Genomic DNA, 60,948 nt, shown 5'->3' with positions numbered 1-60,948 from the left:
GCTACATGATGATGTGTTTCCCTCTTTATGCACTGAGGCTGGCACATTCCCTGAGTAGCAGAGTAGCAGAGTATTCAGTTCAGTCTGTCTCTCTCCACCTGCTATGATATAGAATGTAGAGATCAGTGATCATTGTTGACACACCACAACAAAAAATGTCCTCTGCATTCAACTCACATGTGACATAGCAGGGGGCAGCTAACTCAACACCCAGGGAGCAGTGCCTTGCTGGTCAGGGATTCATACCAGTAATCTTTCAATTACAAGTGCACTTCCTTAACCATTAGGCCACCACTGCCGCAAGATGTCACTCTTTTCATTCCTTCTCTTTTCAGCCCACATGGGTAGGTGAAATAATGCATATTTTACCAGTGTAATTTTTCATGGATGAGCTTTATCAGTATATGTAAATTGAAATATATTTTTTTATTTGACCAGTGATGCCTTATATTGCACTGAATCATCATCTGTATGAAACTGTTATTATAAACTTGTGTTATGTGAAAGACACAACAGAAACCAAAGGAGTGATCAGTCCAAGACTGTCCAGCACAGCTCTTCCCGTTATGTAATGTAAGGTTATTTTAACATGTAATTAATAGGTCCTCATATTAACATATGAATAATTAACAAGTCATATAGGAATATAATCTGAAATAAGAAAGTATTAGCTGTTTATCTCCCCAATGAATCTGAATTCTCCAAGATCGCAGCTCTTCCTGACAGCAAGATTAATCTTGTGTCTTACATTAATTTGCTAGTATATAGAAAATGGAAAACTAGAAGCAAACATTCAATTATGTCACCATCCCTCACTAGAGAAAACAGGCCATGACCAGGCTCCTCTTCAAAGTATCAAAGTAGACATACATGAGAGAGCCTATAGGCTTCCAGGTGTGGATGGTGCAGAGATCTATGTGATCTAACATAGAAATCTAGGCTTTGTTACCTTGTGTTGAATTAAATATATTTCTTTTTTGATGGTATTTGGATGCTCCATTATGGAATTAGTTAGCGCTAAAGCAACTAATCATTTGACTGGTCTATTATTATTTTTTCAGGTCAATATTTCCCAGGATGCTTTATGGAATAACACCAAGAAAAAAACAACAAAATTTTGCATACCATACATGGTGCAAAAACAATTATTTGGGTATCTCAACACTTGATGGCACTGTGGAAGAAGAATTTAGAGGAGTTCTTATAGAATAAATAAAGTGAATGAACACTAGAGGGAGTTATTTCCAGCGCATTCAAATTCTCCTTCTCACACAAACACACATGCAAATCTGAGAAACGTATTTCCAGTGTTACAGATCAGCTGTTCATGTGAGCTGCCTCAGTGATACAGCAGCTTGCAGTGTATTCTTAAGGCATATTGGGAGACTGTGCTGTAGCTGAAAATGTATATTTTAGTAATAATTCTGACTAATGGATTCCTCTGTAAATATGTTTCAAGTGATCAAGTTTATTAAAACATGTTAATATATCTTTTTTCTGGTTAGGGGTATAATTTCTCTCTTTGTTACAGTGGGAGTGGATGCAGATGAAATTGATCAGTCTCCTTTGATTAATTCACCTGAGGGAGACAAAGCTGTACTGATATGCAGCCATAATATTACAGACTCCAGGTCTATGTACTGGTATGTACAGCATCCAAACAAGGCTCCTGAACTTCTCATTCAGGGATATGATAATGCTGTTCCTAAAGGAAGATTCTTAATGGATGTAAACAGAAAACATGCTCTGACCAACCTCTCCATCAGTGACAGTAGGACAGAAGACACAGCTGTGTATTACTGTGCAGTGCAGCCCACAGTGACACAGAGTGTGTGTCTGATGGTACAAAAACTCAGCTACAGCTTCTCTCAGACTTAGCATAGATTTGTGGAATAAGAAGGATTAGAAAATAACTAAACTCCTAACTAAATTACAATTATAGCTAATGCTGTCATGACATGCAGAGTGTAACTGTTCACACTCAGCACATTCAGCACCTTCTCTGTCTGCTCCTCCTTCCTTCTGCCCCTCCCACATCACAGCCCAAACATCCCCACAGAAAAACTGAGGCTGTATTTGGCTTCAAGTCATCTACCCTCCAGGAGTGACAATGTTAACGTCACATGACAAGATGCAGCTTCTTGTAGCAGTGCTGCTAACCATGACATTCTGTAAGTATGTGAAACCTCATGGTCAGTATTGGATGGTAGTTTCATTATCAGTGTTCCTTTGCTCATCAGTAATCACTTGTATTGGTTTATCCACTGCTGACAGGTTTATCCTCTGGGGATAATATAGAGCAGAAGGAGACAGAACTGTTCAAAGAGGAAGGAGAGACGGCTTCACTAGAATGTACCTTCAGCACAACCAATCCCACATTTTGGGTTCACTGGTACCGTCAGTATCCTGGAACAGCACCCCAGTTCATACTGTTCAATGGGACCACTAGGCAACTTGCAGAGTTTGCTCAAAAAAGATTCTCCTCAAATGCTGATAAGACAGCAGAAAGAGCCTCTTTATCCATTTCAGAAGCTTATCTAGGAGACAGTGCTGTCTATTACTGTGCACTGCAGACCACAGTGATGTATTCATGCTAGAGCTCATACAAAAATCTGCTTCACCTGCTTACACACAATGTATTTCAATGGGCCACCTGGAGAACACTGAGGTTTACCTCAATAGCAGATATTGCTGGCATGTTCTGCAGGTATTTCCCGTCTCCCATTCTGCTTGTGTGATACCTGTGAATTTAATTTTCATTTCTGCTCAGAGCTTCATTCCTAATGTCACAGAGTGCAAAAGCACGATGGCCCCAGCTGTCGCATGGAGAGAAAGTCAGACAGCAGCAGCACCATCTATCCTCCATGTGAGAGAAACACTGAAACACTGACTTCTCATAACAGATAGTTCTCTCTTTCCCAGTTTTATTGTGAAGAATCTGCATGTAAACCCATGGCTTTATTGCAGAGAGGTTGTAAACCCCATCGACATCAACAATGCAGGTGATGGGAAACATTTAATTCTCTAAGGGAAGCATACATGCCTATAATTATGTTATTCACAACATCTCTTAACTAGTATAATACTTCATACTGGATTTGCGTCTAGACTTCCTGACTCAGTGCATCCTACAATGAATCCATACCACCTGCCCGATTTGTCACCATGTCACTACCCGATTATACCACCTGACAATGAATTCAAAGACATTAAGGGTGTGTCCATGTTCCTCTGCACTGGAGCTAACTGTGAACCATTCGAACATGCCTGAAGCCTAATGATTTTAATTTGATTATTAAAGTTCATAAAATGTTCACCTTTCAAAAAGGTTCAGCCTTATTTGTTAGTTATTGTTTTAAAAAGATAGCGAGGGATAAACCCATAGGGACTGTCTGGTGGTTTTTACCACTTTATTTTTCAAAGACTCTGTTTTGTCTAAAAATCTGACTAACCACTGTATTGAAGTCATGGGTGGCTTCTTTAACATCTGTACTAGACATGAAGTCCACATTATGTACTACATTAATAAATCACAAGGAATTTCTATAATTTAAGTGTCATGTCGAAATAATCTTCTCTGCCATAGTCAAAGAGGATGATTCAATCTCGAAGGTGATTAGAAAATGGCCAGAGAAGGAGCTATTCAACGGACAGACAGATACATGATGAACATAAACTCAGTGAGTAATAATCAAGTCTATTGTGTGATTGTGAACATGCGTTGGTCCTGTTACGTGTTGGTGACATTCAACAGAGTCCAGGAGGGACAGGAAACTCTGCTGAAGGCATCAGTCTCTATGTCCACATGTACATGGAAATATCCAAGTATTATAATTTTCTCTAATCTAATAACTCAGTCAGAGAGAAGTTCCCCGAATTCAGTCAGTAACGAAGTGTATGATGCCAGTGGTCTGTATACTATTGTCAGGGTCAGCCCCCCACTGTGGTCCTTCCGTGCCCCTTCCCCGTTTGACCAGCAGGTGGTGCTGGTCATCCCGTCCATACGTCAGTCCTTGTTTCTCCCCTGTCTCTTGTCTGGTCTCGTGGCTCAATGTATTAAGCATGTGCTGTCTGTTTGCCCCTGGGTCCTGAGTTCCCTCTTGTTGTGAGTTCGAATCCCGCCTCCTCTGTTTTTGTATTTTGCTCCCTAGTGTTTCATTTGAGTTTCTTTAGTTCTTGTGTCTGATTTTGTAGTTGGTTTTGGTTTTGTTCCTTGTGCCCCTGCTTGTGTCTTTACCTGTTTAATTCCCTAGTGTTGGTTTCTGTTTCCTTGATTAATTCTTAGTTTCCCTGATTGTTAGTGTCTTTGAGTTAATTGGTTTCACCTGTGTCCTGTTTCCCTAGTCTTTGTTAATCAGCCTCACCTGCCCTGTGTTAGTCATTACCCCTGTAGTATATTAGTTCCTGCCTTTGTTCTGTTCCCCGCTGGTTCATCGCGTCGTGTCTCATGTCTAAGTCTTCTATGCCCTTGTCTCTGGTTTTCCCTTGATTGTAGTTTACCTTAGTGTCGTGCTAGTTAGTTTTCCTTGTGTGTTATTTAGTCTAGTTAAGTCCTCCCTGTTTTAGTTTTGACCCCTCGTGGTCTTTGGTTTTCTTGTGTTTTGTCGTCTTTGATTTAATAAACCCTGTTTTGTTTGCCGGAGCCGCAAGTGGGTCGTCCGCCCCTTCTTTGTGCACCATGCCTCGTTCCCGTGCCGTCCAGAAACATGACAACTATAAGAATATAGATGGGTGGGTCGGACACCATGTGAATTAGCATTGCTTCAAAAGTTGTAAAATCTTTGATAATCTTGGGGTAAATTTTTGAGAGTGAGTTAAAAATAGCTGCCAGGCCGCCTCCACGCCCAGAGCCGGCTGGTTTCTGTACGAACAATAACCCCATCAGGTGAGGCTTCAACAAGAGGAATAGTGTCTGTGGGTCTGAGCCAGGATTCTGTTAGCAAACACAGGTCTGTACCAGTGTCCAGCACCATATCATTAACAAGAAGTGATTTACTTCCCAAATAATGAATGTGATGTTGCTACCAACCGATCTTGGTGAACATTACTAAATTATTTATTGTACACCAATCTAAAGCATGGCGTTCTTTCTTTTATTGGACTTCGTTATATCTATAGCACTTAACATGTAACTAAACACACACATCGGCCATCTAGTGGTTGGGAGTAGCAGTTGCACATATCTTTACAGTGAATGTTCAATAGTGCGCATTTTATGCTGGGTTTATGTTGTGGTTCAGTCAGTCGTATTAATGGGATTAATATTAAGTTATCTGCACAGGAACCTCCAGTGGAACGTTTAGGTCTAAGTCTTGGTCTAATAATACTTAAAATATTCTTTCTACAGTATGTCATTCAACTTTGTTTTTAAATAGTCGCTAGTTTTAGGGGATGCCGTGAGACGGAGCACCTGGGTCCAGGCCGAACATGATCTAAAGGTGGGAGAATAAACAGCCTTCGATTTAAGGTCGCAAGGCTGAGGTCTGGGTGCTGCTCTCAGTCAGGCAGTTAAATGATCCCTCCAGTTAGGATGAAGACGTCCCGTTTTTAAAAGCCAGGTCGTTCCCAAAAAAGGTCCTAGTTATCAATAAATGTTATGTTTTGAGATGCAGTATTTGTACAGGAATTATTCTGTCCCCAGCTTTTTGATCCATATAAGCGATTGATCACTATAACCATGATCACCACACAATTGTGCTACATTACACAATGCTGTTAATAATAATGACATCATTTAGGACACCATATGAAATGTTTTGCTCCAGTTACAGGAATTTGAGGCATTCTTTCTACAAGGGACGTTAAATATTGCTGTAGTGCATTTAAAGTTAAAGGACAGCCTAGAATTTGACTATGCCATCACTACAAAACCAGTTAATAGGATGTCAGACATGCACTGTTATTCTTTCCATTTCATAAATCTAACTTGTTTTATTTGACATATTTTCAGCTTTAGTTGTTTACTCAACATGCAATGCTTAACAACAACAAAACATCTGCAGTTTATGAAATAAATGAAAAAGACATTTGACTGGTAGTGTACAATATACTCACAACACGACACTGAATAAAGACTCTATTTATGGTCTAAGGAATAGTTGTCAGGTGTACCTAATTAACCGGCTATATTGAATATGTGGTTTGGAATCGGAATCTGGAGGCTGGTGGATCATTGGACATGATAAAAGATCTTCGAATGTAGTTACAAAAAACTTACAGATGGGGGCGACATTGCAACTCAAATATCCATTCTTGGAGTCCTAACATTGTCATATAAGCCAAAGTTTTGAACATAGAAAGATTTCAGTACAGAGGCTGGAAATAACAACTAGACACCCTGTTTACCTGATCGAAGGAGAAGCTTTGCATATTTATTGAATTTACAGCTCAGTAATGGCACAAAGGCTGTGGATTTTTCTGATCTTTGCTGGAATTATTTATGGTATAATTTATTTTCATACTTTTTGCTGATTAACATGATTAGTACATTTAATTTTTTTTTTTAATAACTTGATTTTATGTGTTTTTTTCCCTTAGATTGCAGAACTGAAGACACAGTAAATCAAACCAGAGAAAATGTGATTGAATATGAAGGAAAATCAGTGACTATCGACTGTAAATTTGACACTACTGATCCATCTCCATATCTTTTCTGGTACATCCAATATCCCAATGAGTCTCCCAAGTACCTGCTGAGACGGTATGGATCAGGAGCTGGGGATAATGCTCAAGATTTTAAGGAGAGATTTAATGCCAATTTGGACAAAAGTGCAAAGACTGTACCTTTAACAGTACAGAATGTGCAGCTGTCAGACTCTGCTGTGTATTACTGTGCTCTGAGGCCCACAGTGAGAATAACCTTCTCACACCTTTTACAAAAACACCTGCACACTGAGCAGATCATAGTGCATAAGCAAGTATTCTCTGGCATAGGTTTAAATGCATTAATTTAATTTCATTACAATGAGGTTTGAGAGCAACCAGGACACTGGACCATCACCCCCTACAGGTACGGACCCTCTCCCCCCAGACAAGCTTAACATGCTCTCTGCATGCTTTCACACTGATTCAGCTCCTCTGCTCACCCAGCCTCAGCACCAGCATGTTGGAGAATCATTTGCAGACTTATAAAAAATAAAGAAACAGCAGGAAAGCTGATGAGTCCAGCAATCATTCAGAGACACAGAGGAGAGCGACATGGGAGAAGTTACACCATGTGGGTGGAGTTAATAAACCGCTGAAACAGACGAGACTTCTGACTTCATAACTCTAGGTTTTTCATTCCCAGTTTCTGTCAATGACGATATTAATTTTTTCCTAAACTCTGCATTTACTTCAGAGAGAAACTAAAGCATTAAAAACAGTCAGAAGATACTGAAGGAGGACAGAGACAGGAGACCATAACACACCTGATTCCATGAGGGGATGGTATATGTCTGCAGTTATATTACTGACAACATCTATGTAACTTCTAAAAAACCCTTCTGAGTGCAGATGCCAGTTACAGTATGTTACCAGTGTAGACTCTAAATCATTTATGTACATTGAAAGTACCTATTGATATATTGCAGCTTTGTCATTCATAGAAAAGACTCATTATGAGAAGGATTATTAAAATGACCAATTTTAGAAGTTTTAAAAAAGTTATGAAATTGAACTTACACACAAAAAGATTCTGGTACATTGTACCAGTGTTTACCATCATAGAAAAACACTGGAAATACTTCATACTGACTGGATATTCAGCATCCCTGGATGATAAGGAGTCAGGCTGTTTTTTTGTTTTGTTGTTTTTCTCTACATGATTGGTAACTCATTGCCTTCATGAGCTGATGCTAAAAATCCTCAAATTCCTTTTGGTTTACTTCATTATTTATTCCCACTTTTGCAGAATTTGAGACACGAAATTTACGATATTTGTATCTAATGGAGGAGCAGTACAACTAATTTTAAAACATGAAAAAAAAATTAAAAATTGTTCACGCTATTTTTTTTCATGCAAATTACCATCCCCAGTGTAGCTGAAATGTGAAGCCAGTGGAAGACAAATTATACTGGAGATCATGGAAAGTTCAGTAACTACCTTTCAATCTACAGCAATGTGTCTCCACTGTGCATTACTGTGATATATGGCCACAACGGAGAATTACATACAAAAACTATATTTTATGCTAAACCTGTAGAAAATAACATGTGAAAATGTCTGCTATATGTTCAGGCAATAGATGTGGGTCATTCCTCAGAGGGAGGTCATGTGACATATTTAATCTCATTTAAACAACAAATCAGGAAGCAGCACTGAGCAGATTAGGCTGAACAGCACAGTTTGTGTCTGTTACCCCAACAGTAACATATGGAGAAGTCATGTATCTTAGTTATCATAACCATCACTGCAGGTAACCTTTCAAAATGCATGAATTGTCACAGTATTTAAAAATGTCATTGCTTCAGTAAAATTCTTTCCATTCTTTTCTCTTTACAGGATTGATTGCTGGTGATGACATCAGTTCTGACCAACTTCAGTATTTCAGTCGTCAAGGAGAATCAGTGACACTGAGCTGCAGCTACACAGCAACCAGTGATTATATTTATCTTTACTGGTACAGACAGCACTCTAATCAGGCACCACAGTTTATTCTCTATAAAGGTGCCAGGTCTTACAGTGATGAATCTAGTATCAATGCCAGATTCAAATCTGCTACATCCAGGGATTCCACCCAGCTCACCATTTCCAGTCTTACCATAGCAGATACAGCCATCTACTACTGTGCTCTGGAAGTGGCACAATGATGAAAACTTACTGAGACGCTGTACAAAAACTCAACTGACAAGAACTTCCTCTCAGTGGGCATCAGAAGTAGCTTCCTTCCCACAATCTGGGATCAGTTCCAGAGCAGCAGATGTTTAGGCATAAAGCTGGTTATTGTGGTTACATCAGTCAGAGGAGCTGATGGCTGATATATTGAAGAATCTGCTGTTACTGCAGTCTCTGCTGCTATAAAAACATGATTTATAGGCTTTCAGAGCGTGAGTGAAGCTGACTGTCATCCGTATCTCATTAATTTTGTCACTCCCAAATATTCTGAAACAAAATGTGGGCCAGAAAAAAAAATTATGAATATGTAGGAAAATAAACAAACAAACAAAAAGTTTAATTGAGATTTTTTGATAGAAAACAACACTTATACCCCAAATGCTTGTTTTATACATGGAGAGTGTAACTGTTCACACTCAGCACATTCAGCACCTTCTCTGTCTGCTTCTCCTTCCTTCTGCCCCTCCCACATCACAGCCCAAACACCCCCACAGAAAAACTGAGGCTGTATTTGGCTTCAAGTCATCTACCCTCCAGGATGTTAACGTCACGTGACAAGATGCAGTTTCTTGCAGCAGTGCTGCTAACCCTGAAATTCTGTAAGTTTGTGAAACCTCATGGTCAGTATTGGATGGTAGTTTCATTATCAGTGTTCCTTTGCTCATCAGTAATCACTTGTATTGGTTTATCCACTGTTGACAGGTTTATCTTCTGGAGATAAGATTGAGCAGAAGGAGACAGAACTGTTGAAAGGGAAAGGAGAGACGGCTTCACTGGAATGTACCTTCAGCACGAGCAGCACTGGGTTTTGGGTTCACTGGTATCGCCAGTACCCTGGAAGAGCACCCCAGTTTATACTGCTCAATGGGACCAGTAGCCTATATGCAGAGTTTGCTAAAGAGAGATTCTCCTCAAATGCTGATAAGTCAGCAGAAAGAGCCTCTTTATCCATTTCAGAAACTCATCTAGGAGACAGTGCTGTCTATTACTGTGCTCTGCAGACCACAGTGATGTATTCATGCTAGAGCTCATACAAAAACCTGCTTCACCTGCTTACACACAATATACTTCAATGGGCCACCTGGAGAACACTGAGGTTTACCTCAACAGCAAATATTGCTGGAGGGTTGTGCAGGTAATTCCTGTCTCCTATTTTGCCTGTGTGATACCTATGAAAATAAGTTTTTTCTTTTACCAGTGTCTATATGGAGAATCTTTCATTTAACATCCAAGCAAAAATTTTGTAAATCCTATCAAATAACCCAAAAAACAATGAAGGAACACTGGCAGGAACACTGGCAGGAACACTGGCAGTTAATGGAATAACATGCAGTTCTCTGAGGGAGGCATGTATGCCTGTGATTATGTTACATCAGTAGTATGATACATCTGACTGGATCTATTTACCATTGGCCTCATTCATGTTCTTATACAACGGCTTGCATAACAGATTATATGACAGATTAATCATGCCATTCCATGTGTGTATTATATAACAGCCAATCACGACATGACATTTCTGTCAGTGTCTTAGTTTTCCCCTCCCAGTCCCTTGATTTAATTATAAGTTTCATCTGTGGCCTGTTTTCCCAGTCTTTGTTAATTAGTCTCACCTGCCCTGTGTTAGTCTTCTTACCCTGTTTAGTTTCAGTATTTAAGTCCCTTCCTCGGTTCAGCTCCCCAGTAGTTAGTTGATTGTGTTTGTTGGATGTTTGCGTGTGCTTACCTGCCCTGTTTTTGTAATTATTCTTTGGTTATCCGCATTTACTTTGACTCCTCGTGGTCCTTTTAGTTTTTGTAGTATTCCCAGTGTTTTCTGTTTTTGTTAATAAACCCCGTTTTGTCCTTTGAGCTGCAAGTGGGTCGTCCACATTGTCTTCTCCGCCTGAACGATGCCTCGTCCTCGCGCTCGAACCACCTGAGTTCGTAACATATCAAAAATTACAATATTTCAGAATCTTGATTATATAAGAAAGTTATTGATTTTGAGTATATTTGTCTCTTTCCCCACATTTAGATGTCTTTCGTCCAATTATTGATTTCAACAATCTTTACGTAGAAAATGTAAAATCAGTGTCATATATATATATATATATATATATATATATATATATATATATAGTATGTGTGTGTGTGTGTGTGTGTATATATATATATGTGTATGTATATATATGTATATGTCTGTCTCTGCAACACTTCTGCATCCAGATTTTATTTAAAGTCCTGGACTAAATAACTGTACGCACATAAAATTCAAAATATTTGCTCAACATTCAAATATTTAAGAAATGGTACAAAAATTGAAGTCAAATTTAGCCAAATTTGAAATTGAAGTCAAATTTGAGTCATTTGAAAAAGATAAATAAAGTATTTCAGCTTGTAAGTCCTAGTCCTTGTATAATTAGTCACCATTATAGCAATGACTGATTCTATCTTGGCTGTTCCTATAACTTTTACATTGTTTTTTTTCAACAGCATAAATTTGGCAAATAAACTCTTGAACCTTTAGCAGAATTTATGTATACGTAGCCTGCTTATGGCAAAAAAGATTTATCACCACTAGGAGGTGCCGTTTCACTAAAAGCTATAATCTTACAGCGGCTCTCTGAATCAGTGGCAAGCCGCTAAGTTCCCATCATGCATTGGACCACAACAAACTGCCACCAGAAACCATTATGTTTTATGAAAAAAATCTAATGTAATCAATTTTTAAAGCAAACGTAGGTTTGTTGCATTTGTTTGTGAGGAAGAACCCAAAACCACCACTGCTCTTGTATGCATTTATCTGGGTGCTACAAAATGAAAACTGCAGCTCCGCTAAGCTGACATCTTATGTCACTCTCTCAGCCAGGTCTGCTGGAACCACCAGATGGTCCATGTTCTTGCTCCCTCCCAGCTCCCCGAGGACAAAGATGAGAAACACTGGTCTAGAGGTTTTAGTGAATTGACAATATACTAAAGGCTATATGTGTCCAAGTATGGGTGAAAAATGTAAAAGTGAGTAAAATATGACTAAGCCCTTTGAATGCTGAGAAATTATGTACACATTTTGCTATAGATATTCATTTTGGATGCAAGAATATATCCCTTAGTTTTCAAGGATTTTTTAATTTTCCCCTTTTCTGTTACATCTACATGAAAAAAAAATCAAACTGAGTAAATGTAACTGAGACCTTCGAATGCTGTTTCACAAACTGCCTGGTGGGGGAGACATTGCAGCACAAACAATCATTCTTCTGGTTAAAACACTGTCATATAAGCACCTCCTTATGGCCTGACACTGCAGAGAGATTTGGGTCTACAAAGTGAAAACAGCAACCAGACAGGCTGTTTACCTCATCCTTAGTGAACATATGTACATATGTTTATGTCTTTACACTTCAATTATGGCAGAAAATCTGTGGACTTTTCTTATCCTTGCTGCATGCTTATTCGGTATGATTCATTCTCTTCATGATTGGTTCACATTTTTTTCTGATTCCTGCTTTATTTGATCATTGACTTCTCTTTGTTTTCTCCAGAATGCAGAGCTGAAGATGCAGTGAATCAATCAGCAGTAAATGTGATTGTGTATGAAGGAGAGTCAGTCACTTTGAATTGTACTTATGTAACAGACTATAGCCCATTTCTCTTCTGGTACATCCAATATCCCAATGATTCTCCCAAGCACCTGCAGAGTGCTGTTGAAAAGCCTCCAGATTTAAAGGACAAATCCCATGCCACTCTGGACAAAAATTTGAAAACTGCACCCTTAACAGTGCAGGATGTGCAGCTCTCAGACTCTGCTGTGTATTACTGTGCTCTGAGGCCCACAGTGACAGGAAGCTCACTGACACTGTACAAAAAGCTGACTGTACTTCAGTAGTTACCTCAAACTGTACATTTATTAGAACAGAATATGCAATTTCCAAAGTAAAAAGGTATATATGTGGTACACAGTATAGGCAATGTAATCCGCCAATAGGGAGGATTTGACCATGAGATGGAGAACGTGACATAATTTAATCTCAGTAAAATAACAATTCAAGGAGCACAGCCCAAAAGAGCAGGATGAACGCCAGTTATACATGGATACATGGAGAAGTCATTCATTTTAGTTATCAGTGGTGGGCAGGGTTCTGCTAATCCGCTAACCGCTGATTGACAAAGCTAACTTTTTCTTTAGCAGATGACCATTTTTGCTGATTTTGAAACATGCTTCATTGATTTATTCTCTTCATCTGTTCACATTTATCTGATTCCTGCTTTATTTGATCATTGACTTCCTTTTGTTTTCTCCAGAATGCAGAGCTGAGGATGCAGTGAATCAGTTAACAGTAGATGTGATTGTGTATGAAGGAGAGTCAGTCACTTTGAATTGTACTTATGTAACAGCTGCAAGCCCATCTCTTTTCTGGTACATCCAATATCCCAATGAGTCTCCCAAGTACCTGCTGAGACAACATGGATCAGGAGCTCCTGATGATGCTCCACATATTAAGCAGAAATTTCATGCTAGTTTGGACACAAATATTAATTAGTTGATAGGATGTCAGACATCTGTGGTGGACTGGCGACCTGCCCAGGGTGTCCCCTGCCTCTCGCCCGATGATGCTGGGATTGGCTCCAGCTTCCCTGCGACCCAGATGGATTAAGCGGTATAGCTAATGGATGGATGGATGGATGGATGTCACACATGTACTGTTACTCACTCTTTCCATGTTATAAATGCAACTTGCTTTATTTGATTTATATTTTCAGTTATAGTTGTTCACTCAACATGCAACACTTAACAATGATCAAAAATCTGCAGTTTATGAAATAAATGGAAAAGACATTTGACTGGTAGTGTACATTATACTTGGAACATGACAAGAATAAAGACTCTATTTACGATCTAAGGAATAGTTGTCAGGTGTACCTAATTAACTGGCTATACTGAATATGTGGTTTGGGTTCTTAATCTGGAGGCTGGTGGATCGGTGGACATGATAAAAGATCTTCGAATGTAGTTATAGAAACTTACAGATGGGGGCGACATTGCAACACAAATATCCATTCTTGGAGTCCTAACATTGTCATATAAGCAAAGGTTTTGAATCTGATTTCAGTACAAAGGCTGGAAATAACAACTAGACACCCTGTTTACCTGATCCAAGGAGAAGCTTTGCATATTTATTGAATTTACAGCTCAGTAATGGCACAAACGCTATGGATTTTTCTGATCTTTGCTGGAATTTTCTATGGTATAATTTATTGTCATACTTTGATTAACATAATTAGTACATTTATAATAGTTTTTTTTAAACTTGATTTTATGTGTTTTTTCCCTTAGATTGCAGAGCTGAAGACAAAGTTAATCAAACCAGAGGAAATGTGGTTGAATATGAAGGAAAATCAGTGACTATCGGCTGTAAATTTGACACTACTGATCCATCTCCATATCTTTTCTGGTACATCAAATATCCCAATGAGTCTCCCAAGTACCTACTGAGACGACATAGGTCAGTAGCTCCGGATAATGCTCCACATTTTAAGGAGAGATTCAATGCCAGTTTGGACAAAAGTACAAACACTGTACCTTTAATAGTACAGAACGTGCAGCTGTCAGACTCTGCTGTGTATTACTGTGCTCTGAGGCCCACAGTGAGAATAACCTTCTCACACCCTTTACAAAAACACCTGCACACTGAGCAGATCATAGTGCATAAGCAAGTAGTTTCTGTCATAGATTTAAATGCATTCATTTATTTTCATTACAATGAGGTTTGAGAGCAACCAGGACACTGGACCATCACCCCCTACAGGTACTGACCCTCTCCCCCCAGACAAGCTTAACATGCTCTCTGCATGCTTTCACACTGATTCTGCTCCTCTGCTCACCCAGCCTCAGCACCAGCATGTTGGAGAATCATCACAGGACTTTTAAGAAGTAAAGAAACAGCAGGAAAGCTGATGAGTCCAGCAATCATTCAGAGACACAGAGGAGAGCGACATGGGAGAAGTTACACCATGTGGGTGGAGTTAATAAACCGCTGAAACAGACGAGACTTCTGACTTCATAACTCTAGGTTTTTCATTCCCAAATTCTGTCAATGAGAATATGGATTTGTCACTGAGGGGCAATTAAACCTCTGGGGTCAGTGGTCCCGCCGGCGAGATGTGACAGAAATTTCGCCAAACCGTTTAACAAGCGTGTTGTTTTGGGGCAGTAGATGAGTTTCCTGTTAGACCCGACCTTGGTAGCAGAGTATTCAGTTCAGTCTGTCTCTCTCCATCTGCTATGATGTTATTCTGTTCATTTCTGGTCTCTTCAGCACTTTGGTATATTGTATGTATTTCTCAACTTTAATACAATTATTTCAGACAAAGCAGCTCTGAAAAAGATTTATGTAATGGGTACCGCCCAGCGGCACCGAGTTAACAGATGGGTTCCTGAAAAACAGGAGAATAATGAGGAGGCAGGACAACAGCGTGTCGATGCTTTGGAGTTCTCTACAGTTATGAGTTCATAATGATGACGCAGAGAATCGCTACGCGGCAGTGCCCCCCCTGCTGGTTGGAGTGAGAACCACACATTTAGGGTCAGATGAAACCTTTTTAGATGCATGAATATCTCATGCTCTCTGGAGTACACATATATACACATGTAATACAAAGAAAAGACAATAATAAAAATCATACAACATTTTCATAAATACTAATGTGGCACTTTTGTGGACGTCACATTTACACAGTTAAAATTTTATTCAATATGAGTAGAAACATTTTGTTGATCTGACCAATACCACTGACGACAAATATTGATTCAAATCTTCCGTTGAACAGATTACAGTATCCAGGATTCAGTTACGCCTTTTACTGCAGCCATGCATGTTGTAGAGAGTGGAAATATTACACTGTCTTGCAACTGCAATGGATCACCTGACATTCTACAATGGTATCATCAGTATTCCAGATCAACACCAGAATTTCTCCTGCTCATCCTTGAAGTTAGAGAGACTTTGATAAACAGTTAAAATACTGATGACATATAAAGAAATCAAGTTTTTATTAATGAGCAGCACCAAGTGAACCAATATAAAGGTATACTTCGTATCTGTGTTTTGTGTTAATTTGTCTTTAGCTGAAAGATACGGAGGTATGGAGCTGGCCAGGAGCAAAATGTGCACTCTCTGTTTGTCAACAAAGATCGGGCTGAGAAACACTGGTCTAGACGTATTTAATTAAGTGAAAATGTAGAAAAGGTTCGTAATGATTGTTTGAAATACTTCCAAGAATGGGTGTAAAATAAATTTTAAAAGTGAGGAAAATATATGACTGAGCCATTTGAATGCTGTTTCACAAACTGCCAGGTGGGGGTGGCATTGTAGTACAAATCATTCATTCTTCTGGCTAAAACACTGTCATATAAGCACCTCCTTACAGCCTGACACTGCAGAGAGATTTGCACCTCGGTTATGGCAGAGTATCTGTGGATTTTTCTTGTCCTCACTGCATGCTTATTCGGTATGATTTCTTCTCCTCCTCATTGTTTCATTATTTTTTTTCTGATTCCTGCTTTATTTGATCATTGACTTCTTTTTGTTTTCTCCAGAATGCAGAGCTGAAGATGCAGTGAATCAGTCAACAGTAGATGAGGTTGCTTATGATGGAGCATCGGTAACACTAAACTGCAGATATGAAACAATATTTACAAGCCCATCCCTCTTCTGGTACATCCAATATCCCAATGATTCTCCCAAGTACCCGCTGAGAGCTGTTGAACATGCTCCCAATCTAAAGGAAAGATTTTATGCCATTCTGGACAAAAAATTAAAAACTGCACCTTTAACAGTACAGAATGTGCAGCTGTCAGACTCTGCTGTGTATTACTGTGCTCTGAGGCCCACAGTGACAGGAAACTCACTGACACTGTACAAAAACCAAGTGCAACATTAACTACACTGTATACTGTAATGAATTGCTTTATCATTTTGGAAGCTTGCTTTACAGTACACCTAGATATTCAAACTGTGAATCATTTATCATTGTAGTGGTTTTCAAAGCAAAGTTTTCAAAGCAGAGTAGCATTGGTTAATGAATAAACTGATCTAACAAGCTAAGTAACCAACTGGGAGAATGTTGACAGTAGTGATGATCCATATGGTACCAATGTCCTGATGAAGCACCATATCAAAGTGTGTATTGTTTCAAAATCAAGGGCAGCCAAAGTTTGCATTACGTAATTGACACAATTCAGGTGTTGATTTGAATATAAGGAAGCAAAATTTCAGGTGCTCTTGCACGGCATTGCTGAGTCGAGATGGTTTCAATGGTGGTTTGACTTCAGTGTTGAGTAATGGTGCCTATCAGGAAGAGGAAAAGTTCCCCTGTATGGGAAGATTTTCAAATGATGTGCATCCAATAAGGTAAATGCTATTTGCAAGTTAGTTGCCAGACCCAGATGTTTTACATTGTGTTACTCTTTTATATTCACTAACAATAAACTTAGTAGCCTGATGTTCACATACATAACATTTTTTTCAGTGGTTCTCAAACCATATGAATCAGTGTATGTAAGCGTTAGTCATAATGGTGGTGCACGGTGAAAAACATTTGAGAACCACAGGGTTGCCAACTCTCATGTATCTTGCGTGACAATCAGGCTTCCAGACTCTAATGTTCACGCAAGCAATCTTACCTCAAATCTATATAATTGCATTAGAAACATAAAATTAGTTACATCAAACATGTTGGGGCAGTCAGCAAACCATACAGACTATTTACAAGGTAATAAAACTCATGTAAATGTGTGCAGACTAGTCTCGAACAGAAAATATCACTCCAGCCAGCTGACAAAGTTGGCAGCTCTAGAACCACTGTTTTATTTAAATTGAATATAAAGTGCCCGCTCTCCTACAAAGTGGCTGGTACAGTCATACCTCGGCTCACGAACTTAATTCTGCAGAATTTTAATGAAGTGGGACATGGCATTGCCATTCAAAATGTTAGTTGCCCTATTGGCCACAACTTTGTTAGGGTGATGCTTTTCAATAAATTCTTGCACCGCAGTCCATTTAGTACAAACCTCTCTTATCTCAGCACTAGTAATTTTCTCCCTATTTTCCTCTTCCTCTGATGAATGCTCCTCCTGTATGGTCTTGACTTGCTCACTTTGCAACTGCACAAGCTCTTCTGTGGTGAGTTCTTCTCTATGGTCGTCTACCAGCTCCTCCATGTCAGCATTGTCGAGCTCCAACCCCATACTCTTGCCCATGGACACGATGTCATGAACGACTTGAACCTCAGACTCTGCCTCAAAGCCCTCGAAGTAGTGATGGGCAAAATTATACTTATGAACCATTTGATGTATTTTTTGACTCCACTAGATGGTGCTGTCTGTTCAAAAAAGGGATCAAAGCAAGCAAGCCAAGAGCACCATCTAGTGGGGTCAAAAAATACAGCAAATGGTTCATGAAGCTTCATTTGCTCATCACTACCTCGTAGTCTCTCTGGCACACTACTTGGCCAAAGTTTCTTCCAGGCTGACTGCAAGGTGCGATAAGAGACCTCATTGTAACTCCTTCATATACAGTTTTTAAAATTTTGAAATGACCTGTTGGTCCATGGGTTGCAGCAGTGGAGTCGTATTGGGCGGAAGGAATTTGACTTTTATAAAGTCATACTCAATATCCAGGTCTTCCTCTGAGTCTGGTGGATGAGCAGGAGCATTATCCATAACCAGAAGACACTTAAGTGGCAGATATTTCTTGACACTTGGGGCAAACACTTCCGTCAACCACTCCATAAACGAAATGCGTATTTCCCACGCCTTGCTATTAGCTATCCACATTACAGGGAGTTTACCCTTCAACACATTAGCTCAAGTCTCAGAGTGGTAGACAAGAAGAGGCTTAATCTTGCAGTCACCACTTGCATTACTGCAGAATAAAAGTGTAAGCCTGTCCTTCATTGGCTTATGTCCAGGCAGTGCCTTCTCCTCCTGAGTGATACGCCATTTTGGTCATTTTCTTCCAAAATAACCAAGTCTCATCATAATTGAAGACTTGATGAGAGACGTAGCCTTTGTGTTCCATGAAGTACACAAATTTGTCCACGAACGCATTCGCACTTTCTTGGTTCGAACTTGAAGCCTCCTCATGTCGTACAACACAATGAATTCCACTTGGTCAGCAAAATTTCTCAAACCATAGCTTTAAAATCTTTAACCTAGGCAATGGTAGTTGTCCTTCATGTGTCATTGTCTTATAATAGGGCTAGGTGATGCAGTTAAATTCTTAAATAAATTCTTAAATAAATTTACCTAGGGGAGGGGATTCGCCTACAATTAACTTCATTGAATGAAAATACTGCAATATAACAAAAATATTATTATTGCAAACCCACCATACACACTCTTCCCGCATCTCGAAAAAACGCCGCATGGACTAAATTGCCCTACGAAATATATTTCACCGAGTTCCCCATGATACATTTCACCAGCTGGCTAAAATAAAATTCTGTTTCATCAGGTATATAATGGCATTGCATAGTTAGAAAAAGATTCATCCAATGGTTTTTACCAAGAAAAGGTGGCAGTGGACAGGTCACGAAACCACATGTATTCCACAGCATCTAGGATATTCAAATATATGCACCATGTCTAGGTATTACTTAGCTTACTTTTGGTTAACATTAAAATTCATAGTAAAGTGAACATTTGTAACAGTGTCTGCATATCTGGCTGCATGTAATTCAATGAGGTGGTGTCCTTTTCATCATGCCTGCATGCTATAATGTCTGCAGTCCACTAGATGTCGCTGCTTAATGTATTGATAGAGCAACACAATGAGAGTGACATCTCATGTTTTCATGAGGCTTAATCTGCCCATCACTAGTTGTTGGTAATTAGCCACCATGATAAAAGAGGTCAGCTGTGGTTAAGGGCAATTAATGGGAATATGACTGAATGTGGGCAGTGTTTGTGCTGGGGAGTGAATAAGCATCATATTCTAGGAGACTCAGAGGGTGTTTTCCTTTGGTTTGATTTTAATTTGTAAATATTCCATGTTGAACCAGAGTGAAAGGAGTTGAGATTAGTGGATGGAAACCCAAAGTGTGATCAGTCTAAGAGAGTCCAGCACATCTCTCGCTGTCATGTAATATTAAGTTATTTAGAATATAATAGAATAAAATAGAATAGAATAGAATACCCTTTGTTGTGGGTATTCTATGGATATGGAGATGGCAACAGTGGTCTGAAATTTAAAGAGAGATTTATTGCCAGTGTGAATACAGACTTAAAAACTGTACCTTTGACAGAACAGAAATTACAGTTATCTGATTCGTCATGGGGTTTGTAAAGTAAAATGGTAATTATGTGGTAAATACATGCATGAAACAGACATGCAATGTATTCACCCAATTGGGAGGGTTTATTCCTGAGAGGGAGGTCATGTGACGTGTACTTTCATTAAAACAACAAATCAAGGAGCAGAACTCAACAGACCAGACTGAAAACCAGAGTTCATAACTGTTATCACTAGTTAAACATGGAGAAGTCATACATCTTAGTTATCATAACCATCACCACAGGTAACTATTTTAAAAGGCATAAATATATAAAAATAAATAGTATTATGGGTTCAGTAAATTTCTTTGTTGCACTATTATGTTTATTTTGATTTATTCCTTTTTTTCTATAGGCTTAACTGCAGGTGATGACATCAGACCTGATAAAGAAGAAGTTTCCAGTAAAGAAGGAGAATCAGTGACATTGAGCTGCAACTACAGAGCAAGCAGTGAAAATATTATCCTGTACTGGTACAGACAGCACTCTAATCAGGCACCACAGTACCTACTGCTTAAAGGTGCCGGGGGATACAGTAGCTATGAGGAAACTATCAACACCAGATTTAAATGCATCATATCCAAGGACTCGACACAACTCACCATTGACAGTCTTACCATAGCAGACACAGCCATCTACTACTGTGCTCTGATGGTGGCACAGTGATCTAAACTTACTGACACGCTGTACAAAAACTCAACTGACAAAAACTTCCTCTCAGTGGGCATCAGAAGTAGCTTCCTTCCCACAATCTGGGATCAGTTCCAGAGCAGCAGATGTTCAGGTATAAAGCTGGTTATTGTGGTTACATCAGTCAGAGGAGCTGATGGCTGAGATACTGAGGTAAACAGAGCAGGAAGCTGCAGATGATACAGTCTGTGTTTTTCCTAGAGAATAAAATATAGAATAATATTGCCATATATACTTCCAAGTGTGGAGAGAAATAAATAAAATGTAAAAAAGTCATGTGGATCTAAGGATTTACATTGACTTTCATTTAGCAGACACTTTTGTCCAAAGTGATGTACAAATGAGGCAAACAGTACATTAAATATATATGTGGTGGTGAGGTGTTGATCTAATAAGAGCAGCACAAGAGCAGCACTGCTAAGCTTCCAGTGAATGTCCAGTTAAAAGTGTGAGCACTATTGGAGCAAGAGTTACACAAAGTCTTATCAAGATCTTATCAAGAACCTAATAATACAATTAAATGACCATAAGCAGAACATTAAAAACATTTAGAGAACACCGAGCGACTTTTCCCATCCTAGATAACATGCAGCAGGAGTAGACTTGTAGCCGTTCCACACTCGCTCCTGCTCCCCTCCGCTCACATACTCTATATAACTCCCAACATCTATAGTATAAACAAATTAGTACAGTATAATGACCCACATTTACACACCACCAGGACCTCCTGGTCCCTCTGCATGCAAGATTAACATCAGGGTTACTGACCCACATCCCCAATATGTTAGTTAATCAGAGCGAATCTGATTGATGGCAGATGTGCATCCACAAATGACTGAATGCTGTAATGAATTCAAAAGGTGCTACAACAAAGTATTAGTTTAAGGGAATGTACACTAAATCAACCAGCTGTTTTTATTTTTTTTATTATTCCCCCAAACAGATGTGGTTGATTTCTATTGAACTGTACAGGTTACAGGTGACATTAAAGGTGGGAAACGTTTTGAAATAATTTATTGTGGTCTCATTTTGTGATATCACAAAAACCTGGCATTTTAACAGGGGTTTGTACATTTTCTATATCCACTGTAAGTTCCTGGTCCCGGTTTACAAGGTCCTGCGCTGTCTCAACACGGAACTTTTGTACCTCCTGGCCACTTTCATGTGTTGCTTTCTGGGACCTTTATGCATGAGGGATGCAAAACGTTTGTTGGTTAAACTCCACACATAATTTCATACGAAATTTCACACTGCCATAAAAAAGCAATTGCGAATGAAGTTGTTTTGTTAATTGTTTATATTTTATCTGCATGTGACATGCTCATGTTTCTTATTAAATCCATCCAGCAGATCGATCTTTTACAGCACAGAGAATATAGCATAAGTAACTAGATTCTCACTTATTTGGACAATTCTAAGTGATGAGGAACAAACTTTAGAATACTTAGCCTTTTTGCAGGAAAATGAGCTACATAAACATTAGACACTAGAGGGAGCTGTTCATAAATGTTTTCAAACACATCCAGAGTGGGGAGAGAAATATCATATTTTCAGTAATACATGTCAGATATTGAAGTGAACAGCCACAGTGATAGACTGTCTGAAGTGTAATCTTATGTGGTGAAACTCTCCAGTAGCTGATAACATGTATATATTAGTAATACTACTGAGGAATGCACTGCTCCGTACATGTATTTCCCATGTAAAAATGTTATTCATTCCATAAGTAGAGGTATACATTTCCTTTGGGTTGCAGTGGGAGTGAATGCAGTTAAAGTTGATCAGCCTCCTTTGACTCACCCAAGGGAGACAAAGCTGTACTAACATGCAGCCATGATATTACAAGCAAGGTTCCTGAACTTCTCCTTCAGGGATTTGCTAAACCTCTATTGTAACATTACATTCTCAATGGATGTGAACAGAACAGAACTTCAAGCCAACCTCTCCATCAATGAGAGCAGGGCAGAAGACACAGCTGTGTATTACTGTGCTGTGAGGCCCACAGCAACACAGAGCGTGTGTCTGAAGGTACAAAAACAGTTATAGCTTCTCTGAGAATCAGGAGTGACTCAGTGTGTTAGAAGCACTATGTAATAACAAACAGTACAGACAGCCAATAGTGGGGGTTTATACCTGTGAGGGAAGTCATGTGACATGTTTAATCTCATTACATCAACAAGTCAACTCAGACTCAACAGAGCAGAGTGAACAGCAGGGCTGATTTCTGTGCTACATGGAGAAGTCATTTATCTTAGTTATTATAACCATCACCACAGGTAACCGTCCTAAAAGGCCTCAGTGTTTGTGATATAGGAAATCAAATGTCATTACCGATATAGTAAACTTTATTCCTACATTATGCTATTTTTTTATTGATATTATTAATGTTTTCTCCTTTTAGGATTAACTGCAGGTGATGATATCAGTCCAGATGAACAAGAAGTTTCCAGTAAAGAAGGAGAATCAGTGACATTGAGCTGCAGTTACAGAGCAACCAGTGAAAATATTTATCTTTACTGGTACAGACAGCACTCTAATCAGGCACCACAGTACCTACTCCATAAAGGTGCCAGGTCATATACTTATGAGAACATCCCAGATAAACGATTCAAATCTACTACATCCAGGGATTCCACCCAGCTCACCATTGAGAGTCCTACCATAGCAGATACAGCCATCTACTACTGTGCTCTGAGGGATGCACAGTGATCAAAAGTTACTGCAACGCTGTACAAAAACTCATACAACAAGAACTTCCTCTCAGTGGGCATCAGAAGTAGCTTCCTTCCCACAATCTGGGATCAGTTCCAGAGCAGCAGATGTTCAGGTATAAAGCTGGTTATTGTGGTTACATCAGTCAGAGGAGCTGATAGCTGATATATTGAAGAATCTGCTGTTACTGCAGTCTCTGCTGCTATAGAAACATGATTTATTGGCTTTCAGAGCGTGAGTGAAGCTGACTGTCATTAGCATCTTATTAATTTTGATAGATATTCCGAATCAAAATGTGGGCCAGACAAAAATGAAATGAGTACACAGAAAAACAAACAAACAACATAGGTAAATGTTTATTTGAGATTTTTTTAAATATAAAACAACACCAAATGCTTGTTTTATACATGGAGAGTGTAACTTTTCACACTCAGCACATCCAGCACCTTCTCTGTCATCAGGAATAGTCTCTTTATCCATTTCAGAAGCTTATCTAGGAGACAGTGCTGTCTATTACTGTGCTCTGCAGACCACAGTGATGCATTCATGCTAGAGCTCATACAAAAACCTGCTTCATCTGCTTACACACAATGTACTTCAATGGGCCAAATGAAAAACACTGAGGTTTACCGCAACACCAAATATTGCTGGCAGGTTGTGCAGGTATTTCCTGTCCCCCATTCTGCCTGTGAATATAATTCATGTTTCTGCTCAGAGCTTCATTCCTAATGTCACAGAGTGCAGAGGCATGATGGCCCCAGCTGTCACATGGAGAGAAAGACAGACAGCAGCAGCACCAACTATCCTCCATGTGAGAGAAACACTGACTTCTCATAAAATAACCTTTTCTTTTTGTAACTCCTATATGTAGAGTAGGGTGGTGCATCAGCAATGAGAAAAAATAAAATATTTGAATTTTAACGGTCGCCCCTTCTAAAACTATTCCTTCTTATCTAGAAACATTAGAAAAAAAGTTTGAGCCTCTTAGTTTTATATTTAAAGGTAGCTCATTGGCCTCAAAGTTTACAAAAACGGCATTTTATGTAAAAAAATCTCCAAAACGCAAAATATTTCAAGCTATTTTAAGTATTTTATAGTGAGGAACATGGTAGTTTAATTAAAACAGTACTTTCAAATACATGCAGTTGTGAAAAGGAATCAAAGTCAGTACCTTTCTCTAGTTTCTACTTTGTCGAAGGACTACCTAATAGTACCTATGCAGTATTCAGTCTTGATAATGTCTTTTTCTTGCTGTCGGGATAGGCCTCCCTATGCTGTTGTACCATCTGCAATAAGAACTGAAGCTGTGATTCGTCTTTGGTCACAATCCCAATGAGTTCTTGAGCAAGAGCTACCCCACGTTCAGCATGATCGTTCACCACACTTATGGCATGAACTGTCTCTGCCGCTTGCTTGTAATCCTCCTGTAACTCCCACAAGTCTGGGTCAATGTCGAGAAAGGCATGCGGAAGCTCCATCTGTTGAAAAAGGGTTATGGAATTTGGTGAGATGAATTCTTCAAATTTCTTTTCAGAGAACGTCTTTAGATCGACTTCTATTCGTTTGGTATGACCCTGCTCATCCAATTCAACATCAGCCGCATTTCTTATGGCGTTTACCATCTGTTTCTTGGTTTCTGAAGGTACTGTTCTGTCAAAAAAAGATAAACCAACCAGTTCAGGCGACAAGTACCATAAGTGATTACCAAACTTGAGTGATGCAGCCTTTGATATCTCTGGATTAATCATGGAATAGCTAAGAAGTGATTTCAGTAGCATAAAGTCATTGTATGGTGCACTTGCTGCTAGAGGAGCTGTAATCCATGCCTTCAGGTACACACGTGCTGCAAACACGCACACATCTTGCAGACCCTTCTCCTCACTCTTTGTCAACTGGAACTGGCCTCGAAACATCCAAATCTTGAGACTGTAAATTACTTTCGACAGCCAGCGAGTGTGGTGTGTGGCTCCAGGTGCCGTGAATCGGACTCCTCTCACTGGTACAGATCCAAGAAAAATTACAACCAACTCCAAGAACTCCCTGTAGTCATCCCTTGCCAGACTCTCTGTCAGATATCTATTTGCGAAATCGATGGTACTGTCCTTGATGTCTTGCACTGATCTTGATATAGTATCGTCAGCCAAAATTCTGTTTTTGAAGGATTATTGATATGCGAAAGATGTTCAGCAGGTTACTGGTTGGTCACAGTGGTCAGTTACGAAATTAGTATAAAAACCAATATAAACCGAAATCTGCAAAATTTCAATGCAGCTGAGCTACCAGTAAATAGTCACCAATTAACCTAATATTTTGCCTGAATTTTTTTTTCATATATACGAACAAAAGTAGGGTGGGCGAAGATGATATTTCCAAACTTCCAAAATTTGCACCACCCTAATGTAGAGTCTTTCTTTTAACATCCAAGTAACGAGCTTCTAAACCCCTTCAAAATGCCCAAATAACAATGAAAGAACACTGACAGTTAATGGAATAACATGCAGTTCTCTGAGGGCTGTGATTATGTTACTGATACCATCAGTAGTATGACACTTCCCACTGGATCTGTTTGCCATTGGCCTCATTCATGTTCTTACACAGATTCCCAGGAGGGGGCGACATTGTAGGATCAAGGCCAACAGTTTCATATAGAAACCTACTTAAGGATGGGGGAGAGATTTGTGTACAGACACTGAAACAACAATCAGAAAGACTCTAACTCACTCATAGTGTGGATGCATTTAATTACCTTTATTATAACAGATTAATCATGACATTTACATTGAATATTTTACTTGATCTGTCAGCATTTTATAGTAATTTGATTTCACGAGTAGCTGATGTTTTGTACTGAGGTATGTTACATGGATGCATCTGTTACAAGCAAGTAGCAGGAGGTTAAAAAGTCATTTTAATTACTCATATGATTTAATCACTCATATGATTAGTCATCAGTATAGCAAATAATCATTTTGTCTTGGCACTTCCTATAACTTTTACATGGCTATTTCAGTAGCTTATCTGTGCTTCTGGTGTCCCAACAACCACACACCTGATAAACAGTGATAAAACTGAAACATATACAATGAAATGTATAAAAGTCAAGTTTTTAATAAATGAGCAACATAAAGAAATGCTTCTTATTTGTGTTTTGTTTTAATTTGTGTTTAGCAGAACGACAAAGTCAGATATTCATTGCATACTGGGACTGACCATTTTCTGTGCACAATGCAAATAAACTCTTGAATCTTTCGAAAAATGTATGTATATGTAACTTCAAGGGCCCTGTGAAGGCAGGGAAATTTTGTAGACATTTTACTATAGATATTCATACTTTTACTATAGATATTCAAGCAAGAATATATCCATTTGTTTTGCAGGATTTTGAAATATTCTCCTTTCATGTTACATTTAAACGAAAAGCAAAATATAAAACAAACTGAGGAAATGTAGCTATAAGCCTAGAATGCTGTTTCACAAACTGCCTGGTGGGGGAGACATTGCAGCACAAACAATCATTCTTCTGGTTAAAACACTGTCATATAAGCACCTCCTTATGGCCTGACACTGCAGAGAGATTTGGGTCCAGAGAGTGGAAACAACAACCAGACAGGCTGTTTACCTCATCCTTAGTGAACATAGGTCCATATGTTTATGTCTTTACACCTCAGTTATGGCAGAAGATCTGTGGATTTTTCTTCTCTTCGCTGCATGCTTATTTGGTAAGATTCCTTCTCCTACTGATCTGTTCATGAATTTATTCTGATTCCTGATTTATTTGATCATTGACATTTTTATTTTCCAGAATGCAGAGCTGAAGATGCAGTGAATCAATCAACAGCAGATGTGATTGTGTATGAAGGAGCATCAGTCACTTTGAATTGTACATATAAAACAACATATCCAAACCATTTTCTCTTCTGGTACATACAATATCCCAATGATTCTCCCAAGCTCCTGCAGAGAGCTGTTGAAAAGCCTCCAGATTTAAAGGACAAATTTCATGCCATTCTGGACAAAAATTTGAAAACTGCACCTTTAACAGTACAGGATGTGCAGCTCTCAGACTCTGCAGTGTATTACTGTGCTCTGAGGCCCACAGTGACAGGAAGCTCACTGACACTGTACAAAAACCTGAGGGATGGGGATGTCTATGGGATGTCATTAAAGCTTATATGTGTGTGTAAATGCAGGTGTCCCAATGCTTTTGGCAATAAAGTGTATATCCATTTATTTATATTTTTAAATATTCTCCCATTACACATAAATGGAGCAAACAACCTGAGTAAATGTAATTGAGATCATAGAATGTTGTTGCATAAAATTACAGGTGGGGGCAGCATTGCAGTACAGACAGCCATTCTTCTGTTTAAAACATGTTAGATAATCCCGTGCTGAAAGCCTCACACTGCAGAGAGATTTGGGTATTCAAACTGGAAACAACAAGAAAACAGTTTCAATTATAAGATGCGTCAACTTGCATTTATGGCACAACATTTGTGGATTTTTGTGTTTGCTCCATGTTTCTTTGGTATGATACATTTCTATCCTTATATGCATATCAAGTTGGTATGATTCTTGTTTCATTTAATCATTGACTTAATTCTGTTTTCTCCAGAATGCAGAGCTGATGATCAGGTGTTTCAGTCCAGAGGAGATATAATTGCATATGATGGAGGATCAGTCACTTTCAATTGTGGATATGAAACCACCTTCACAGACCCATATCTCTTCTGGTACATCCAATATTCCAATGAGTCTCCCAAATACCTTCTGAGACGGAGTAGATATGGAGATGATACTGCACCAGGCTACAAGGAGAGATTTCATGCCAGTCTGAACACAACTGCTAAAACTGTACCTTTAACAGTACAGAATGTGCAGCTGTCAGACTCTGCTGTGTATTACTGTGCTCTGAGGCCCACAGTGAGAATAACCTTCTCACACCCTCTACAAAAACACCTGGGGCCTGTTTTATAAAACTTTGCATATACAGTGTGAAGGTAAATGAACAAAGAAATGGAATTTTGAACAGGGCAAGCTGGAGGTCCTCCAGTTGGTCCTCCAGTTGGTGGTGGAGTCACCAAAAAATGTTATATTTCGGGGCCTAAGCATTGGCATAACAAATTATAAAATGTGTGTCAAATGGCAACATATTACTGCTGCAGTAAATTCTGTCAGTTCTATAGAAATATTGTGGAAATTAAACAGAATTGATCCGATCTCAGAGAGAAAGGGAGGTCTTGCTGTGCATATGGACAGTGTAACTGTAGCTGTCATGGGCAAATGAGACTTCACCCCCAAATTGCGACATGCGTATGGCGTATATAGAGTAGGGAATGCCCTATTTAGGTGGTTCTGTGGCAGAGCAGTCAGGAGATACTGACGTGAGTCACTATATTTGTCATGTTGGCATCACAGATGACATAAGAAGAACATGAAAACATAAGAAATTTACAAACGAGAGGAGGCCAATCAAGCTCGTTTGGGGAGAACTTAATGAATAGCTCAGAATTAAAATCTTATCTAGCTCTGATTTAAAGGAACCCAGGATTTTAGCTTGCGCTACACTAACAGGAAGACTATTCCATACTCTAACTACATGCTGTGTAAAGAAGTGCTTTCTCAAATCCATTTTAAAATGTTCTCCCGATAATTTCCACCTATGGCCACGAGTTCTAGTATTTAAACTAATATTGAAATAGCCATTTGGCTGAACAGCATCCAGACCTGTTAGAATCTTATAGACTTGGATCATGTCCCCCCTTAGTCTCCTTTGCTCGAGTTTAAACAGATTCAGCTCAGCTAATCTCTCTTCATAAGACATTCCTCTAACATCAGGAATCATTCTTGTAGCCCTACGTTGAGCTCTTTCCAAGGCAGCAATGTCCTTTTTAAGATATGGTGACCAAACTTGCACACAATATTCTAGGTGGGGTCTTACCAAGGAATTGTATAATCATAGCATCACCTCCCTTGACTTAAACTCCACACATATGCATTAATAAAATTAGACTGCTTTTAATGGAGAAGAACAGCTTCATTAGCACTTATGCTAATGTAAGGGCAGTTGTGGAGGTGTCTGGGAATGTCTGGTGGAACCTTTTGTGAGGCAGAAGCTATTCTCGATGATCATCCCTACATGTCATTCTCCGATGGCCGAAATGACCCTCAATCATTAACCCCTTACCATCTCATACTGTCAGGATCAGCCTCTGCCCTACCTCCTTTTCATTATGTCAGTTCCCCTGTTGGCCTGCAGATGTCTCTGGTCACCCCAAGTGTCCTTGGATCTTAATGTGTTCTTTTATTCCCTAGACTGCTATGTGACTTAATGGGCTGACCTGTGGCCTGTACTACGAAGTGGGGTTACTGGCTTATCGGGGTAACTTGTCGGATTTAAGGTACCACAGTTTAAATGGACTTCATATTCGTTCACTTACATTTTGCCCAGACTACCTTAAATCTGACAAGTTACCCCAATAAGCCAATAACCCCGCTTCGTAGTACAGGCCACTGGCGTCCGCCATTCACACTCCCCTTTATTGTTGTTGGTTCCAGGCTGGTGAGTGGTCAACCACTTTTATAAATTATTATTTCATTATTCTTGTAGACCTGTTAGTCATATGGTGTTTTCATTATGGTTCCTTTGTTTTATTCCATGTTTATTTGTAATACTCTGTTACCTTTGTTATTTTAGTCTCTCCTGGTGTTTGATCCTTTGTCTCATCTGTTTAAAGACATTACATTTTTTGCATCAAACTGATAATAAAACGTGAGAGAGAGAGGGAGGGCTGTCAGGGTGAAACAAGCTGTGTCACAGTGGAACAAGCGTGTTGTTTTGGGGCAGTAGAGGAGTTTCCTGTTAGACCCGACCTTGGTAGCAGAGTATTCAGTTCAGTCTGTCTCTCTCCATCTGCCATGATGTTACTCTGTTCATTTCTTCTCTTTGCAGCACTTATGGGTAAGTGACATACTGCATTAATTTCTAATTTTGTATACCTTTATATACTTTATATAATAAATTATATACCTTTCTAATTTTTTTTTTGTCAAGAAACATGTTTAAATTACCATATTTGCAACAGTTTGCATTGAATTAAAGGAATAGTTCACAGCTGTATTTTATAAAATTATTGCAATTTATCCTTTAAAATATACTTGCTTAATCATGACAACTGAAGAAGTACATCAACCCAAATCTTCTTTTCAACAGATACAACAACTTCATTCACCAAAAAAATGTACGCTGTAGAGGGTGAAAATATCACACTCTCCTGCAATTATAGTAGCTCAGGTGACTACATACAATGGTATCGTCAGTATCCCAGATCAGCACCAGAATTCCTCATCAGTGTTACTGAATACAGCCCTAAAACAAATCATCCAGTTTTTCGATTGTCTGCTGAACCTAACAAGGACAACAAGCGTGTAGATCTGGAGCTCTCCTCTGCAGAAGTGACAGACTCTGCAGTGTACTACTGTGCTCTGAGGCCCACAGTGACAGGAAACTCACTGACGCTGTACAAAAACCTCACTGCATGTGTGAAAAGCAAGGAGCAGGAGATTAAAGTAATTGTAATTACTCCCGAAATCATATTTACACTGTTAGAAATGTTCAGAAACCTGATTATATCACAAATAAGATTTTGTTTGAGTATGTACATTTGTCTTTTTTCTCATCCAATTACTGCTTTCACCATTCTTTAAATAGAAAATGTGAAATCCGACTGACTCAGCACAGCTTCTCACTTGGCTAAATAACTGCAGGCACATAGAATTATTATTTTACATTTAATCAAAAACCTCTCCTTGGATTGCCACCTTATCGTGGTGGAGAGGTTTGCGTGCCTCCGTGACCCCAGGGGCTGTGCTTTCGGGGACAATAGCCCCTGATAGGGTCTCCCAAAGGAAAAAGGTCCCAGGTGAGGGGCCATCCAAAAGGTTATGGCCAAGTAAAGCTGAGCTGGAAAGCAAAGCCCTCCATCTATTGGTACATCTTCATTTAATAGTATATTTAATTGCTTATGACATGCCATGTATATATATAATTTCTGAACTTTTGAGAAATCTTTTTTTTTTTAGAAATAAGCAACACACAGTGCATCAAAAGTTATTTACGCTAAATAACGCAAAAAAATCTAATTTATCACCACTAGAGGGTGGTATTTAACTACAAATTTCAATGAAACGCAACGGAAAAGTAAACGATACACATTTTGACCAAACAAATGAATTTCAAACACTTCAGGGCAATCTTATTCTCCATCTCACAAAAACACACCAAGAAACACACCAAGGGAATATAAATATTACATTTCCAGTTTTATTAGTTATTATTTATTGCTTAAGAGGAGGTATATTTTCTTTTTAGATAGAGTTTATCAGATGCCTTTGATTAGTTCATCTGAGGAAGACAAAGCTGTATTGACATGCAGCCATAATATTACAAACTTCATGTCTATGTACTGCTATGTACAGCATTCAAACAAGGCTCCTGAACTTCTCATTTCGGGATGTGATTCAGATTCATTCAGATTCTCAATGGATGTTGACAGAACAGAACACCTGACCAAACTCTCCATCAGTGACAGTATTTTGGACACAGCTGTGTATTACTGTGCAGTGCAGTCTACAGTGACACAGAGTGTGTATCTGATGGTACATAAACACAGTTACAGTTTCTTTCTGAATCAGCCGTGACCAAGTTTTCCATCACACTGCTCTCGCCCTGTGGGTGGGGTGTCCTTCATCATCCAATTGCCTGAAATCGATATGTCTAATCAATGTCTGCAATGCGTTCAACCACACTGTCAAAAAAGACAATTTATTAGTATCAAAACTTTCATCTGCATTCCCTCGAAATGATACAGCTTCAGCACAGCTTACGCCCTCGATGCTGGGGTCACTGGGCAGGCCGGAACACACTCTGGATTTTCTGGTGCTTTGGTTTGTAAGGAGATAATACTTTGGATATTAAGGAGAGCTTTCATGCTAGTTTGGACACAACTGTAAAAACCTTAGCAGTACAGAGAGTGCAACTGTCAGATTATACTGTGTACTAATGTCCCCTGAGGGCCACAGTGAGAATAACCTTCTCAAACGCTCTACAAAACCACTTGGGCAGTAAGAATGACATAAGAACAGGAGAGTGGCATTTTATTGCAGTATGGTTAAAAAATTATAGTGAACAACATTAAAGGTACAGTGATATAGTTGGACATATCCAGCGGCACTAGATGGCACTGTTTCACTAAAAACAGCAATGAAACTGTGAAGAATATAATAGAAGTGTTGTGACAGAGGACAGAGCTAAACAAATATGAGACAGTAAAGGGTGAGGTTTTTGCCTATACAGTGGAACCTCTTAACCTACTCGAACGGGTCTGTTGTATTTTTTTCGACTTATACCTCGGCCAAAATCTTGGAACTCAAGCATTCCTGGTAAAACTTATATGGGTCGAGAAATGAGAATGACATGCATAAAAGCCCTAAACTACTATGAACTGATATAGGAGCAAAATCAAGAGCGGTTTTTGATCCATGAATATTTACATTGGGACAATATTAGTACAAAGTATCCCCAAAATGCATTGAAGTTCATCCACAGCATCATAACATCTGGAAGAGACACCAGATTCCTCCTATTTTCTCTTTTTCATTAGCCTTCACATAACTCATGCATGCATATAAAAACAAGCCAAACCAAGTAACGTGAACAGAAACAGGTCTATGGTACATCAGATGTTACCCAAAGCCTGGAGTCTAGCTGGTGACAGAGGGTGAATCATCTGTAGCTACACAATCTGTAACGTTTATGTTATGCAGTGGTACAGACAAGCCTTTAATGATTCCACACTTAGATATATAAATAAAACAACATATTCAAGCAAGTTTGGAGGTGAAGCTGGGAAAATACACTCCAGATGTGGACAATTCAAAGAAGACTGGAGCACTGCAAATTACACCAACAGCTGGGGACTCTGGTATCTACTACTGAGCCATAGAGCCCCTCCAGTGATATACTGTACAGGGCCTGAACTCGAAAAATAATACTTTGCTAGAAATATATTGCTAATCTGTGGTTAGGCTTATTACCTCACATTCCCAAAAATCACCTGCAAGGTGCAAGATAGTAGAGATCTGAGTGGTACTGAGGAATGAGCCCCGCACAGTTGTGCAAAGTTACAAAATACAGTTAACACTGAAATAATTCTGGACACCATATAAAATGTTTTGCTCTAGTTGCAACAAACTAACTTTGATTACCTGTCCATGTGTTTTCATTGGATAATCACAATTGAAAGCTAAATGTAGTATCTATAAAAAAGAAGTTGGATATGAATGAGAATGAATGAGAAAACTTAAAATCTGTTGTGCATGACATTTTACTCTAAAGATTTTGCTTCCATGTGCGGGTGACAACTAAATAAACAGCTGATGTTATGATCTGGTCGAGGTCCATGTGCATTAACAGCAAACCTAAGACAAAATCCAGAATTTAGAACCAAAAGGACAGGCAGGACTGGAGACAGGAGCCACGAGAAAACCAAATCCAAACTAATAATCAGAATATGAAGTTAGAAGTCACAGGCAATGGGTGGGTATAGACAGGAGAAGTCAGACTATACAGTCAGAACATTCAGTGAGGAGAAACAATGCCTTGCTACAAGACACTAACCAAAGACAATGTTTAAGAACTAAGAAACAGTTATCAGGTGTACCTATTAATTGCTTTCACTGAATATGAATTGGATTCTTGATCTAGACGCTGGTGGATTATTGGACAAAAGACCTTAGAATGTTGTTACAGAAACTTACTGATGGGGGCGACATTGCAGCACAAATATCCATTCTTGGAGTCCTAACATTATCACATAAGCAAAAGTTTTGAACTTGCAGAACGATTTCAGTACAGAGACTGGAAGAAACAACCAGACAGCCTGTTTACCTGATCCACAGAGAACATAGCTTTGCATATTTATTGAGTTTACAGCTCAGTTATGGCACAAAATATGTGGATTTTTCTGATCTTTGCTGGAATTTTCTATGGTATAATTTATTCCTATACTAATTGCTGATTAGTATAATTAATACATTTAAAATTGTTCTTATAATAACTGGATATGTGTTTTTTCCCTTAGATTGCAGAGCTCAAGACACAGTTAATCAAACCAGAGGAAATGTGATTGAATATGAAGGAAAATCAGTGACTATCGGCTGCAAATTTGACACTACTGATCAGATTCCATGTCTTTTCTGGTACATCCAATATCCCAATGAGTCTCCCAAGTACCTGCTGAAACGGTTTGGATCAGGAGCTGGGGATAATGCTCAAGGTTTTAAGGAGAGATTCAATGCCAGTTTGGACAAAAGTGCAAAGACTGTACCTTTAATAGTACAGAATGTGCAGCTGTCAGACTCTGCTGTGTATTACTGTGCTCTGAGGCCCACAGTGAGAATAACCTTCTCACACCCTCTACAAAAACACCTGCACACTGAGCAGATCATAGTGCATAAGCAAGTAGTTTCTGGCATAGATTTAAATACATCCATTTAATTTCATTACAATGAGGTTTGAGAGCTTATTGCCAACCAGGACACTGGACCATCACCCCCTACAGGTACTGACCCTCTCCCCCCAGACAAGCTTAACATGCTCTCTGCATGCTTTCACACTGATTCTGCTCCTCTGCTCACCCAGCCTCAGCACCAGCATGTTGGAGAATCATCACAGGACTTTTAATAAGTAAAGAAACAGCAGGAAAGCTGATGAGTCCAGCAATCATTCAGAGACACAGAGGAGAGCGACATGGGAGAAGTTACACCATGTGGGTGGAGTTAATAAACCGCTGAAACAGACGAGACTTCTGACTTCATAACTCTAGGTTTTTCATTCCCAGTTTCTGTCAATGACGATATTCATTTTTTCCTAAACTCTGCATTTACTTCAGAGAGAAACTAAAGCATTAAAAACAGTCAGAAGATACTGAAGGAGGACAGAGACAGGAGACCGAAACACACCTGATACTTGAGGGGATGGTATATGTCTGCAATTATATTACTGATAACATTTGTTTTTCTCTACATGATTGTTAACTCATTGCTTTCCTGATCTGATGTCAAAAGTCCTCAAATTCCTTTTGGTTTGCTTCATTATTTATTCCAACTTCTTCAGAATTTGAGACATGAAGATGATTATATCTAACAGGGGATCAGTACAACTCAGCTAAATAAAAAACATTAAAAAAAAAATTGTTCACACTCTTTTTCTACTGGTACAGTCTTTATACAAATTAGCACCCCCAGTGTAGCTGAAACGTGAAACCAGTGAAAGACATATTGTACTGGATATCATCGAAAGTTCAGTAACTACCTTTCAGTCTACAACAATCTGACTCTGCTGTACATTACTGTGATATCTGTCCGTCACAGACAATTACATACAAAAAGTATATTTCATGCTAAACCTGTAGAAAATAATATGTGAAAATGTCTGCTATTTGTTCAGGGAATAGATGTGGGTCGCTCCTGAGAGGGAGGTCATGTGACATATTTAATCTCATTTAAACACCAAATCAGGAAGCAGCACTGAGCAGATTAGGCTGAACAGCACAGTTTGTGTCTGTTACCCCAACAGTAACATATGGAGAAGTCATGTATCTTAGTTATCATAACCATCACCGCAGGTAACCTTTCAAAATGCATGAATTCTCACAGTATTTAAAATGTCATTGCTTCAGTAAAATTCTTTCCAACATTATTATAATTTTGTCCTTATTATTCTTATTTTCTCTTTTCAGGATTGACTGCTGGTGATGACATCAGTCCTGATAAACAAGATGTTTTCAGTAATGAAGGAGAATCAGTGACACTGAGCTGCAGCTACACAGCAACCAGTGATTATATTTATCTTTACTGGTACAGACAGCACTCTAATCAGGCACCACAGTTTATACTCTATAAAGGTGCCAGGACAAATGATGGTAGTCAGCACATCCCAGACGAACGATTCAAATCTTGGACATCCAGGGATTCCACCCATCTCACCATTGAGAATCCTACCATAGCAGATACAGCCATCTACTACTGTGCTCTGAGGGTGGCACAGTGATCAAAGCTTACTCAGACGCTGTACAAAAACTCATCTGACAAGAACTTCCTCTCAGTGGGCATCAGAAGTAGCTTCCTTCCCACAATCTGGGATCAGTTCCAGCGCAGCAGATGTTCCGGTATAAAGGTGATTATTGTGGTTACATCAGTCAGAGGATCTGATGGCTGAGATACTGAAGAATCTGCTGTTACTGCAGTCTCTGCTGTTATAGGAACATGATTTAGTGCCTTTCAGAGCTGTGAGTGAAGCTGACTGTCATCAGCGTCTCATTAATTTTGACAAATATTCTGAAACAAAATGTGGGCCAGAAACGAAAAGAGAAGTTCATAGGATAACAAACAAAAAAACAATAAAGAACATTTTTATTTGAGATTTTTAATATAAAACAACACTTATAACCCAAATGCTTGTTTTATACATGGAGAGTGTAACTGTTCACACTCAGCACATTCAGCACCTTCTGTCTGCTCCTCCTTCCTTCTGTCCCTCCCACATCACAGCCCAAACATCCCCACAGAAAAACTGAGGCTGTATTTGGCTTCAAGTCATCTACCCTCCAGTAGTGACATTGTTAACGTCAAATGACAAGATGCAGCTTCTTGTAGCAGTGCTGCTAACCATGACATTCTGTAAGTATGTGAAACCTCATGGTCAGTATTGGATGTTAGTTTCATTATCAGTGTTCCTCTGATCATCAGTAATCACTTGTATTGGTTTATCCACTGCTGACAGGTTTATCCTCTGAGGATAATATAGAGCAGAAGAAGACAGCACTGTTCAAAGAGGAAGGACAGACGACTTCACTGGCATGTATCTTCAGCACGAACAGCACTGGCTTTTGGGTTCACTGGTACTGCCAGTACCCTGGAAGAGCACCCCAGTTTATACTGTTCAATGGGACCAGTAGCCAACATGCAGAGTTTGCTGAAGACAGATTCTCCTCAAATGCTAATTAGACAGCAGAATGAGCCTCATTATCCATTTCAAATGTTCAGCTAGGAGACAGTGCTGTCTATTACTGTGCTCTGAGAACCACAGTGATGTATTCATGCTAGAGCTCCTAAAAACTGCTTCACCTGCTTAAACACAATGTACTTTAACAGCAACTGCAACTTAGTGCCTCTCTGAAAACAGTGAAGATAATTTGTGTTTCAGGGGAGATACAGCTGTCACATGGAGAGAAATTCAGACAGCAGCAGCAGCAACTATCCCCATTGTGAGAGAAACACTGACCTCTCAAAATATTGTGGAGGGCAACACTGTAGTTCAAATGCCAGCAGTGTCATATAGGCACCGACTTATTATTATTTCTGAGGAAAACAGTAAGACACTTGTGGGGATCCAGAACTGTACAGGGAAAAAGAGAAGAAAGAAAGGAACGAGGCAAGGAAGGATGCACAACCCACTGATTTTTGTTATTGTTTCAATGTTTATTGTCACGTGTTTAGAGAAACACAGTAAAATTATTATGCAACCCCCCCACACACACATATACATATACTGCGTGGACAAGTATTGGGATGCACCTCTTAATCATTGAATTCAAATGTTTCATTCACATCCATTAGATCGGTGGGTGGAAGATCAGCGAAGGTCACTGGGGCCTGAGCTGAAGATCATGGTCAGTAGTCTGGGCAGGGGTCTTGTGATTGGCAGTTGCCCTTACAAAAATGGAATTCTCCAAGATCAGGGATCTTCCTGACACCAATACTAACCTCTTGTCTTACATTAGTTTGCTAGTATATAAAAAATGGAAAACTAGAAGCAAAAGTTGGTGGGATTTTATCAATATGTGTAAAACATGAAAATATGGTCTTTAAAGATTTTTGGTAGAGAAACGTTATTCCTTAAACGCTGAAAGGGAGGCAACATCCACTCTTTGGTTTAAACGTCAACATACAACTACATGCATACTATGTTGTTTCTGAAAAAGAAAGCAGAGAGAGAATAAAGTTACTTTGTCACATGTATTTCCCAGTGTGGAAAGAAGTAAATGGAATGTGAAAATAATGCTATAGGATGTTATCATAAAAAGAAATTGTCTGGGAGGTGGAGCACAAAAGCTCAAAAACTGTATCTAAAATCAATAGTTATCTGACTCAACATACGTTTTGTAAGGTTTGTATGCGATCTGTACCGCAATAGCCCTTATCTTGGTTTGTGCCAAATGGGATAGCCTTCATTCACATCCCACATCGACAAGTCGTTATTGTCCAACACCCTGTCAGCGGATTGTGGTTTTTCCCTCCTCAGTCCACTCTCAGGAGGTACTCACTAAGGCTGACTGTGAGAACTCACAAGTCTGTCCATTTCAGAGATACTTGTCAAAGTCACTCAGATCTTCTGCATTCATCATGCTAACTACAAGAACCAAGTTTTAGCTTAATGTATAATATATCCCAGACCTGGACAGGCATCACTTTTACGAGATAATCATCATTGTTCACTTCATTCTCTCTCAACCCCACCTCTTACAAACTCATTTCCGGAGTTCCATCATCTATCTTAACCTAGGCCATGGGGACCTCTAGAGGACACTCAAGATATAACAGGGGGGGTTATTCCTGAGACGGAGGTCATGTGACATGTTTAACCTCATTGAAACAACGAATCAAGGAACAGAACCCTGAGCACTCAGAGAAGATTAGCGCTGAGTGAAGATCAGCAACCATGTCTGTCACACCCAGTTATACACGGAGAACTGGCTCATCAAAGTTATAATGACCATCACCTCAGGTAACCTTTATAATAGGCTTAAATGATCAGCATATTTTAAATGTACTGTATATGGCATTGTTGGTTCACTGAAGGTGATGACTTCAGTCCTGATAAACACAAAGTCTCCAGTAATGAAGGACAATCAGTGACACTCAGCTGCAGCTACAGAGCAAACAGTGAATACATTATTCTACACTGGTACAGAGGGGAGTAGCTAGACTTCGGGGGCCCCTGAAAAATGTCACCTTGGGCCCGATGCTTGGATTCTGAGGTTCCTGGTCTTCAGAGATGCATGCTTATAATAGGTAAAATGGATAACAAGGGCGAAGTGTGAAGAATTATGTCTCCATCCCCACTGGAGCAAACAGGCCATGAGCAGGATCCTCTTCAAAGTATCAAAGTAGACATACATGAGAGAGCCTATAGGCTTCCAGGTGTGGATGGTGCAGAGATCTATGTCATCTAACATAGAAATCTAGGCTTTGTTACCTTGTGTTGAATTAAATATATTGCTGTTTTGATGGTATTTGGATGCTACATTATGGTATTAGTCAGCGCTAAAGCAGCTAATAATTTGACTGATCTATTCTATTGACCCTTGATTTCTTTTATCGTATTTTCAAGCCAAAATTTCCCAGGTTTCGTTATGTAACACCAAGAAAAACACGACAAATATCACTCAGATTTTTGTATGCTATATTTGGTGCAAAAGCAGTAGTTTGGGTATCTCAACACTTGATGGCACGGTGTAAGAAGAATAAAGGCGTTCTTGTAGAATAAATAAACTGAATTAACACTAGAGGGAGCTATTTCCAGCACATTTAAATTCTGCTTCTTACACAAACATACATGCAAACCTGAGAAACGTATTTCCAGTGTTAGATCAGCTGTTCATGTGAGCTGCCTCAGTGATACAGCAGCTTGCAGTGTATTCTTAAGGCATATTGGGAGGCTGTATTGTAGCTGAGAAAATGTATATTTTAGTAATAATTCTGACTAATGGATTCCTCTGTAAGTATATTTCAAGTGTATTAAAACATGTTAACGTCATTTTTTCTGGCAGGAGATATAATTTCTGTCTGTGTTACAGTGGGACTGGATGCAGAAAAAATTGATCAGCCTTCTTTTATTAATTCACCTGAGGGAGACAAAGCTGTACTGACATGCAGCCATGATATTACAAACTTCAACTATATGTACTGGTATGTACATCATCCAAACAAGGCTCCTGAACTTCTCATTCGGGGATTTGATAAGACTGTTTCTAATGGAAGATTCTTAATGGATGTAAACAGAAAACATGCTCTGACCAACCTCTCCATCAGTGACAGTAGGACAGAAGACACAGCTGTGTATTACTGTGCAGTGCAGCCCACAGTGACACAGAGAGTGTGTCAGATGGTACAAAAACTCAGTTACAGCTTCTCTGAGAATCAGGAGTGACTCAGTGTGTTAGAAGCACTATGTAATAACAAACAGTACAGACAGCCAATAGTGGGGGTTTATACCTGTGAGGGAAGTCATGTGACATGTTTAATCTCATTACATCAACAAGTCAACTCAGTCTCAACAGAGCAGGGTGAACAGCAGGGCTGATTTCTGTGCTACATGGAGAAGTCATTTATCTTAGTTATTATAACCATCACCACAGGTAACCGTCCTAAAAGGCTTCAGTGTTTGTGATATAGGAAATCAAATGTTTTTACTGATATAGTAAATTTTATTCCTACAATATGTTCATTTTTGTATTGATATTATTAATGTTTTCTCTTTTTAGGATTAACTGCAGGTGATGACATCAGTCCAGATGAACAAGAAGTTTCCAGTAAAGAAGGAGAATCAGTGACACTGAGCTGCAACTACAGAGCAAGCAGTGAAAATATTTATCTTTACTGGTACAAACAGCACTCTAATCAGGCACCACAGTATCTACTTTATAAAGGTGCCAGGTCATACAGTATGGTAAAGGATATTCCAGATGAACGTTTCAAATCTACGACATCCAGGAACTCCACCCAGCTCACCATTCCCAGTCTTACCATAGCAGATACAGCCATCTACTACTGTGCTCTGAGGGATGCACAGTGATCAAAAGTTACTGCAACGCTGTACAAAAACCCACCTGACAAGAACTTCCTCTCAGTGCGCATCAAAGTCTAGTTTCCTATAATCTGGGATCCGAGCAGCAGATATTCAGAGGTAAAGGTGGTTATTGTGGTTACATCAGTCAGTGGAGTTGATAGCTGGGACGGATGATCATTATATCTGATTTTATTCTTGTCTTGATGTCTCAGACAAATTACCATCTTATTGACGTTTGTATATTTATTACATGAATATAAGGTAATAAAACGGACAGCGTCGCCATTTACTTGATTTCAAAATACAGCTGTTTCAAATGCTTTTCAAATTTCAGTACTGTACAAATTATGTTACTGAACTGTATGTAATTCAAATGTAATACAGTACAGTACTGTGCATAAATATTCAATTCAATTTTATTTACACAGCACATTATCACAACGTTACATTGTCTCAAAGAGCTTATTGTAGTTTTGCTGCTGCATCTCGATGGCTCATTTTTGGGCAGTTTAACATACGCTTTGATGAGTCTATATTTGTCCTTGAGAGAAAACGACTTTCCTTTTCCCGTCATGTTTTCTGTGCGCGCAGCATTAGCCTGAGGTAGCTAGCCAGAAGCAGATGGGTTACATGGTTGCCAACTGTCACACATCTGGCGTGACACTTTCAGATTCTCACAAAGAAATCTTAAGGCAAATCTATATTACTCCATTATAAACCTAAAATTTGCTGCAACAAAAGGTAATAAAAGTGTTACATACATGTAAATGCATGTGCATGTGTGTGCAGACTTGTCTTGAATTGAAAATCTCATGCTAGCCAGCTGACCTAAGTTGACAACCCAGTTTAAATGTTAAAAAAGTAATCACTGGCTAATTAACAGCATAACAAGAACCCTGCTTACAATAGGCTGTTGACCAGTGACTGTCCGCTCCTGGCTGCCCCCCTAAACACTCTGCGAACTGGGTCCAGTAACTGTAGCTCCATCAGCAGTTCACCACACCAGCGATTCTATGAGGATCTGGAGACAGTCAGTGATGGTTCTTAGTTGTCACTTGAAGACACCCAACGACTCGGCTGTTCGGACATCTAGGGGAAGTTCACTCCGCCACACAGGAAGCAAAACAGTGAAGAGTCTAGATGTATGTCTTCCTTGTGCTTTGGTAAAGGGTGGGACCAGTCAAGCAGTGCTGGAGGATCGGAGAGAGCATGGTGCAGTGCGGGGTGAGATAACTTCTTTTAGGTAAGAGGGTGCTGGCCCATTTTTGGCTTTGTAGGCGAGCATCAGGTTTTTGAATCTGATGCAGGCAGCTATAGGAAGCAAGTGGAGGGAACGTATCAATGGTATGATGAGGGAGAACTTGGGAAGGTTAAAAACGAGTTGACAGGGATCTAATGAAGAAATGTAGTCTTTGTTTCCTTGCAAGGAATTAAAAATATTGCATGGTATTTGGATGCTGCATTGTGGTATTAGTCAGCGCTACAGCAACTAATCATTTGACTGGTCTATTCCAGTGACCCTTGATTTCTTTTTTCATTTTTCAGAGTCAAACTATCCTAAAAAATTTTATGAAGTAGTGCCAAGAATACTTGGTGCAAAAAAGAGAATTTGGCTATCTCAACACTTGATGGCACTGTTTAAGAAGAATTTAGAGGAACTGCTGTAGAAAAAAATTGAATGAACACTAGAGGGAGTTATTTCCAAACCATTACAATTCTCCTTCTCACACAAACATACATGCAAACCTGAGAAACGTATTTCCAGTGTTACAGATCAGCTGTTGATGTGAGCTGCCTCAGTGATACAGCAGCTTGAAGTGTATTCTTAAGGCATATTGGGAGACTGTGCTGTAGCTGAAAATGTATATTTTAGTAATAAGTAATAGTAATTGTAATAGTAATAATTCTGACTAATGGATTCCTCTGTAAGTTTGTTTGGAGTTTATTAAAATATGTTAATATGTCATTTTTTCTGGTTAGAGGTATAATTTCTCTATGTGTTGCAATGGGAGTAAATGGAGATAAAGTCAATCAGCCTCCTTTGATTAATTCAGCTGACGGAGACAAAGCTGTATTGACATGCCGCCATGATATTACAGACTCCAGGTCTATGTACTGGTATGTACAGCATCCAAACAAGGCTCCTGAACTTCTCATTCAGGGATGTGATAATGCTGTTCCTAAAGGAAGATTCTTAATGGATGTAAACAGAAAAGATGCTCTGACCAACCTCTCCATCAGTGACAGTAGGACAGAAGACACAGCTGTGTATTACTGTGCAGTGCAGCCCACAGTGACACAGTGTGTGTGTCTGATGGTACAAAAGCAGCTTCTCTCAGAATATGCAGAGATTTGTGGAATAAGAAGGATTAGATAATAACAGGAACTGTCCTAACTAAATTACAATTATAGCTAATGCTGTCATGACATGCAGAGTGTAACTGTTCACACTCAGCACATTCAGCACCTTCTCTGTCTGCTCCTCCTTCCTTCTGCCCCTCCCACATCACAGCCCAAACATCCCCACAGAAAAACTGAGGCTGTATTTGGCTTCAAGTCATCTACCCTCCAGGAGTGACAATGTTAACGTCACATGACAAGATGCAGCTTCTTGTAGCAGTGCTGCTAACCCTGACATTCTGTAAGTATGTGAAACCTCATGGTCAGTATTGGATGGTAGTTTCATTATCAGTGTTCCTCTGATCATCAGTAATCACTTGTATTGGTTTATCCACTGCTGACAGGTTTATCCTCTGGGGATAATATAGAGCAGAAGAAAACAGAACTGTTGACAGTGGAAGGAGAGACGGCTTCACTGGAATATACCTTCAGCACAACCTATGCTACCTTTTGGGTTTACTGGTACCGTCAGTATCCTGGAAGAGCACCCCAGTTTATACTGGTCAATGGGACTGATACGCAAACTGCAGAGTTTGCTCAAAAGCGATTCTCCTCAAATGCAGATAAGTCAGCAGGAATAGTCTCTTTATCCATTTCAGAAGCTCATCTAGGAGACAGTGCTGTCTATTACTGTGCTCTGGAGACCACAGTGATGTATTCATGCTAGAGCTCATACAGAAACCTGCTTCACCTGCTTACACACAATTTACTTTAATGGGCCAACACTGAGGTTTACTGCAACAGGAAATACTGTTGGCAGGTGGTGCAGGTACCTTAAAAATTTGGCAACCAATTCTTAGAAATACATCCTATTACTCATCAATTGAAGTGACAATTGTAGTTATCCAAGGCTGATGTTGGTAACAGCCCAAGTTTAATTGTGTACTATCTAGAAATTAAGGTATTACTTTCCAATGCATTACTTCTTCTTACATAATTATTTATTTAGTTTTAGCTTCTACTTACCTGCAAACAACCCCACAGGAACAGTTTCAAATGTTGTGGTACATCTTCTTAAATACCGAGTACGTTCTTGCAGATGTTTGTACAATGTACTCAGTAAGTAAGCTGAAACTGTACTGCAAAAGGAAGCCTTTTTGTTTACATGGTATTACCAGGCTCTTACCGTATAATTTGTAATTGATGATTCCCCTTTCCATGCAGTCAACACAAACGTGTACTTTATATATATTGCAATATTACTAAGGTAAACATGACAATGTACTGTACTGTATGTAAGTAAGCTCAGTAATTAAGCTAAATTATACTGTAAAAGTATAGTTACAGTATAGAAGCTTAGTTTGTTTCCATGATATTACCAGAGATAAAGGTGGTAATTAACTAATAATATACATGTACTATCATTTATCATATATTTACCAGGTAATTACTTAATAATTAGGGGACCGTAAAAGAATGGTTACCTATTTTTTTGTATAATTGCATTATCTTATTTATATTTTACCAATTTGTATTTTCCACTACTATTGCTTTAGCATCTTGTTTCATTTGCATTATAATATATCCATGTTTTACATTAAATTTCTTTATATTTAATCCTTGGGGTAACACTCTATAATAAGGGTACAAATCATTTACTTAAGTAATGCTTCACTAACTCATGACCATGCCCAGCTCCAGCTCTCTGTAACAGGGTGGGCCAGGGAGATTTCATTGTCTCTGTTCTTCTTTCATACTAGGCGTGCAGCTGTATACCATTTTCACGATATACCACGGTCTGAAAATTGATGGTTATCATACCCTGTGCATTTGCTTTTTACTGTCACTGAAGAAAATGCGACCGAATGTAGAATCTCACCTGTGCACCTCCTTTCCGAACCAGCTGCCAGTCAGACTCGCTAACTGGCGCTGCCATATCAAACCCCTTCCACTGTGTCACTGCCCAATCCATACCACCTACTCGATTTTCCACCGTGTCACTGCCCAATCCATACCACCTACTCGATTTTCCACCGTGTCACTGTCCGATCCATACCACCTACCCTGTTTGCCACCATGTCACTACCCGATCCATACCACCTGCCCCATTTGTCACCGTGTCACTACCCAATCCATACCACCTGCTCGATTTGTCACCATGTCACTACCCGATCCATACCACCCACTCGATTTGTCACCGTGTCACTACCCGATCCATACCACCCACTCGATTTGTCACCGTATCACTACCCGATCCATACCACCTGCCGCATTTGTCACCGTGTCACTACCCGATCCATACCACCTGCTCAATTTGTCACCATGTCACTACCCGATCCATAACACCTGCCCGATTTGTCACCGTGTCACTACCCGATCCATACCACCTGCCCGATTTGTCACCGTGTCACTACCCGATCCATACCACCTGCTCGATTTGTCACCGTGTCACTACCCGATCCATACCACCTGCCCCATTTGTCACCGTGTCACTACCCGATCCATACCACCTGCTCGATTTGTCACCGTGTCACTACCCGATCCATACCACCTGCCCCATTTGTCACCGTGTCACTACCCGATCCATACCACCTGCCCCATTTGTCACCATGTCACTACCCGATCCATACCACCTGCCAATTAATTCAAAAACATTTAGGGTGTGTCCATGTTCCTTTGCATTGGAGTTAATTGTGAGCCATTCGAACATGTTTGAAGCCTAATGTAATTGTAATTTTTTCATTAAAGAAGTTACTAACATGTTCACTGCCAAAATGACTCAGCAGCAGAGGTTCAGCCTTATTTGTTAGTTATTGTTTTAAAAAGATACGGAGGGATAAAATGATAGGGAGTGTCTGGTGGTTTTTACCACTTTATTTTTCAAAAGCTCTGTTTCGTCTAAAATCTGACTAACCACTGTATTGAAGTCATGTGTGGCTTCTTTAACATCAGTACTAGACATGAAGTCCACATTATGTACTACATTAATAAATCATAAGGAATTTTTATAATTTAAGTGACGTGTCATAATGATCTTCTCTGCTATACTCAAGGAGGATGATTCAATCACAAATGTGATTAGAAAATGGCCAGAGAAGGAGCTATTCAATGGACAGACAGATACATGATGAACATAAACTCAGTGAGTAATAATCAAGTCTATTGTGTGATTGTGAACATGCGTTGGTCCTGTTACGTGTTGGTGACATTCTTGGGTAAATTCTTGAGAGTGAGTTAAAAATAGCTGCCAGGCCGCCTCCATGCCCAGAGCCGCCTGGTTTCTGTACGAGCGATAACCCCATCAGGTGAGGCTTCAACAAGAGGAATAGTGTCTGTGGGTCTGAGCCAGGATTCTGTTAGCAAACACATGTCTGTACCAGTGTCCAGCACCATATCATTAACAAGAAGTGATTTAGTTCCCAATAGTGAATGTGATGTTACTACTCAATAAAGCCAACCGATCTTGGTGAACATTACTAAATAATTTATTGTACACCAATCTAAAGCAAACTGTGCCGCATGGCGTTCTTTCTTTTATTGGACTTTGTTATATCTATAGTGCTTAACATGTAACTAAACACACACACCCGCCATCTAGTGGTTGGGAGTAGCAGCTGCACATATTACAGTGAATGTTCAATAGTGCGCATTTTATACTGGGTTTATGTTGTGGTTCAGTCAGTCGTATTAATGGGATTAATAATTAAGTTGTCTGCACAGGAGCCTCCAGTGGAACGTTTAAGTCTAAGTCTTGGTCTAATAATACTTACAATATTCTTTCTATGTCATTCAACTTTGTTTTTAAATAGTCACTAGTTTTAGGGGATGCCGTGTGACGGAGCACCTGGGTCCAGGCCGAACATGATCTAAAGGTGGGAGAATAAACAGCCTTCGATTTAAGGTCGCAAGGCTGAGGTCTGGGTGCTGCTCTCAGTCAGGCAGTTAAATGATCCCTCCAGTTAGGATGAAGACCGTCCCGTTTTTAAAAGCCAGGTCGTTCCCAAAAAAGGTCCTAGTTATCAATAAATGTTATGTTTTGAGATGCAGTATTTGTGCAGGAATTATTCTGTCCCCAGCTTTTTGATCCATATAAGCGATTGATCACTATAACCATGATCACCACACAATTGTGCCACATTACACAATGCTGTTAATAATAATGACATCATTTAGGACACCATATGAAATGTTTTGCTCCAGTTAGAGGAATTTGAGGCATTCTTTCTACAAGCGACATTAAATACTGCTGTAGTGCATTTAAAGTTAAAGGACAGCCTTGAATCTGACTCTGCCATCACCACACATCCAGTTAATAGGTTGTCAGACATGCACTGTTACATCCTCTTCTCATGTTATAAATGTAATTTGTTTTATTTTACTTGTATTTTCAGTTATAGTTGTTCACTCAACATGCAATGCTTAACAACAAGAAATCTGCAGTTTATTAAATAAATGGAAAAGACATTTGACTGGTAGTGTACATTATACTCACAACACGACACTGAATAAAGACTCTAAGTCTAAGGAATAGTTGTCAGGTGTACCTAATTAATCGGCTATATTGAATATGTGATTTGGAATCTTAATCTGGAGGCTGGTGGATCGGTGGACATGATAAAAGATCTTCGAATGTAGTTATAGAAACTTACAGATGGGGGCGACATTGCAACTCAAATATCCATTCTTGGAGTCCTAACATTGTCATATAAGCCAAAGTTTTGAACATACAGAGAGATTTCAGTACAGAGGCTGGAAATAACAACTAGACACCCTGTTTACCTGATCCAAGGAGAAGCTTTGCATATTTATTGAATTTACAGCTCAGTAATGGCACAAAGGCTGTGGATTTTTCTGATCTTTGCTGGAATTATTTATGGTATAATTAATTTTCATACTTATTGCTGATTAACATGATTAGTACGTAATTTTCTTTTTTAATAACTTGATTTTATGTGTTTTTTCCCTTAGATTGCAGAGCTGAAGACACAGTAAATCAAACCAGAGGAAATGTGATTGAATATGAAGGAAAATCGGTGACTATCGACTGTAAATTTCACACTACTAATTTATCTCCAACTCTCTTCTGGTACATCCAATATCCCAATGAGTCTCCCAAGTACCTGCTGAGACGGTATGGATCAGGAGCTGGGGATAATGCTCAAGATTTTAAGGAGAGATTTAATGCCAGTTTGGACAAAAGTGCAAAGACTGTACCATTAACAGTACAGAATGTGCAGCTGTCAGACTCTGCTGTGTATTACTGTGCTCTGAGGCCCACAGTGAGAATAACCTTCTCACACCCTCTACAAAAACACCTGCACACTGAGCAGATCATAGTGCATGAGCAAGTAGTTTCTGTCATAGATTTAAATGCATCCATTTCATTTCATTACAATGAGGTTTGAGAGCTTATTACCAACCAGAACACTGGACCATCACCCCCTACAGGTACTGACCCTCTCCCCCCAGACAAGCTTAACATGCTCTCTGCATGCTTTCACACTGATTCTGCTCCTCTGCTCACCCAGCCTCAGCACCAGCATGTTGGAGAATCATCACAGGACTTTTAATAAGTAAAGAAACAGCAGGAAAGCTGATGAGTCCAGCAATCATTCAGAGACACAGAGGAGAGCGACATGGGAGAAGTTACACCATGTGGGTGGAGTTAATAAACCGCTGAAACAGACGAGACTTCTGACTTCATAACTCTAGGTTTTTCATTCCCAGTTTCTGTCAACGAGGAGAGAAATTTTTCCTAAACCCTGCATTTACTTCAGAGAGAAACTAAAGCATTAAAAACAGTCGGAAGGTACTAAAGGAGGACAGAGACAGGAGACCAAAACACACCTGATTCCATGAGGGGATGGTAAAGTTCAGTAACTACCTTTCAATCCACTGTACATTACTGTGCTATATGTCCATCACAGACAATTACATACAAAAAGTATATTTCATGCTAAACCTGTATAAAATAATATGTGAAAATGTCTGCAATATGTTCAGGGAATAGATGTGGGTCGCTCCTGAGAGGGAGGTCATGTGACATATTTAATCTCATTTAAACAACAAATCAGGAAGCAGCACTGAGCAGATTAGGCTGAACAGCACAGTTTGTGTCTGTTACCCCAACAGTAACATATGGAGAATTCATGTATCTTAGTTATCATAACCATCACCGCAGGTAACCTTTCAAAATGCATGAATTGTCACAGTATTTAAAAAATGTCATTGCTTCAGTAAAATTCTTTCCAACATTATTATAATTTTGTCCTTATTATTTATATTTTCTCTTTTCAGGATTGACTGCTGGTGATGACATCAGTCCTGATAAACAAGATGTTTCCAGTAAAGAAGGAGAATCAGTGACACTGAGCTGCAGCTACACAGCAACCAGTGATTATATTTATCTTTACTGGTACAGACAGCACTCTAATCAGGCACCACAGTTTATACTCTTTAAAGGTGCCAGGTCAACTGATGGTGGTGAGCACATCCCCGACGAACGATTCAAATCTAGGACATCCAGGGATTCCACCCAGCTCACCATTGAGAATCCTACCATAGCAGACACAGCCATCTACTACTGTGCTCTGATGGTGACACAGTGATCAAAACTTACTGACACGCTGTACAAAAACTCATATGACAAGAACTTCCTCTCAGTGGGCATCAGAAGTAGCTTCCTTCCCACAATCTGGGATCAGTTCCAGCGCAGCAGATGTTCCGGTATAAAGGTGATTATTGTGGTTACATCAGTCAGAGGAGCTGATGGCTGAGATACTGAAGAATCTGCTGTTACTGCAGTCTCTGCTGTTATAGGAACATGATTTATTGGCTTTCAGAGCTGTGAGTGAAGCTGACTGTCCTCGGTATCTCATTAATTTTGACAAATATTCTGAAACAAAGAAAAAAATGGAAAAAAAAGAGTTCATAGGAAAACAAAAAAGAACATTTTTATTTGAGATTTTTAATAGAAAACAAGACACATACCCCAAATGCTTGTTTTATACATGGAGAGTGTAACTGTTCACACTCAGCACATTCAGCACCTCCTCTGCCTGCTCCTCCTTCCTTCTGCCCCTCCCACATCACAGCCCAAACATCCCCACAGAAAAACTGAGGCTGTATTTGGCTTCAAGTCATCTACCCTCCAGGAGTGACAATGTTAACGTCACATGACAAGATGCAGCTTCTTGTAGCAGTGCTGCTAACCATGACATTCTGTAAGTATGTGAAACCTCATGGTCAGTATTGGATGGTAGTTTCATTATCAGTGTTCCTTTGCTCATCAGTAATCACTTGTATTGGTTTATCCACTGCTGACAGGTTTATCCTCTGGGGAGAAAATAGAGCAGAAGGACACAGAACTATCAAAGAAGGAAGGAGATACAGCTTCACTGGAATATACCTTCAGCACAACCTATGTTACCTTTTGGGTTCACTGGTACCGCCAGTACCCTGGAAGAGCACCCCAGTTTATATTGTTCAATGGGACCAGTAGCCGGCGTGGAGAGTATGTTGAAGAGAGATTCTCCTGAAATGCTGATAAGACAGCAGAAAGAGCCTCTTTATCCATTTCAGAAGAAAACCTGCTTCTCCTGCTTACATACAATGTACTTTAATGAACCACCTGGAGAACACTGAGGTTTACCTCATTAGCAAATATTGCTGGCAAGTTCTGCAGGTATTTCCTGTCCCCCATTCTGTCTGTGTGATACCTGTGAATATAATTCACGTTTCTGCTCAGGGCTTCATTTCTAATGTCACAGAGTGCAGAAGCACGATGGCCCCAGCTGTCACACTGAGAGAGAGTCAGACAGCAGCAGCACCAACTATCCTCCATGTGAGAGAAACACTGACTTTTCATAAAAGAGCCTTTTCTTTTCATAATTCCTATATGTAGAGTCTTTCTTTTAACATCCAAGTAACGAACTTCTAAACCCCTTCAAAATGCCCAAATAACAATGAAAGAACACTGACAGTTAATGGAATAACATGCAGTTCTCTGAGGGCTGTGATTATGTTACTGATACCATCAGTAGTATGACACTTCCCACTGGATCTGTTTGCCATTGGCCTCATTCATGTTCTTACACAGATTCCCAGGAGGGGGCGACATTGTAGGATCAAGGCCAACAGTTTCATATAGAAACCTACTTAAGGATGGGGGAGAGATTTGTGTACAGACACTGAAACAACAGTCAGAAAGACTCTAACTCACTCATAGTGTGGATGCATTTAATTACCATTATTATAACAGATTAATCATGTCATTTACAAAGAATATTTTACTTGTTCTGTCAACATTTCATGGTAATTTATAGTTTTCATGAGTAGTTGATTTTTGTGTCATGGTATGTTACCTGGCTGCATCTCAAACAAATAGAAATAGGTTAAAAAGTCATTTTCATTACTCTCAAAATCATATTAATAATTTTACAGAAACTTGAATATACAGATGCTCCTCTACTTATGAACTTTCAACTTGCGAACTTTCAGACATACGAACGAAGAGGACTGTAAGTCCAAATTGTGTTTATTGGGCTCCCGTCTCCTGTCTGCAACATCAATTTTTTTTTCTGCGCATCAATTCCGCCTAGTACGACTTCTGGCCGCTTCTCCCGCCGCGCAGCAGCGTAGCGTGCGTACTCCCAGCATGTTGAATAACAACTTACGAACATTTCAAGTTATGAACGGCCATTCGAAACGTATCTCATTCATAAGTAGAGAAGTGTCTGTACAACAAAGAAAATTATTTTGAGTACATTTGTCTTTTTTTCCCCACATTTACACGTCTTTCGTCCAGTTACTGATTTCAACGATCTTTACATAGAAAATGTGAAATCAGAGTGTCTCATATAGAGAGTCTGTTTCAGCAACACTTCTCACTTGTTGCTGTGCATCCAGATTTTATTTAAAATACTGCACTAAATAACTGTAGGCATATAAAATTCACAAAATTTTTCAACATTCAAATAATTAAGAAATGGTGCATAAATTGAAGTGATATTTAGCCATTTAGAAGCAATCATTTGAGTCATTTGAAAAAGGTAAATAATTAATCAAAGTATTTCAGCTTCTAAGTCCTAGTCCTGGTATAATTAATCATCATTATTGCAATTACTCATTCTATCTTGGCTGTTCCTATAAGTTTCACATTGGTTTTTCTCAACGGCATAAATGTGTGTCTTAAGTCACCCAACAATTTAACACTTGATAAACAGTAATAAGATTCATTAAATGTATTAAAATCAAGATTTTATAAATCAGCAGCACCAATATGAACCAACATAAAGAAATATTTATCTGTGTTTTGTGTTAATTTGTGATTAGTAGAAAGTCACCAAATTTTCATTGCATATTGAAACTAACTGTTCAGCGTACAGGAAAATAAACTCTTGAATCTCTATATTTATATGTAGCCTGCTTACAGAACCACTAGATGGTGCTGTTTCACTAAAAGCTATAATCTTACAGCTTCTCTTTGAATCAGTGGCAAACTGCAAAATTCCCAGCATGCATTGGATTGCAGCAAACTGCCCCCAGAAACCAATATATTTTATGAAAAAAATCTAATGTAATCAATTTTTAAAGTAAATATAGGTTTGTTGCATTTAGTGCTACAAAATGAAAGATGCAGCTCCTCTATCTAAGCTGACCTCTTATGTACACACTTTAGTCTAGATCACTCTTTCTCAGCCAGGTCTGCTGGAACCACCAGATGGTCCAGGTTTTTGCTCCCTCCCAGCTCCCCGAGGACAAAGATGAGAAACACTGGTCTAGAGGTTTTAGTGAATTGAGAATATACTAAAGGCATCTAATGATTGTTTGAAATCCTACCAAGTATGGGTGAAAAATGTAAAAGTGAGGAAAACATTACTAAGCCCTTTGAATGCTGTTAAATTATGTACACATTTTGCTATAGATATTCATTTCGGAAGCAAAAATATATCCCTTTGTTTTCAAGGACTTTAAAATATTCCCCTTTGAAAAGAAAATCAAACTGAGTAAATGTAATTGAGACTTTACAATGCTATTTCACAAATTCCCTCATGGGGGAGTCATTGCAGTACAAACAATCATTCTTCTGGTTAAAATACTGTCATATAAGCACCTCCTTATGGCCTGACACAGCAGAGACATTTGGGTCTACAGAGTGGAAACAACAACCAGACAGGCTGTTTACCTCATCCTTAGTGAACATAGGTCCATATGTTTATGTCTTTACACCTCAGTTATGGCAGAAGATCTGTGGATTTTCCTTATCCTCACTGCATGCTTATTTGGTATGATTCATTCTCTTCATCATTGGTTCCCTTTTTTTCCTGTTTCCTGCTTTATTTGATCATTGACTTGTCTTTGTTTTCTCCAGAATGCAGAGCTGAAGATGCAGTGAATCAATCAACAGTAGATGTGATTGTGTATGAAGGAGAGTCAGTCACTTTGAATTGTACATATATAACAGACAGAGTCCCATTTCTCTTCTGGTACATTCAATATCCCAATGATTCTCCCAAGCACCTGCAGAGAGCTGTTGAAAAGCCTCCAGATTTAAAGGACAAATCCCATGCCATTCTGGACAAAAATTTGAAAACTGCACCTTTAACAGTACAGGATGTGCAGCTCTCAGACTCTGCTGTGTATTACTGTGCTCTGAGGCCCACAGTGACAGGAAACTCACTGACACTGTGCAAAAACCAAGTGCAACATTAACTACACTGTATAATGAATCGCTTTACCATTTTGGAAGCTTGCTTTACAGTACACATAGATATTCAAACTGTGAATCATTTATTATTGTAGTTGTTTTCAAAGCAAAAGTTTTCAAAGCAGAGTACCATTGGTTAATGAATAAACTGATCTAACAAGCTAAGTAACCAACTGGGAGTATGTTGACAGTAGTGATGATCCATATGGTACCAATGTCCTGATGAAGCACCATATCAAAGTGTGTATTGTTTCAAAATCAAGGGCAGCCGAAGTTTGCATTACGTAATTGACACAATTCAGGTGTTGATTTGAATATAAGGAAGCAAAACTTCAGGTGCTCTTGCACGGCAGTGCTGAGTCGAGATGGTTTCGATGGTGGTTTGACTTCAGGGTTGAGTAATGGTGCCTATCAGGAAGAGGAAAAGTTCCCCTGTATGGGAAGATTTTCAAATGATGTGCATCCACTAAGGTAAATGTTATTTGCAAGTAAGTTGCCAGACCGAGATGTTTTACATTGTGTTACTCTTTTATATTCACTTACAATAAACTTAGTAGCCTGATGTTCACATACATACAACAGCAGTACTCATCAAATCTGAGGCATTACAGACCATTACATGAAAATACACAGGTTTTTGATGACTTTATATAGCCCAAAACTTTCCTCTTTTTTTCATAACATTTTGATTGCTCTGCAGTAATTATTGTACAAACATGATATGGTAGACACAAAATTACATTACATGTTTTTCTCCAAGTTTCCAGCAAGCAAGCTCTGGATGAGGCAGTGGTAAACATGGTAATTAAGGACAGGCAGCTTTTCACATTAGTTGAAGATGAGGGGTTTAGGGCACTTTTCCACTGCACCACACATTTGGTACTTTCACTTTTCCATTAACTTCCGGCTTGCCATGTGTTAGACCGACATTTCAATGTTTCTTCTCTCGCAGCTAAATGGTAGTTGTAGCATACATCTGTTATTGTCGCATAAATTGTTGCTGCTGAGTTGCAAACTGCTGTTTTTTGTATTTGTTTCTGTTCTGTGTAAAAGATATTTGTATGAGCTGTCTGTTGTCAGCATATGCGAGTTTTGCGAGTACAGAATGTCGCTTGTTGCAAAGCATTCCCTTCTGCTGTGGTTTTATTAATGACATGATTAGCGAGTAGTCGACTACTTTAATGACACAACTGTTGACTTAAAAAAATCTGAAGTCATGCAACACCAGTGTAAGGTACTTGATCACGCCAAGGGAGGCCCAGAATGCGTTGTAGGCACCATATAACGAACTGCTTGAGTGACCTGATGTGGCGACTGTAGGTGACCGAGGTTTCAGAAACATAGAGAAGATCGGATATGCAGACAACTTGACATACAGCTACCTTGGTGTGCAGGTTGAGCTTCTTGTTTTGGAAAACCCGCTGCCATATTACAGCCAAAGAGAAGCTGTCCGTGGTGCAGCAGCAGATGGGAAGACCAGTTGTTAAACTGGTTAATGAAGTGCCAACACACTGGGAGAACAGGGGTAACCCCCTGCCTCTTTAAAAGATGGTCTCACCCCATTGCAGGGGAGTTTGAGGTCATCCAATAGACCATACGCATACACTCCCATTTCCATGAGGCAACAGTGGGACTGTCTGAATAGAAAAGAATTTCTGTGTCCACACCAATGATGAAAGTGTACTAACAATATAAACAAGACAAATGCACATGTTAGTGCATATTATTTTACTTCCTACAAAAACAATAATGTCAACACCCTACGGACCCAATAAAGAATACTTTGCCCTTTTGCAGGAAAATGAGCTACATAAACATTAGACACTAGAGGGAGCTGTTCATAAATGTTTTCTACCACATCCAGAGTGGGAAGAGAAATATCATATTTTCAGTAATACATGTCAGATATTGAAGTGAACAGCCACAGTGATAGACTGTCTGAAGTGTAATCTTACGTGGTGAAACTCTCCAGTAGCTGATAACATGTATATATTAGTAATACTACTGAGGAATGCACTCCTCTGTATGTATATTTCCCGTTTTCTGTTAAAGCATGTTAACATGTTATTTATTTAATAACTAGAGGTATAATTTTTCTCTGTGTTGCAGTGGGAGTGAATGCAGATAAATGACCAGTCTCCTTTGACTCACCCGAGTGATGATATTACAAACAAGGCTCCTGGACTTCTCATTTAGGGATTTGCTAAGCCTCTACTCTAATGTTAGATTCTCAATGGATGTGAACAGAACAGGACATCTGACCAACCTCTACATCAGTGACAATAGGACAGAAGACACAGCTGTATATTACTGTGCTATGAGGCCGACAGTGACACAGAGTGTGTGTCTGATGGTACAAAGACACAGTTACAGCTTCTCTGAGTGACTCTATGTGCTAGAAGCACTATGTAATAATCAACAGTACAGACAGCCAATAGTGGGGGTTTCTACCTGTGAGTGAAGTCATGTGACATGTTTAGTCTCATTACATCAACAAGTCAACTCAAACTCAACAGAGCAGGGTGAACAGCAGGGCTGATTTCTGTGCTACATGGAGAAGTCATTTATCTTAGTTATTATAACCATCACCACAGGTAACCGTCCTAAAAGGCTTTAGTGGTAATGATAAAGAAAATCAAATGTGATCACTGATATAGTAAATTTCATTCCTGGATTATGTTTATTTCTGTGATGTTATTAGGGGTCCAAAGCACATAGTGCTATGGACATCAATTGTTTTTTATTCATGTTTTCTGTTTTCAGGATTAACTGTGGCTGATGAAATTAGTCCTGATGAACAGGAAGTTTCCAGTAAAGAAGGAGAATCAGTGACACTGAGCTGCAGCTACACAGCAACCAGTGAAAATATTTATCTTTACTGGTACAGACAGCACTCTAATCAGGCACCACAGTACCTACTGCTTAAAGGTGCCAGGACAAACACTTATGAGAACATCGCAGATAAACGATTCAAATCTACTACATCCAGGGATTCCACCCAGCTCACCATTGAGAGTCCTACCTTAGCAGATACAGCCATCTACTACTGTGCTCTGAGGGATGCACAGTGATCAAAAGCTACTGCAACGCTGTACAAAAACTCATACAACAAGAACTTCCTCTCAGTGGGCATCAGAAGTAGCTTCCTTCCCACAATCTGGGATCAGTTCCAGAGCAGCAGATGTTCAGGTATAAAGCTGGTTATTGTGGTTACATCAGTCAGAGGAGCTGATGGCTGAGATACTGAAGAATCTGCTGTTATAGGAACATGATTTAGTGCCTTTCAGAGCTGTGAATGAAGCTGACTGTCATCGGTATCTTATTAATTTTGATAGATTTTCTGAAACAAAATGTGGGCCAGACAAAAATGAAATGAGTACAAAGGAAAACAAACAAACAAAATAGGTAAATGTTTATTTGAGATTTTTTTAAATAGAAAACAACACCAAATGCTTGTTTTATACATGGAGAGTGAAACTTTTCACACTCAGCACATTCAGCACCTTCTCTGTCATCAGGAAGAGCCTCTTTATCCATTTCAGAAGCTCATCTAGGAGACAGTGCTGTCCATTACTGTGCACTGCAGACCACAGTGATGTATTAATGCTAGAGCTCATAAAAACTGCTTCACCTGCTTACACACAATGTACTTCAATGGGCCAAATGAAAAACACTGAGGTTTACAGTAACACCAAATGTTGCTGGCAGGTTGTGCAGGTATTTCCTGTCCCCCAATTTAATTCACGTTTCTGCTCAGAGCTTCATTCCTAATGTCACAGAGTGCAGAAGCACGATGGCCCCAGCTGTCACATGGAGAGAAAGTCAGACAGCAGCAGCACCAACTATCCCCCATGTTACTAAAACACTGACTTCTCATAAAAGAGCCTTTTCTTTTCACAATTCCTATATAGAGAATCATTGTTTTAATATCCAAGTAAAGAGATTTTAAACCCCTTCAAAACACTCAAAGGACAATGAAAGAACACTGACAGTTAATGGAATAACATGCAGTTCTCTGAGGGCTGTGATTATGTTACTGATACCATCAGTAGTATGACACTTCCCACTGGATCTGTTTGCCATTGGCCTCATTCATGTTCTTACACAGATTCCCAGGAGGGGGCGACATTGTAGGATCAAGGCCAACAGTTTCATATAGAAACCTACTTAAGGATGGGGGAGAGATTTGTGTACAGACACTGAAACAACAGTCAGAAAGACTAAGTCACTCATAGTGTGGATGTATTTAATTACCTTTATTGTAACAGATTAATCATGTCATTTACATAGAATATTTTACTTGTTCTGTCAGCATTTTATGGTAATTTGATTTCATGAGTAGCTGATGTTTTGTACTGAGGTATGTTACATGGATGCATCTCTTACAAGCAAGTAGCAGGAGGTTAAAAATTCATTTTAATTACTCATATGATTTAATTACTCATATGATTTAATTACTCATATGATTAGTCATCAGTATAGCAAATAATCATTCTGTCTTGGCACTTCCTATAACTTTTACATGGCTATTCCAGTAGCTTTCCTGTGCTTCTGGTGTCCCAACAATCAGACACCTGATAAACAGTGATAAAACTGAAACATATACAAGGAAATGTATAAAAGTCAAGTTTTTATAAATGAGTAACATAAACAAATGCTTCTTATTTGTGTTTTGTTTTAATTTGTGTTTAGCAGAACGACAAAGTCAAACATTCATTGCATATTGGGATTGATCATTTTCTGTGCACAACGTAAATAAACTTGAATCTTTCGAAAAATTTATGTATATGTGACTTCAAAGGCTCTGTGAAGGCAGGGAAATTTTGTGGACATTTTACTATAGATATTCATACTTTTACTATAGATATTCAAGCAAGAATATATCCATTTGTTTTGCAGGATTTTTAAATATTCTCCTTTCATGTTACATTTAAATGAAAAACAAAATATAAAACAAACTGAGAAAATGTAGCTGTAACCTTTGAATGCTGTTTCACAAACTGCCTGGTGGGGGAGACATTCCAGCACAAACAATCATTCTTCTGGTTAAATCACGGTCATATAAGCACCTCCTTATGGCCTGACACTGCAGAGAGATGTAGGTCCAGAGTGTGGAAACAACAAAAACTTGATGGATTTAAGGGAGTCTGGGCTAAATGTTGGTGAGCAAAGATAAAGTCCATTTAAACTGGGGACCCTGAACTAAGCGGAGAACAGAGGCCTGTTTCAGGACGTTGGATTCCTTGGGTTCTCAAGCTTAAATGAACTTCATCCTCGTTCACCTACATGTAGCTGCCTTAAATCTGACAAGTTATTCAGCTAAGCAAGAAATCCTGCAGGGGCGTGGATTCCAGTTGCTACATCAAGGTATTAATTAGCATTTCAGACTGCGAATGTCAGGCATTTTTCTACAAATCCTTGTTGACGAGTCATATGAAAGATGCCCTGTGTGTATGTGTGTGTGTTGGTTTTTGTCTTAGCTGCATGAACACAGTGCTACCTGGCATACAGTGCGGTTCTATGAGGGGCTGCCTGGACTAGAGCAGCAACTTAGTATAAGTTGTGTAGTTATAGTGCTAATTAGTAACACAGCAGTTAGCCAGACTCTCCTGGCTTCTGTCTTGAGATTCTGGCTTCTAGAGAAGTTATATAGCAGCTAGACTGCAATCATAATAAATTTGCCTGTGCCTTATTGTCACTGGCGGGCAAGAACGGGAACGGAGATCCAGGAATGCAGGGAACGAGAGCCTTTATTAAGGTCTGAGACGAGCAGACACAGGTAGGTAGCGAACAGGAACTTCTCAGCCAGGACGCAGATGGTAAGCGTCGGCGAGGCAGCGGTGATCCCGAAGGATACCAGCCGAGGACGTGGTACCAGAGGGGCGCGCAGAAGTCGTAGTCCAGGTTCAGGTCCAGGGGTCTTTATCCGTAGTATCCGTCCGACGAAAGGGCACGAGACTGGGGCACACGAGGAGGGGAAGACAGGAGGCGCCGGGCTCAGCAGGACAGGTAGGTTAAGGACAGGAGCGGGTCTAAGGAGGGAAGGTAAGAAGGTAAGGACCGAACGAAAGGAGGACAAGCAAGTCAGGGATAACGGGGCTGACAGGAGACGAGAATAACGCTCAGTATGGCTTCGAAACATAGGTTCAATACTTCGCAAGGACAGTCTGTGACCGCTCAGTTTATGAAGGGCGCTGAATGGTAGACGATGAGCTGCAGCTGTCGCGTCCCGCCCCTGTGGGCTTGACACTTATAACACTGTAACTCCACTGTAGGTAAATTTCAGGTTTCGTGGTTAAACATTTTTGTATGTTATTTACTGCTTAACTGCAAGGTTTATTTTCTCTGTTACAGTGGTAGTGAATGCAAATATCAGCTTCCCTTGATTAACTCACTTGAGGGAGACAAAACTACAAACACAAATGCAAATACAAACTTCAACTCTTTGTACTGGTATGTAC

The 60,948-nt window shown here is 39.4% G+C and overlaps 1 protein-coding gene and 1 gene segment (V, D, J or C); both read left to right on the top strand.

Annotated features, from left to right (window-relative positions):
• Positions 1-20,328: 20,328 nt before the first annotated feature.
• Positions 20,329-20,792, top strand: LOC140581441 (T-cell receptor alpha chain V region RL-5-like). The segment is given in 2 exon segments: positions 20,329-20,371; positions 20,482-20,792. Coding segments are annotated over 2 exon segments (354 nt in total).
• A 2,221-nt stretch (positions 20,793-23,013) lies between these two features.
• On the top strand, positions 23,014-31,414 carry LOC140581440 (uncharacterized). The gene is made up of 6 exons (XM_072704011.1): positions 23,014-23,092; positions 23,218-23,521; positions 24,266-24,339; positions 30,376-30,489; positions 30,742-31,097; positions 31,391-31,414. The coding sequence occupies exons 1-6, from the start codon at positions 23,050-23,052 to the stop codon at positions 31,412-31,414; spliced, it is 915 nt and encodes a 304-aa protein (XP_072560112.1). The 5' UTR covers positions 23,014-23,049.
• The last annotated feature ends 29,534 nt before the right edge of the window (positions 31,415-60,948 follow it).

Source organism: Paramormyrops kingsleyae, chromosome 21, assembly GCF_048594095.1.
Source record: "Paramormyrops kingsleyae isolate MSU_618 chromosome 21, PKINGS_0.4, whole genome shotgun sequence".
Taxonomy (NCBI): Eukaryota; Metazoa; Chordata; class Actinopteri; order Osteoglossiformes; family Mormyridae; genus Paramormyrops; species Paramormyrops kingsleyae.
This window is presented reverse-complemented; position numbering and strand designations above follow the sequence as displayed.

Bases quoted from the DNA above. Each gene is read 5' to 3' on its own strand.
- LOC140581440 (XM_072704011.1), top strand. From the start codon at position 23,050: ATGGAGAAGTCATTTATCTTAGTTATTATAACCATCACCACAG. The intron at 30,490-30,741 runs GTAAGTGACATA...TCTTTTCAACAG, and splicing joins TCTCTTTGCAGCACTTATGG to ATACAACAACTTCATTCACC. The intron at 31,098-31,390 runs GTAATTGTAATT...CCGTGACCCCAG, and splicing joins GCAAGGAGCAGGAGATTAAA to GGGCTGTGCTTTCGGGGACA.